Source organism: Haliotis rubra, unplaced genomic scaffold (assembly GCF_003918875.1).
Source record: "Haliotis rubra isolate DU_JTF1 unplaced genomic scaffold, ASM391887v1 Scf384, whole genome shotgun sequence".
NCBI lineage: Eukaryota > Metazoa > Mollusca > Gastropoda > Lepetellida > Haliotidae > Haliotis > Haliotis rubra.
Genome location: NW_025767062.1, coordinates 335,421 through 407,509, shown reverse-complemented (window position 1 = coordinate 407,509; position 72,089 = coordinate 335,421). Strand labels below are relative to the sequence as shown.

The following is a 72,089-nucleotide window of genomic DNA, read 5'->3' as shown; positions in this document are numbered from 1 at the left end:
GAAACGAGGTGTCTTCAGAATGCGTTTTGAACGTGTTAAGCATTGGCGTTGAATGATCTCTTGTGGAAGGTGTTACATAAATATGGAGGTCGGCGGGGTAGCCGAGTGGTTAAAGCGTTCGCTCGTCACGCCGAAGACCGGGATCGATTGCCCACATGGGTACAATGTGTAGGTACAAAGCCCATTTCTGGTGTCCCCGCCATGATATTGTTGGAATATTGCTAAAAGCGGCGTCAACCTAAACTCACTCACTCACTCACTACATAAATATGGATCTAACGTTTGGAATAGACACAAATTATAAGTCTTTGTGTGCATTGGCGTTGATTGATCTCAGCTTGAAGGTGTTACGGCGCTGTGGATCTGAATACACTGCAATATGCGTCATTTCCTCACTGCAGGGGGTCATATAGGTCTGTATTGTTTTGAAACTTATAATGTATCCAGGTGCTAGTCCGCTTAGAATTGCAAGCGATTCTATATACTAAATTCAGTCTAATCAAGGCGTTTGGTCTGCCCAGATGTCAGAACTTACGATTGGTGTACCCCACATATTGTGGGATCTTAAATCAGGGTGCCTGATCTATTAGAATGTTAGCTCTAACGAGTGTTGTACCAGACGCATTGCTTGAAGCCTGAATAGGCATTTGGTTTATTAAATGCGTATCATGAGTGTTGAACCCGAGTCATTATGTTGTAGCAAGAAATATGCTTGGGCTACTGACCAGGAGGATCGCACAACTGAACTCCACTAAATCATGTTGATCAATTAAGATAAAAATCTCGCAAATGGTGTACTGGACATATTTTCTAAAACCTATAAGTTGACTCGTCTTCAAAACTGTCAAATAGGTGTGTGATACATTCTGTGAAATCTAATCAGGTTCCCTGTGTACTCTACCTATTTTCATGGATGGTGCAACCGAAACGATGTGTGATATCTGAGCTGGGTGCCTGGTCTATTAAGCTGTCGGTATCACCAGAGGTTACGCTTCCTGGTCCATTAAACTGTTGGTGTCACAATCTGTGTACACGAACACATAGTGTTCAACAGAGTAACTCATATAATCAAATGTGGTCCCTTTAATCTTTAGATATGCCCTGTGTACTACCCATGATTGGTTTTCAAATGCTAATAGATTACACAGACACTTATGTCATACCACAGTGCCTTATTAGAACGTGTCTTTCTCCTCATAAGTGAATAGTATCATACAAATAACTGTTTGTTTGTTTGTTTGTTTGTTTGTTGTTTAACGCCGCACTCAGCAATATTCCATCTATATGATTGCAGGGTATAAATAATCGAATCTGGACCAGACAATCGAGTGATCAACAGCGTGAGCATCGATCTACGCAATTGGGATACGATGACATATCAACCAAGTCAGCGAGCCTGACAACCCGTTTATCGCTTCTTTCGACACGCATGGGTTACTGAAGACCAGTTCTAACCCGGTTCTTCGCGGGTGTACAAATAACTGAATGATATAAAACTTTAATACCATGTGCAACATTTGCAAACATACTCGCATACAATCAAGGACACGATAAAGCGTCTGGTGACCCAGCAGGACTATACTATCTTCTTCCTGTTATCGCTTCAGTAACATGACCTACATAGCTTTATGCCTGTATAAACACCAAACTATGTAGCTTTCCGCATACTATTCACGGCGTGATCACACAAAGCATGCGCTATAAATATTGATTTCATCTTTAACACTCATAATAGATAACATTCTGGTATGGACGAAACAGGACGAATATACCTTACGCCTGGAAACGTATTTGCATTACAACTTCATACACGCTTATTATACACGCATACTATTCACCGAGTACACACAAATATGCTGTATGTTTCTTTAGATGATATCACTCATTAAATATCAGGTGAATATGTCTTTCTCTTGCAGCAGTGAGCTGAACATTTGACGTTTGCCTGTGATGATTTTAAGGAGGCTTATGAGGATCTCTCTCGTAAACATAATTGTCTGGTTTATCGTCATGGCTTCCATTTTAATTTCATGTTAATGTTTTCATAGACCAGTTTATGGACGTATTATTGTTTCTACCAGAGAGTTGCACAAATATTATTTTTATATATTGGGCGTACAATTTACTGTTGGTTTTCCTCCTTTACCAAGCAATGCTTTGTTTAATGTAAATAATAGCGACAAAACAGTTTCAACGTTCATCAGAAATTTCTGCTAAAAGCAGAGCCGATTGTACAATTGTGACAATATCATGAGCATATATGTTTCAGCTGTACGATGTTGTTTGAACCAAATTGAGTCTGGACCAGTCAATCAGACCAGACAACTGCCACATACTAGCTTCCCAACCGTGACGACGTCATTAAGAGTTCCAACGTCTCCATACGTACTAACATCATGGACGTGAACGTATTGATACCACACGTGAACCATGTCCTTGTTCATGTACAATTCGATAGCTCCTACAATTAGGTTAGACACTGTTGTGACAGATGCTTCTCTTAACTGTTGATATTTTATATCTACATTTCATTAAATGGAGGTTATTCATTTCACATCTGTTTGGATGTACGTTTGAATATCTGTGTGTTTCGGTTTAGACAAATAATCATGTACGTCAAGGTTCTGGTACATTAGGGAGTGATACCATCCAAATTTAACCATGTGTAGCGCTAAACTATCAGCAAACAGTGTCATAATAGTTTCTTGCAGTTTTAGGTTATCATCAGATGGATTTAAGGAGCTGTTTAATTGAAGTGACCACAGCACCAGTTCACTTGTCCACTTGAAGTTTGACAGAATAATCACATGTCACTGGTTGTTCTCCTTCGTGTTCATATTCTGCTATGTTCCGGAGCGTGGTGATCTAAGTTTATATTGTGTTGATGAATAATGAAGAGGATTTTTGCAAGATTGCAAAATGGTTTTAAATGTTATCCGTGATAATCTATTTCGATGACACACTTTTATATAAATGTATTTATTCTTAATTTATGTGTGTGAGGGTATGTATGTGACTCTCTCTCTCTCTCTCTCTCTCTCTCTCTCTCTCTCTCTCTCTCTCTGTGTCTCTCTGTGTGTGTGTCTCTGTGTGTGTGTGTGTGTGTGTGTCCCTGTGTGTGTCCCTGTGTGTATATGTTTGTGAATATACTGTGCGTACTTAATAAACTACTACGTACTTAATACTTAACAAACTACCGGTTTCGATATTGTTTTGAGACATATGTAAACATAGATGACTGCAATTTTAACATAACGGATGCATACAAACTCGGTTTATAAAGTCAGGTACGATGCATATGAAACACCTTTGAAAATAACATGTCGTGCATTTTATTACCCTCGTGTTTTTACGTCAAGTTGAAACATCACACTGATAATAGTAAATATATATGAGTTAAATCTGTGAACGGTTCCATTAAGCACACTGCTGAGTGTATCTAAACCCACTGAACCTTGTAACATATGGCATGTATGTCGTTAAACTAGAAACGAACTTGTTTTTTGCAAAGCATGGTCCCGATCAACAAAGTGATCGTAGCGTTACGAGCTATCGTAACTGTATAGCTTATTATTGGCTTACGAATATCGTAGTTTTATGCACGCTTGTTATCAGCCCCGATGGCGCCGACGCGCAAGTTTGTTGACAGGAAAATGTTGTTTGAAGTACATTGCCATAGAAACGTGTTTCTTCAGCAACCCACGCGTGTCGTAAGAGGCGACTAAAGAGATCAGGTGGTCAGGCTCGCTGACTTGGTTGACACATGTCATCGTATCCCAGTTGTGTAGGTCGATGTAAATGGTGTCGTTGAACAGATTGTCTTGTCCAGACTCGATTATTTCCAGAAAATATCCTGAAACAGTGTTAAACAACAGGCAAGCAAACACTGTCATAGAGTGATTGTGGGTTTCAGGTGGAAGTTGTTCTTGCATGCTTGCACGGATATGTAAGTTGACCCTTCTGACTGATTGGTGCCATATGTCAACATAAATACATGGGCGCTTCGTATGTTTGTTGTGTTTGAAACATGTTTTTATTTAAGCAATCTATGACGATGAATGAATGAATGAATGAATGAAAGTCTTATTTACAGCTGGTTTAATATTACTCACATGACAGTCAAAGGAATGATGTAATTGAGGATGCAAAGATCATGATTAACATTGGGTTGAATCTGAGTGTGTGACTGAGAGAGTATGGGTTTACGCCCTATAAACATTATTCCACCAATCTCAAGACAGGGACACCAAAAGAAGGCTTCACACATTGTGCCCATGCAAGAGACCGTAAAGAGGGAGTGCTTTAACAACAATACGACTCCATCGCCCGAACAACATCTGTGACGAAGGAGGATACTTTCTTAGAACGCTCAATACCTTACTTCAAACTAAGTAAATAAAAGCGACAAACCCTTTCATAGTCATAAAAGCTGGTACGGTTCCGACTATAGTTTATGAATCAATGTAATACTAATAATACCAGCTGGTGCAGGTCAACACAGGGGATTGCATAGAACACAGATCAAATCCTGATAAAATATTTAGCTGAAGTCATGCATTAAATAGAAACGCAAGGAAATTAATATATCTTGTTTTAAGCTTAAATATACACCATATCGTGCAACAGTCGTACAAAATTCAATACCACGTCATAATATAATGATCTGCTATAGAACTGTACGGCTGTTCATTTCGCTAAGCTATGGTGTCTAAAGTGCGGTAGTCTAAATGTGTCCCCTGCGAGTACTTTACTACTGTCAACATTGTGGCTATGTTCAAGGTCAGGTAAACGGACGCTTAGGCTCTGAGTACATACAATTTTGATAGAAACAAATAATTCATGTAAACTGAAAAGGATGGGACATTCAGAACCTGAGGAAATCTAGACTTGGTTCATTTAGGGACCAAGCATTGCCGAAATGGAACATAATGCGGTTCGGGGACTGTGACACAGACTTAATGTCAGGTTGCCCCAGCCGTACTGTAATAAATACGTTATTACACCCTTTGCATTGATAGATTCTGTCTGTGTTTTGTGTTAACTAGAGCGCAACACGTTCAGGTTTCCATATCTCCGCATAACAAATACCAGATGTGGTAAAACATCTCACAAACGCCATGATAAGTAATTATTGTAACCACCTGCATGCATTGGCATTCATAAAATAATAATTATCTGTGTATAAATGATATATGGAGGCTTATGGGGCGGTTATAAATATATAGAGGCGAAATCAGAGATTTGTCGTTGGCAATGTTGCAAATAGTGCTGTTATCAGAGGTAAAGGCGTGGAGCCGTTGTCCGTGGACAAACATTTAGATTTATTTGAGTAAATTGAAAACAATCGTGCTTTGTGCGTTAGCGGGCTATTTCCGGCTTCTGTGTGAGAAGGTTGTCACAGTCAACTCGGGTTACATTGCCAACTACATACGCGTTGGCGGAGTGATCTTGCACGAATTCGGTGTAAAACGTGCAGCGCCAAATCCCACTGCATATAGATTGTATAACATCACATCCATTATTCCACGTCTAAGTGATATCAGGTATGGAAAAACAAACCCAAGGGAAGGCTGGAGGCCTGTTGTGGTATGATAGCCAATGGCACGAAGCTAATTCCAATATGGGTTCGTGGTAGCGCCGAGTTTTATTGAACTGTTACGAATGTTCAGGTGTTGCGAGGATCGTATATAGTTCAAGTAGGGTAAAACTGCTAGTTCTCTTCCACCGAAGTACCCACCTGAACTGAAAATAAAAGAGAATAGTGAAACCACCTCATCATTGGGATATACCTAAGAGCTTTGGGTGAAACTATGCTTAAGATTGTAAGACAGTGACACTGTCCATTAATCAGCTTCTCATCTATGTTCCTTCTATCAGCATTCTCACGTCAACATTTCACTTTTGTGGTACAACCAAGCACGCTCTTTCTACGACGACTTGAAAACAACGGCATACGTCGTTTGCTCAAACGTTGTTTGATCAGTGTTATAGTGAGAAAGGTATGATGTATGCTTTATGGAAAACAACTTCTTTATGATGCAACGTTTTGTTACTGCATTATTGCCCGCAACATTGTTGTTGTCAATCTCTTTGAAGCATACCCTCATGTTGTTGTCTTACTTAATCCCTGTCACATGTATATAAGTCGGTTCTATGCTATATTACTTTCCTCTCGCTTGACAACGGTATAAAAACCTGTACAGAAATGTCGCATCACAATACAATAGTTGACATGTTATCTATAAGGTATCCAACCTTTCTTATTATACATCAAATTGTAAAATGCCAATCAAACAGATCAGAGTTATAGTATTTGAGTCCTTAAAGAAACTACATAAAATAAATATTTTAATAATTGTATACAAATATTTTATTTTCAAAAATAAACCATGTAAAAGAATAATAAATTTTGAAATAATTCAGGAGGAAGTTTTATTACTTTACGAAATACGCAGCAAAAATAACGGACATCTTAAGCAATTGCTGGTCATCTTGTCACCTTTTGTTTATATAGACAAGTTTATACATGTGCAACTATGTATACATGCAAAAAAATAAAAATTATACCAAAAACGAAACAGAAAGCTGTGAGGAAGACATGTTGATTGCATTTCAAAATCCCACACGTTAGTGACCATATGGTCCATTATTTCAGGTGAACAATTGACTTTCACTTCCATGTGTCTGGGACTGGTGCCACCTGTGGGGCAGGATAAGTTCGCCTCTTTCACAACACCTGGTATCTATACTTTATAATGATTCATTAACATATGCTTACGCTGAGGCTTGAGTCGAACAACTGACTCTGGTTTTCGTGGATATAATCCTATGGATAAGCATACAGTTTGATCGCTTTAGGCGCGATTGTGGAAAGTGTTTATCCGTTTTATGTGTAGAGACTGAGTGAGTATGGTTTTATGCCGCTTTTAGCAATATTACAGCAATACCACTTCGGGGAACACCAGGAATGGGCGTCACACATTTTATCCATGTGGGGAATCGGGTCTTCGACGTGACGAGCGAACGCTTTAACCATTAGGCTACATCACCGCCCCTTTTATGCATATATATACGTAAAGGTTTCAGTCAACGCGAGAATAAAATTTTACCACGTAACACTGATTAAATAGAAGCGACAAAACTCCTTGCATATATATAGACATTTTTGCTCAACGTCAAATCTCAGGACTCAGACACGTGGAATGCAATGTCCAGTTGTTAACGTCAGATACCAGTCAGAACCAGATGCAGTATAACGTCATGGTGTATAACAGTATGAGACGTCACGGAGCATTAAGTATGTAAACCAGAATACCGCGGTACAGAAACTAACCTTCATCCAAGGATATAGGATACACAAAACAAAGATTTTCCCATTGACTTCTATAGTGACGTTATATTGTTATACGATATCAACAGCTATTACATAAACATGTGAGCATAGTCTGGCCTTAGAGAAGCAATAAAAATGTAAATATGAACACCTCACTGACAGGAAGTTCCTCTTCCGAGTACCGGAAGCTAAAAAGACCAACCCCAGACAACATGTCAACTGCTTGAAAATACCTGTGGTAATGTTCAGTATAAGTTATCATGCCAACAAAATGACAGCACTAAATATTAAAAGATATGGTAAGATTTAATTACTGGATGGATGTACATTTAAAACGCACAAAAATCTTACAAAAAATCATCCAATCACAGCTGTCAGATGATTCAGTCTGCACTGAAGGTTCGGGACGAAAAGTGATTGTTAAAATACGGATTCTGGTTTGGTGTAGTGTAACCTGTTTGTTTGTTTGTTTGTTTGTTTGTTTGTTTGTTTTTTGTTTTATATTTTATTCATGAGAAAAAAGGATTGGGTACAACTTATACAACTTAGAACACCCTCTCCGTAGTATTTACATAGTATTATTTACATTCATTCTACAAGATGGACAGAGAAGAACAGAAAGATGGGAAAGAGAGGAACAATTTTAAATATGTTTTGATTTATGTGAACAGTCAGATCTGCATTGCCATGTAATAGTAACTCATAGGTTATATTCACATTGGTAACACTGCGTAAATTAGTCATCATGGTAGTTCTCTGTACCGTATATAATTGACAGTCAAATAGGTAATGATAAGAATTTTCACAAACATTTCCACAAGAACAACTTGGGTTATCTCTTATACCAGCACGGAATAGATCATAATTCAATTGACTACACATGTAACGTAGTTTTGTAAGGATGATGTTAGTAATTCTCGGTCCAAAATCAAAGTATTGAGGAGCAGTTGTATGTTTTATAACAATATTAGATTTAAAAGAATTCAATGACACGCTTTTTCTCACTTCAACTGGAAGTTCTTTCCACATTCTAATTGTGGATGGAAAATACGAATCATACGAAAATTTTAATCGTGAGAAAGGAAGTGAGACATCATCAGAGTGTAACCTGTAGCATTAAGGGGTGAATATCTGCCATATGGTATATATTAGCGGAAAATGTAACTGTGCTTCATGTAAATTGTCATCAATGTTTCATTGCTATAGCAAAACCAATACCAAGAAACAGGAGACAAAGCGACACGACGCAAAGGATGGAGTAAAAGCTCAATGACAAATGTTACCATCGGGTAAGAACGTCATTTGCGTTGATGAAGAGAGACGCCAGATAAAAAACAGCCCGAGGGATGTTATTCCCAGTTTAGCAAATAGACATCAGTATTGCGCACATTTTCCTGTATATACCACTGTGTTGTATAAATCGATGTTAGCTGGCAACATATTTTTGCCATTGCATAATAAAGGATTGACAGAGAGGCTCAGTGATGCTGTTATCCAGCGGTTAAACAGAATGTTAGAAGTCGTTGCTTCATAATGTTATTACATTTGCTGACAGGAAACCAATAAATACTACTCCTGTCTGTATCGTGGATGAATCAATTTCATTCCATATTTTCATTTAAACTGAAGAATTTTTAAATTTATCCAATATACACACATGTTCATACATCTGTTTTCTAATATAAGTGTTAGCTTTGTCGGGGACGTCTCCTGTTCCTAATAAGAAGATTATGCAAATAGTCAAAGCCCATGTAACACAGGTTCTAAGTAGGAAGTATACGAATTTCAGAAGCATCTTCCTTGACCTATTCCGTACAGCGATCGTGTCTGAAGAAACACCTTAAAACACCTGATCTAGAGCAACTCCCGGAACTAGTTGTTGCTTTTGTTGTTGTTATTTTTGTCCCTTTGGGTACCCGGATGATATCCCAGAGTTATTGACTGGTTCGCTATTTCCGCTGCGCACCTGTAAGCGCAATTTATAGTACAAAAGGGTATCATCAGATTGATCTGGAAGGATGAAATACGGTTTCGTAATTTAATTAATGGGAAATGTAGTCATCTTTGTGGTCCTCTGACTGCAAACGGCATGTCGTGATAACAATTCCAAATATTTTGAAGTTAAATGTTATCTCCCAGAGGCTACAAGTGTTAGGATAGAAATAGAAATCGCCAATGTATTAATTTAGGCAATCTGGGTTTTAAAGAGAATTTGTGAAATAACTAAAATCTGCGCATTTTATATATTACCAAAGTATACACATACATGCCTACAACAGAAAGACTTAGTGCTGACTACCTGGCTTTGAAGAAAATCCCATCGATAACGTAAATTAATTGGAACCACTAATTATGCCCGTTATATATGTATTACATGTAAGTGAACATCAAGTGAATGATGACAAATAAACAGGTTATGGTTTATACCGCAACATATGGATGACAACAACGGGGTCGTTATCTTTGTATTGTGAAAAATGTAGTTGCCTGAAAACGTGGCTGTTTTGAGGATACAAACGGAACTTCATTGTTGCATAAGTAGTATGTGCAGGCATTGCTATGTACTAACGTTCTTAATGTTATAGACAAATTTTCTCGATCTGGAATTATAAATTATAGCACTGGTAAAATGAGGTGAACTTAGTTTCAAATAAATCAAATGTGTGTTTTCAATATTGTAGGTCACTTGATATGACATTATTACATGTTATGTTGAAGTATCAAGGTACAAAACACAGACATGGGATCCAAATCAATCTCAGTCATGATACAATGCACGCATTAGAAATCTGAAGATGTTTGCACTGATGGAATACTATATTAAAATCTGACTAGAACCATCGGGGATATGATGGGCATTCGCCGTTCTTTTTGTCTGCTTCTTTGTGTTTAAGAACGGATTGACATATGCGCCCTTTGGTATGTGTAAATGGGCGTAAATATTTCTCAAAGTCCATGTGTGATGTCCTTACATATAATATCCTTGTCTCCTGTCACGCTCAGCTGCGCCCGTCCACAAATCATCGCACGGCAGCTAAATTAAATGAGACCTTGTTGGCAGTGTTAGACTGCCGGGTTGAAGCTGTATATCAGTGCCCCTATAATACACGCAGAGCTGATTGAGCGTATGACATTCTTATAATTACAGTAAGCCTGTGGCAGACAAAGTATTTTAACATACAGTGCATCCTGGTTATAATGCCCTTGGTTATAATGCCACCCTGGATATAATGTCATGTTTTTTGCCAGAACAGATTTCCTGTCCTTGTAATACCCTGGTTATAATACCAAACTGGATATAATGACATTTGCCAATGGCTTTTGGAACAAAGGTCACTTTCCCTGGTTATAATACCAATTACACTGGCAGCATGTAGTATACATACCTTAACTGATTATTGACATGACTCAAATTAATTGACCAAACGGTGGCATTATAACCAGGATATACTGTATTACGAACACCATACTTTTAACATGCACCATGATAATAACTTAAATAGAAAATATATACCTTACTTCCGGTTTTAGCCGGACTTTTGAGTTGGTTCGGTAGCCATTTGGGGTTTTTGTTTCAAAATAAAAAACTTATTTCAGTGTAACCAAGGACAGCTATAGCATGTAATTATATTTGTTGTTATTGTTGTGATAACTATTTTGATGTATTTCCATTCATATTAGTTTACAGCTAAACGGAAACGGAATCTGTTTCTAAGGAAAGTCAAGACTGGATATTATTTTGAAATTACGTTCTATAATAAAATATACTACCCATCAAAATTTAAGACTCGCTTACATCAATCACTATAAGTTATGTATGTACATATGGTTACAACGAATTTCTCCACTAACTTGGGGTAACCAATTGCAAGCTTTATGCAGATGAATTGTACGAGGATCATGTATCAAATTGCTAAAAAGTATCGATGTGTAAATATCGCTCATGTCAACAGCTGCGTTTTAGTGTAAAGTTTTGTTAAGAATTCGCCAATTTTCACTGATATTCATCTTTTACTGAACTCATGACAATAATCCTTGCAACGTTACGAATTTGTTTTACAATACATCAGTTCATGTGTAAACAGTACCTTTAAACTGAATGGAATATTTTGCAAAATCAAGTTTAGAACAGTTGACTGAAGTAAGTTGCTACATTTACACTAGTGAGTCTAAACTTTTTATGGGGAGTATATAATAAAATATATCTGGTTAAAAGATTTTAAGTTTCAGTGCTAATGTACAGACGGATGGAGGACAAAGACTAATTCAATAGATCACGTTGTCGAATGGAACACATTAACACACGTATTGTTTCATGAAAGAGTTGGGTTTATCGTCACTTTTCACAGTATTCAAGTAATACCACGTCATGTCATCTTGTTGGAGGAAAGCTTTAGTCAAATCCTTAGAAAGTGAATTTATCAAAACTGATCTTCTTTACAAACTGGCGTCAAACTGACAAACAACAACGTGTAACAATATTTTTTATTGCATGTCTCCATCAACCAGAGAAACACTTCAACATCATACACGTTTGGACAATGGGTAGTATTTTATCTAAATCGCGCTGTCATCGAATACGATTGAGAAATACAACTAAGTTACAGTTCATCATAACTCTTACTTATATACCATATGTATTGCAATGGGATTTAGGACACACACTACTATTAACAATGTATCTACTTAAACTGTGTGTTACAAACCTTTATTGGTCACCTTCATAAATGCCGGTTGTTGCAAAACCCTTCTGTAATAATATAACGCTCACATTTGTACGTACTACATCTTACCTTCAGGAAGCGAACTGGTACTGTCAATTAAGTTTGGTTCTGTACATGTGTTGGAAAATAGATACCAGGTGATGACATAAATAACTTTTTCAAGGCTATTCAGACAGCCTCCGAGGTGTAGTGGTTAGAGCGTCCGCCCGGAGAGCGGAAGGTCGCGGGTTCGATCCCCGACCGCGTCATGCCAGAAGACGTTAAAATATGGTACTTGTTGGTCCCTGCTTTGCGCTCGGCTTTAATGGGTACAACAAGGACTGGTCGGCTCGGAGTCAGTATAATGTGTCTGAGTGGGGCATTCATGCTTCACTGCGGCATGGTATCTCAGTGGGCTAGCGCTATAAAACCAGCTTAAGTCCGGGCTAGTACAAGCAGCCGCACATACACATACACACGCATGCACGGCGTCATTTGAGCGAAATATTCTCAAGCACGACGTTAAACCCAATTTCACCTCACCTCACCTTCAAGGCTATTCCACGCGCCTTCATCGGATAATCACGTTAACCTGATTAAGGGGTAAGTAACGTACTTCCAGAAAACAAAGACGTTGTTATCCATAAACTTTGGAGCCCTGTATCGTCCTTACAAACAACAAAGACCTTGTTATCCGTAACGAAGTAACCCTTTAAAGTCCTTACTTACAACAAAGACGTTGTTATCCGTAACGAAGTAACCCTGTAACGACCTTACAAACAACAAAGACGTTGTTATCCTTACAAACAACAAAGACGTTGTTATCCGTAACGAAGTAACCCTGTAACGACCTTACAAACAACAAAGACGTTGTTATCCGTAACGAAGTAACCCTGTAACGACCTTACAAACAACAAAGACGTTGTAACGAAGTAACCCTGTAACGACCTTACAAACAACAAAGACGTTGTTATCCATAACGAAGTAACCCTGTAAAGTATTTACAAACAACAAAGACGTTGTTATCCGTAACGAAGTAACCCTGTAACGACCTTACAAACAACAAAGACGTTGTTATCCGTAACGAAGTAACCCTGTAACGACCTTACAAACAACAAAGACGTTGTTTTCAAGTCATAACGTCGTAACCCTGCCAAGTCCTTAGAAATAGCAAAGAAGTTGTTATCCATAACGAAGTAACTCTGTGACGCTTGTTGACAAACAGCCAAGACGTCATTATTTATTAAAGAACATTAAAGTTTGTATGTTCTTCCAACTTCTAAAGGGGCGGTGGGGTAGCCTAGTGGTTAAAGCGTTGGCTCGTCACGCCGAAGACCCGGGTTCGATTCCCCACATGGGCACAACGTGTTAAGCCCATTTCTGGTGTTCCCCGCCGTGATATTGCTGGAATATTGCTAAAAGCGGCGTAAAACCAAACTCAGTCAGTCAGTCAGTCCAACTTCTAAATGCCTACAACTTACCTTGATGTTTGGTGCAAAACTGATCACTGCGGCACCAACCCACTTTACTATATCTTATTAGCAAGATATCTAACCATCATTTTTCTGCCTGAACAGAGGTACAAAAGCTTAAAGAGACAAACGGTTTCTATACTTTTTCTGTTCTTTAAACTACTAGTTCATTAAACAGATTGTCTCAATATCCGCTGTGGTTGATATTGCCAAGGGACATATTTATTTGATAGTCATTTCTTTCTCAGTTTCGACAGTATTATTTATTTTATATACATGTAGGAAAAGCAGGCGCGTAGCAAGCCAATTGTATCGTGTAAGCCCGATAGGTTGCAAAGCTTTATATTTAGATAGTATTTAGGACTTGTCCAACCTTATTAGCAACAATCATGTGTGAGCCCGGGCTTTTTTTTTGTAATGTAATATGCCCAAATGCCCCTGAAATACTTGAAACAAATGATGCAGTACCGACACACAATATATACTTAAACAACTAGTTTTCTAGATCTCTAAATATGGCTATTGACTTAAATGATATAATGCGTCATAAACTTGCCCAAATGTCCCTGAAATGATTAACACAAATGATGCAAAACCGACACACAACATATACCGTAACAATAATTTTTTGCACTTAAGTTGTCGTTTGACTTTAATGATATAATGAGTAATAAACATAGGTATTCGTTTGAAATCCAAACAAAAGTTTAATAGATTAGGAGTGACGTATTCCACGGTAGCTATGTCAGATATTTGGAATATTTTTGCGAAGAAACTCTATTTGTACAATTCTTTGGTTTGCTTAATTATAATAAAAACAATATGTTTGCATTGTTCATGTTTTGAGGATTTTGTACAACGTCTGTTACATTGAACGTGTTTCGGGAAGTCACATTAGTGGTTGCATGGCAACAAGCCATTGCTCGGAAGGGCGGGTATTGACTTGAACAGGCGTTTTGCGGGGACGGTGATTAATGGCTGACATGCACGACACTGGGCTTAGCAAATATTGCCAGTGACGCATGTCCGCGAAGATATAATGGAGAATGAGCATGTAGATATAATGGAGAATGACCATGTTTCCTTTTTCGTATTTGCTTGTTGCATAGGTGGATTTATCGAGATATTCTTAGAGGATACCAGATCAGTTTGTTATGGCAGGGCTGAATGCAGATAAACGTCTCCTTAAAGGTTAATGCACCTACAGGTATATAGTGACGGGTGTTTTGTTTCCTTTGTTGGTTAACGCCGTTTCCCGACTACATGGGACCGCCTCCGTGGAGTAGTGGTTATCGCGTCCGCCCGGAGAGCGGAAGGTCGCGGGTTCGATCCCCGACCGCGTCATACCAAAAGACGTTAAAATATGGTACTTGTTGGTCCCTGCCTGGCGCTCGGCATTAATGGGTACAACAAGGACTGGTCGGCTCGGAGTCAGTATAATGTGTCTGAGTGGGGCATTCATGCTTCACTGCGGCATGGTATCTCAGTGGGCTAGCACTATAAAACCAGCTTACGTCTGGGCTAGTACAAGCAGCCGCACATACACACGCATGCACGTCGTCATATGAGCGAAATATTCTCAAGCACGACGTTAAACCCAATTTCACCTCACCTCACCCCGACTACATGGCGGTGGTCTGGAAATGAAAAGGTATAGATGAAATGTATCAACCAACTTTGACCTGAAAACAACAATCACTATGACTATGTTTTCTTGCTTGTCGCCGCACTCAGCATTATTTCCAGATATATAATCAAGTCTGGAGCAGTCAATCAATTGATTGACATCATGCACTTCGATCTACGCAGTTAGACTACGATGACACGTGTCAACCAAGCTGACCATCTGATCCCGTTTGTCGCCTCTTACGACAAAAATGGGTTGCTGAAGATCAATTCTGACCAGGATCTGCGGCTCTATAAAGCGACGTGCATGGCTGTGCGCGTGCGTGCGTGCGTGCGTGTGTATGTGCTTGTAGTAGTTGGGCCATCTTTTCGTGAAATGCCCAGTGAGCAAACGATGATACCCAACTCAGACACACTAGGCTGACCTTTAAATGACCACTCCTATTTCTTTACGCCGAGCACTTGTCAAGTAAATTATGTTTAACACAGTTTTTAACATAATGTAAGATATATCCCGGCGTGTCTGATTAACAAGGGAGGAAATCCCGGAGTGATGCAGGCCTCACACGTTTACCAATTTGATGAAACCTTGGGCCATGGGTAATTTGCTGGCAAACCTAGAGACATAATCGGGGTGAAAGGGATTCTAACTCACAATCATAGGTTTCTGGTGTGGGAACAGAACGCAACCCATATTCATATAAGTCCGGTGCATCACACGACTGGGCCTTTCGTGCCTCCTCTCACAAACATTACCGACATTTAATGTATAAAGAGGTAATTTTACGACGATGTCGTATTGGCCACAGTCGGTTTACTCATGACTATCTGCTGAAAACGGATGGGTATCGACCTCCCATGTGTGTCTCTTGCGATGAAGTGTTCACCATCAAGCATATACTGCTTGACTGTGTGGACTTTTCGACTGCAAGGGATTCACATTATGATGCGAGAAATCTAAAAGATCTATTTTCCCGCGTGACATATATGGCTGGAATACTGCAGATGTGACGTAAAGCCCAACTCAACTCAGCAACTAATGTGTAAAGGTATGACGCGATCATTAATCGAACCACTGTCCCCCCGTTTTCCGATTGAAGTTGGACGAGTACCTGAAACTGGTTCATACAATCGAGTGGTGGTGGTGGAATTGGGTTTAACGTCGTGCTTGAGAATATTTCGCTCATATGACGACGTGCATGCGTGTGTATGTGTATGTGCGGCTGCTTGTACTAGCCCAGACTGAAGCTGGTTTTATAGTGCTAGCCCACTGAGATACCATGCCGCAGTGAAGCATGAATACCCCACTCAGACACATTATACTGACTCCGAGCCGACCAGTCCTTGTTGTACCCATTAATGCCGAGCGCCAGGCAGGGACCAACAAGTACCATATTTTAACGTTTTTTGGTATGACGCGGTCGGGGATCGAACCCGCGACCTTCAGCCCTCCGGGCGGACGCTCTAACCACTACACCACGGAGGCGGTCTCATACAATCGAATGGGTATTGACGTTTCTGTATATATTTAAACTGTCTCGCAAGCACTCACTGGATATTCTAAAACCATTACACAGCAATTGACTAGAATCAGTAAATAGGGCAATGCTATTGACCTGTCGACATAATGTCGGGCATTGACGTTATATTTTCAAATATTTCTTACAATTTGAAAGTTTGGGTAAACAAGGGGTAGACTGGACGCTATACTATATTTATCCAAATGAAAGTAATTAAATATTGGATTTAACTTGTGCGTATGCCACTAGAGCTAGAAACTTTAGATGACAATGGTAAAAATAGCATATGATGTTAGGAATGGGTTATTCTTTTTGCGTGTTTTTTCCCTTCGGTTTGGATTGCCTGAGATGTTCATTAGTTCTCATTTGTTTCTGTCTTTAAAAAGGACTCGTTGAAAACGTATAGATCTAATCATATTTGAAGCAGACTGGTTTTATGAGTTGCTTATTTTAAGGACATACTAAACCTGATGTCAAATCCCTTTGTATTCGTGATCAAAGACAAGACGATGTGAGACTATCAGCTTCACACGAACGTACTCAAAACTACAAACATACTTTGAAGTTAATACTTCAATTATTACCAGTTTGAACATCTATTCAATAACAAGCCCGAATGTTATTGTCTTGATGAAAGCACGAGACAATTGTTGAAGTCAGTCATGCTTGAAAATGCCTTGACAAATACTATTTGTTTTAGTGTCGCAATGCCCTACATTTTCACATTCCTGTATGTGGTGTAGCATATGCGAATGTTTGTAAAAGTGTAAAAGGGGGCTGAATATTCTGCTGATAAAAATGTTTATTTTGATATTTGTCACTTTTAATCCGAAACTGGCAGGTCATCTGAATTTCTATGCAATGTCCAATGTACGTATCTGATAACTAGACTGATGTATTTGCTTGCGATTTTGTCGCTTTATTTTCTCCTGTTCCCCTAGTGTAAATGCGCCAATGTTAAATATGCAGTATTGTTTCTCTAAATGTAAACACCTTTTTCATATCCACACCGACACTGATTTTTAAGACATGTACAGCGCCAGGCAAAAACATATACTGGACAAAAATAGTTAGGGATATATGTAAATTTTGAAATTATGAATAATGATCTATTTATTCATTGACACACTGATAAAATATCAATCATAAAAATACTAATATCCCTAATTTATTTTGTCCAGTATATATATACTGTATGAGTGGTGCAGGGTATGTGTACACTTTCCGCCAACATCTGATGTCATTACTGATTTGCATTGATGAATTCACATATTTTATACCGTTACCTTGCCCTTGGCGCCGGATAATCAAAACTGGTTATTTACTGCGTGTGACGTTTTTAAGTCCCCATCAACGATGCTTTATTTATAATACAGAGGCTGAAAAATATATTATAACATAACCAAATAATCTTTGCTTTATGTTAGTTTTCACTAATATTTGTTTCTAAATTAGAATATGATGAATATTTCATAAACTTAAGTATTTAGAATAAACCTTTCGATTTGAAAACATAGAGCTGCATAAACAAAACAGATAATTTCACACATACACTTTCTGATTGATGGAATTCTTACTGGATGGAGACAGAAACAACGCCATATTGTAATATCGTTTATAATAGTGTTATCATACATCCTCCAAGTGTCAGGCATCATAACACTCCAGTTACTTTTCAATGTTTGTGTGCCTCATAAATATTGATGTGTCACTTTATGAGAAACTGAATACATGAACCATCTGTGACTTGAAAAGTGTGTTTCATTCACGGTGGGTGGATAGTGAACGTTTGTCACGAGTGTACATCTGACAGAAAACAAATTACTTAGTGATGTCGATTGTCTTAAACGAGGATAAAGTTATGTTTAAATAAATATGTTCAATCTGTGACTCATCTCTGTGATTTTAGAGGAACATGTTTAGGAAAGTTGCAATTTGTGATTGATGCTAATTTCCTACGTCATGACTATGCTCTTCTGTGTCTGCCATGTACACATAGAAACACTGTGGTATTGTCTCTGACGTCAAGGCGTCGTAGCTAAAATGTTGATACACACCAACTGAGAGGTTTCAATTGCGTAAACGGTCATAACGAACTGGGTTTCATTTGTCCAATTTGCTGGATATTTATTCGAAATTCGTATAACGAACTAAAATTATAACGAACTAAAATTAGTGGTCCATTTGAGTTCGTTCTAATCTTAGCTTACCGTACACGTAGTTGCTATTCCTGTCACAGAGGACACGTTTGAAATTTCCCAAAGGTACAGAAACTTACCTTTATAAACAGAAAAAAACACAATACCCAAGTATAGTCCATTCTCGTTATTGTGCAGTTTACGTTGTTTTCACACTACATATGTATGATAAATGAGACATTCAGCTTTATCATGCTTGGTTTATATCGTCAGCGTGATCGTACACCAGGAACTTACCAATAGCGCCAAAATTTGTGTGTATGACCACGTGCATTCGAGAAAAAATAGAAATCTCTCATCGGCTCACTAGATAGCATAAATATACACATGAAATCTTATTACATTTTACATTAGGGGAACCAAATACCACTTTCGTTTTGTTTGTGTTTGTAATCGTAACGATGTTAGATGATACAAGTCAGAAAATTGGACAGTTATATCAGCATATGCATTTAACACACTAACAACCAACTGAAGAATAAGGGAAAACACAATTCAACAGGGTACATCAGGGTGTTTGAACAGCAATTCATCTAAGAACTGATATTTGTTATATAAGGAATAAGCAGTACAGAGAATGACGGGGGAAATAAAGGCAAATGTAATATTTTTTTCTGTTCAACATTCTGATATTCTCTTTAGGAACTAATCCTTTGTTTGTTTGGGGTTGTTTTTTTTTTGTGTTTGTTGTTGTTGTTGTTGTTGTTGTTGTTGTTGTTGTTTGGGTTTTTTGGCATCTTACTACACAGAAGGTGGTCCCCAAATGGTTTTCTGGAGGTTTGTTCTATTTTTGGCGTATATATTTTACCGCTTGAACAATCCTAAATTTCAAATAACAGTCTGCCGTGCATAGTTTGTGTTGTTGAAATATCTTGGATTTCCATACTCTTGTATGAAAGTCAATGGAATTTTGTGCAATGGCTGTCTTCTTTTAACCCAACCAGAAACCACGCTAATCTAACCAGTTCTGCCTTGATACCTTTGCCACTTGATTGTATAGTTTGTATAGTTCAAGAATCAGTTAGAACTGAAGAAATGTATCAGCTACTAGTGCTATGTCAAGGTTCTTTAATCCGTTTACATAGAACACGTTAATCAATGCAATCCCGTCAATACGTCTGAAATACCATGGTATCAACAAAGTCCTGAGGTCTACTGCCATTATAGGACGCTAGTTACGCGTAGTATTATCTTACGTAGTCGACTTGTTACTGTTTAATGCTCATAATTCTGGTGTGAACGAACATATTCCCTGGTATATTTTGGTAATTAATATTTTTTTAATAACGAACCATGATCACCCCAACCCTTTTTGCTGCATAATAAGTTTTTTATCTTTAAAACATTACTAATGTTTTGGCCAAAAATCCAATATGCCCGATGCTGGATCAGACAAATTCACTGGATGTCATTATGTTTTGAGCAGAATTCAATTAGTATCGTGAAGGGTCCGGCCCTCGATTATTCTGGGAGGTGTTTGATGTGTTTTTCCCCCATGTACTCGATAAATAAAACTTTGAGCCGGTGTGTGTATTTCTTCGTGCATTACCTGCGACAATACATTATTTACGATAAACCATAATAGGGAAACAACGCCATCATTGTGCAAATACGGTCAGAATAGACTCCATGCCTGGATTTAATAAAAGTTTATCAGACTGACTGACTGGACAGGGTTTATTACATGTAATAAAAGTGAATCCTTGCCATTCTTTGGTTGGTACCCTCTAATTAACACCTGCCACAAGGGATCGGCCGTTTGGGTTTGTGCTCATACACGGTGTTATGCAATTGGTGTATTCACGAAATATCATGAACTTGTTAATAGATAATTGGTTAAGTTGTCCACACATGGGCGGACTGAGGCAAAAACAACCCAAATGAATTCCTTCTTAGATAAATCATAGTGTATCTAATTAATTTGGTCATTTACAATAAAAGGTGACTAAAGGTTTAATGCATTATTCATTTTAGATCACGTTAAATAATTTCTAGAGAAATCAGTACACAAGTTCGTATCACAGATGATTCCAGAGACAAATAGTTTATGAGATTCTAGTTTATGAAAAGCATTAAATTCCAAACTAAGCAAGCCAATCGGATCTCTAATGCTCAGCAATTATTACCACTTATATGACAATAGTTTGAGAAGGTGTCGGCTCAGGAAGTCGACCTTTGGACTTTGATAGACAGACAGACAGTAACGGATTGTCCTCTTCTAACAACAAGTAGGCCCATTATTGTCTCTATAATCCAATGTTTATTGCTAATTTATCGAAACGGACGGAACGTCTGGAACGTCGATCTTTATTCTTCACTCTCATCCGTGAGGACTGGGCCAAAGGTCGACGTCATGAGCCGTAACCGTTTGAGACGAGTTTTCAAGTAACAAAAAGCACACGATCTGCTTATATTTTTAGTGAATTAATAACATGACTGTAATATCTAAACATTGTATAGATTGCCAACGTGAATCATATTTCACACACGCCCTATGCGCGACCTAGTGTATGTTATCTGTCATACAGATTCTACTGAATGCTACAACAAATTAATCAAAACAAACTGCAAATATTAAATTTAAAACAGACTAAAGTTATAGCAACAATGGCTGGCTATTACCTTGTTCAGGAATGTATCCATCAATATCCACATAAAAAATAATATGCCATTCATCTGCAGCTGGTAAATAATCCTGCTCCATGTCATGTCTAATATGCGAAAAAGTGACACATCGTTTCAGGTTTTTCACATTGGTGTATAGTCTCATTGGTCACCCAATATAGCACACCTGGCAACTAATTGTATGGTGTCCGCCATTCTAAGTAATTTAGTTAGCCAATAATGAACAATCAGTCAGTCAACGTATTGGCGGTTAATCCTTCGAAGGAAGGATGTTGTTTTTACACAGGCACTTTACGAGAGGGTGTATTCAGTATAATTAGTAAATCTACACACATAGACACTCCTTTTGACAAATCCGCTGTGGAAGATAAAAGTAATTAATCAATCAGCGTGTTATCGGTTAATCCTTGATAGATGTTTGTTTTTGTAATCAATATTAAACAACTTTCATATGTATTACTAATACCAAACTTATATGACAGACAGTGGTTGGTTAGTATGATCGACACGATTCTCAGTGATCAGTTCTTTTCAATCATGGAACAGTTCAGTTACAAACAGGTCAAAAGGCTTTTATTATAAATATTACAAGAAATTACCTAAATTTGAAAATTACCTTTATCTACCGAAATCTATCTCTTATCCCTTTCTTAAATTTAGAACTACAAATCATAACCTACCAATTGGAAAAGGTCGCTGGACCAATACACCAAAAGAAAATAGAACCTGCTACCTTTGTAATTCATCAGCCATAGCAGACGAATTTCATTACATTTTTCGATGTATAAAAAAATTACTGGACACATAAAGAAACTGTGCACACAGAAAATATAAAGATAGACAGACAGTATCTTTATACATAAATAAAGGTGCGAACATAGCAAGTATTGGAGACAATCAAACGCTCATGCAGGTGCCAGGCGACGTGACGTCATTGATGGTGGCCTATGGACTTGCAATGTGTTACTGCACGTGCAGCCTGTGCAGCTGCACACAACATGTGAAACTCAGAAATTGCTGTCACTGTCGAAAGCTTGATCTTTGGTCATTCAAACGTTCACAAATGCACATGAGAATTCACATGCACATCATGCCAAAATTAACATCTGCTCAACGTCACGAAACCATTGGAATGGTTCGAGCAGGCATGAGCCAACAACAGGTGGCAGCACATTTCCAATGCCATCGTAACACGATATCTGTATTGGTCAGTTGTTATGGAAACAGTAATGACGTCGCCGACCACCCACGTTTTGGGCGTCCCCGAGTAACGACGCCAAGACAGGACAGATGGATTCGGGTGAATAATCTCAGACACAGGTTCCAGACGGCAGTGACCACGTCCCAAACCATTCCCCAGGCTTTCAATTCTCATTTGGTAGCCTATATGCGTCGTCGATGCGCTGCTGTGCTTCACGCGCATGATGGTCATACCCGTTATTGACTTTGTGACTTCGTCGTGTGACCCCCTACTCAATTTTGAACTTCTGACCTCATCGTTACGGATATTGTTCATGTTCTTTTGACATGTTGTTGTGGCCCGATACTTCAGTTTATAAAGTGTCTACATCATTTCGTCTTTTCTGTGTTGTATTCCAATTCTGAAGGAATGTTCTGTGTGCACAGTTTCTTTATGTGGCTAGTATACATCACTTGAAAGTCATAGAAAAAATATACCAGTTAAATATACCAAAAATGCCAGCCTCCATTCTTTCAAATTACTCTTTTCATCCACTAAAAGAAAGGAACTGAAATCCCTTGCAGCATTTATAAATATTATTGCAACACGAGTGTCATAACCTCTCACATAAACTAGATTGTTCTCGTCACGATATGGCTGAAATATTGCCGATGTGACGCTAAATAATAACTCACTCACTCACTCATAACCTCTCACTATCATGCTTGTTGTACCCATTATATATGTACTGCCATCTTGCACATCATACTGCATTATTATACCTTGTAATTCACTCTTAGACCACATTTGGTGGTCCTATGGAGAATAAAGAATCTGGAATCTGGAATCTGTAACTCAGCTGATAATTCCTCTTGCTGCACTTACATGCACATATCACATAACAGGTAATACATTTGCCACATAAGACCTTGATTTATAATGTTGAGTATTTACTCCAGACAGAAGAAATGCCAAATGGGTAATCTGAGTGGTGTTACCACTAATTATACCTGTTATAAATTCATTAACTGACCATCAAGTCAATGATGACAAATAACATGTGTAGGTTTATGCCACCAAACACGGAATACAGCAAGGGAGAAGTAAACGCTGTATTGCATGCAATTTTAATAGCCTGAAAACACTAATGAGCCGACGCTGTTTTAAGTATACGAACGGAACTTCATTGTTACATAAGAAATACATATAAGCATTTGCTGTGTACTTAGGTAAATAGGTATAATCAGTTTTAACCTAAGAAAATTTTCCGATTTTTCTAGCAATGGCAAAGTGGTTGTTATTAGTTTACGGATTAAAAAAAAATCAAATGTGGGTTTTCATTATCATAGGTAATAGACCAGGGGCGTAGCTACCATTATAAAAACAGCCCGGGCTTACACATGACTTTTGCTATGAAAGTTGGGCCAACCCTCAATACTATCTAAATATAAAGTTTTGCAATCTATCGGACTAATATGAAACATATGGCTTGCTACGTGCTGTAGACATCATATGTTTACATGACATGATTAAATATCGAGGTAAAAATCACAGAAATAGGATCAAATTGGATCAGTCACTATACCATTCAGGCATTAGAAAATCTGAAAAAGCGTACACTGCTGGGATACTTTATTACAATCAGACAAGAAATACCAGGTATATTTTCAAACAACGGCATGTGAAGGGCAGCCACCCTTCTTAATGTCCCCCTGGTTTTGTGACATTAATCGCTCCGGATCAGTGGCCCTTTAAAGTACGACTTTACAGATGCCGATTTCTTGTTGATGCATAGAAGGGCGTTTCCATGTTTATTCTCACACCGTTATCAAGATAAAAGTTACTACCTCCAGGTGAATAGAAGTGACAAGCAGCAAATTAACAACAGGTACTTTAGCAAGTAGCACATTGTTGGATGAGGCCAGCAGGAGAGTAAGATCAACAAATTGTAAACAGGCTGATTGGATGCTAATTAAACAGCTAATTGACAGATTCTATCTGTAAATCAACTTCAGTATGACAAGGTCGAAATCCACTCCATTGTCCAAGTGATGGAATCTATCAACATTCAATCAGCTTGTTTATCCTGAACGATGGACATTAAAATACCGCTATATGCAATAAACAGGGAGTTGTTATCACGTAAGTGGTATGTTTCGTTATGTATCCCCATACTGCTTACTGCAGAATAAGTGAGATCTGCCTCAATTATTTTCGTTCTTTAAACCAATATAGTCATTATGGTTACAAACTGCCTGATTTTAATACCTATCAATTTAGATGTTATATATGAGCGTATGCACACACACCTACACAAAACATACGTAATTTGTGAATTCTGTTCGGACGAATACAAGAAATATCTAATTTAATAAGAAACACTATATAAATTATCTTCCCTCACGCTAAAAGAAGCTTGGCATTATTCGTTCATGTTTTAATAATTTTATCTGCATAAAAGAAGGGATTATCAAAAAATGTGACACAAATTTTCGTATACTACCATTTCACCAACATTGCGATATTGATCATGAAACAATGTTAAGTTCAGTCTGATTTCATTCAGTCATTCAGTCATAATATGCGAGGTTCCTCATTCACACATACCATACTAACTGACATCTCAACATAAAACAATATACAATCAACCAATTCAATACAATACAACTTTCACCGCCTGTGCATACCACACTGTTCACGAATCTCTCAGGTGTATTAGAGCGATGATCACATCGCGACATGTTGAACAAACCTACAGCTCAGCTGATTTAAATAACTTACTTCCATAAGAAAAGCAAAATTTATGGATATCAAATTCTTTATTGCGAATAAGGTTATAGCCCGGGGAAGCCACATTTAAGAAAAACAGAGTTGAAAATGGTGTGGCTTAACCGGCAATGGTCATGGCTGAGTGATCGTGTGAATGTGGCTCTCCCGGCAATGCGCTATTAGCTAATCCATGTTACCGTAAATAATGTGAAATATTCATTATGTACAATCTCGAAATCCAGTTGAATTGTTCGTGGAGAAAAGTCCAGATCACGCAAACTAGCCGCCTCACGTAGGTTCACAAACACCTTTTACGAATTATTCATGATTATACAACCAATTACTTCTTTGAATGTAGAGGGAGGGGAGCTATTGTTGCCTCAGTTATTATTCTGGCATTCATACTAATAGCCAAAAATTTTTTTTAGAAGAATGACCATTTATTGCACAAATATACTTATAAACAACTACATATGTGACGTCTAACTCTTTCCATTTCATTGCTGTTTTTAAGCAAAATGTACGACTAGATTTCCCAAAATCAATATTTTTGCCGCCTTTGCAGTAATGACACATTGATTTAAAGTTGAAACGTCACAATAAATTTGATGAAAAATTCTTGTCCAAACTTCTCTGCTGATGCAGTATACCAATCATACAAACAAAGTAGTCTACACGAAGACATAAAATGACAGAAAATACAAATAAAATTTTCCTAAGAGCAAAAGCTTAAATTGACCTTTTCCATAGAATGACCCATTAGCATGTATCATTTTATCTCAAAACATATGTTATCATATGTTAACTAAAAACTTCAACGAGAATAAAGAAACCGCCCATCATATGTTAAAAGTTGACACCTATAAATCTTGCTTTTCTTATGTATTTCACTTCTAAATTCCCTTCAAAGACTTAACTTACTCCCAGAGGCTCCTTTGAGAGGCATACAAAATTGTAACTTAGTTTTCCTTCTAGAGGCTGTCTGGTTTGAATTAGGTATCTACCTAATTCACCGTAAATCATAAAATCTGATTGCTTCACATTCTTCAAACTGGCTACAAATCATTCATGCGCTCCTCTGGGGGTAACTTAATGAAACTTTAAAAGATAGATTAATTAACCTACTCAAGTAAATGTCTCTAAAAGATAAAAGCTTTGTGTAGGAAATGTGATCATTTGAAAGAGAAACAAATATACCTACTCAGATTTACGTGTTTAAATAATGTAACAATAACTGTTTTTAACTTAATAACTGAATTATAATTAATATAAATGTATTTATTAACCTTTGCTCTTTCCGATCAGCAGGTACCTATGTCGACCTACCTGCTTCATATCTTTGATAATCTATTTCATTATTTCTGTATCTATCGATGTTTTTTATTGAAAACAATAAATGCTCTTTAACCTTTAACGAACAATGTCTTCTGTGTTAATTAACTCATTAATGAACCATGTCTCATGTGGGTACTATTCAACAACAGGGTTGTTCCCACTTTCATTGTAGGGATGTGGAAACACTACCCAGGTGCACTCAACCATTAATTTATGTCTCACAACTGGGAGTTCTCACAAATAGGAGGACACCGTCGTAACTCACACTCATCAATTAACAAGGCAGTAGGCCTTGTTAATTGATGAATCTTAACTGACTGGACTCTCTCATCAGTTAACAAGGGATTAGGTCTTGGGACGTACAAAGAACAATTTACCATCACCCACCAGTTATCTCCCCTTCTGGACATTTCCAAAATTGGAAATCTTTGGAAATCTCATCTTTCCAAAATTGTAAATGTCATGGAAACATCATCTTTACAAGACATTTATAAGCTTGTAAACGTGGACTTCTTTTTCCAGTGATAATGACAACGTTCTTAGATATACCACGTCAATCATGCCCGCAGTAAAGGAGGTGTTATCAGTCTTGTTATTCAATGTCCAGCATATTATGCAAAACCTTTTTTCACGGTCCTCATAGGTCTTTACAGGATTCCCGTCTTGCCAGATCTGTATAATGCAGCGATGCTGTTCACACTGTGTGTCCGTCAAGGTATTGCACAACGTAACTGTAAATCATGCCATCCTTGTTTCAGTTGGTGCATTGGTCTGGCCCAGTTTCTATCTTGAACACTCCGGTTGGGGTTTGTTAAAAAACAATCCAAGAATAACGGGCAATGTCAAAGAATATTTTATTCAAAATAATTTTGCAAATTCAAAAGCTAACAATTGTTCATAACCAACTTGCATACTACGTCGTTTATCAAGAAATGTTACATTTCCTTTCTATCCTCATACCTTCCGACACCCTCATGTTTTGACATTAATGCTCGGTACTATTGTATCTACATTTGTTACAGATCAGTATGCCGACAGTGCCTGTTACACATAAATGACGGTGAATGCTTCTAATGCACATGGTGACTGCTCCCCATCCACTTTTACATGTTATGCTCGAGGGATCATGCAAAAGAAAATTGTCTCTAGTGTTCAGTTTATTTTAACATGTGTATTTGTGTTTGTGATTTTAGAATAGTTATAGTACACTCCAATATACAATGCATCCATGCTAATTGATATCACATGGTATTAAGCTTCCCTGTTTCATAACTTAAGTTGGACACACATATTTTACAGGTTGTCATAATCAGGTGTTATACCATGTGATAACAAAAAGCCATATTCCATGATCAATCAAATCAATTACTTATAACATGTTACTGGTATATACAACCTCACATTCAATATTAATTTTACATATTAATGTATATACACCAAACTAAAAATCACTTCACAAAAATTAAGTGGGGCAGTATGATTACAGTACTTGAGTGCTGTTAAACATTAGGGTAGCATGAACAATGATAATGTGGAGTTCACAGTGGCAGTGAGGTGCAACCCTAAACTCTAGATAAGGTATCTTCTGGCTTATGACCTTACTTCTGACACCCAGCACATCTTGGTTACACATATTTACAGCACAGAATCAACAAAAAGCTGTGTCTACGTATGGTGCAGCTGTACTTATCATGCTACAAATCTGTGTATGTTGCCGACTCAGCAATATACAATAATGGACCAAACTAATGACTACGAAAAAAACTATAAATTAATTGTCAAGGCGTTTTAAGACCCTTGAGAGTGCGCGGCTTAGCACCTTTATTCCTGTTACATGATGAAGTTTAGTCATGAAACAAAACATATCAAAACAATTGTCTCTGACATACAAGACATATTCCATGTCGTTTGACTTTTCGTCACTGCATATCAGAGAAATATGATGGGTTGGACTGTATGATATCAGTCAAATCGGCAAGCTATGAATATGTGGTGAAGTATGAGTATAGAGACCATAGAGACTGTATAAGCCTAAATATTTGCTGATATATTCAAAGATCTAATCAAAAAGAATGATATAATAGGTATGAATATTTTGATTTGCGTAACTGAATTATTTCTTTAAAGGAGAATAAAAAAATTAAAGAAGACATTTCACAGACAATTTTATGGTGTTCTTTTCTGTCTTTTGCATTTGAAGTTGAACTCTTCTTGGGTTATAGCTTTTATTGATGGTAAAATACATACTTGTTACAGCTGGGGAAACAAAAACTGCAAGTTGTTTAACCTAATGAAACATAACCATCCACTTGTACTGGAATTATAATGAAAATGATTCTTCATTTTCCAAATAACTTTTCCTTAGTTTATAAGTACAACTTGAACATGATCCATACAGCGATGTCCAACCAGCACCAATCATAAATCCCTTGGAAGGCAATAATACATTGCAAATGTACTGTAAATTATTACCTTACCTCAAAAGAAATAAATTATTTGGCATTAATAATGTGAAGTTTTACATGTTGGCATTTTACTAAAACTTATCAACAAAATAAAAAGATGAAGCCACAGGCTCTGTGGTTCACTAAAATGTTCCAGAAATGTACAACATCAAAAATTCAGATCATTTGAAATGATGATAATAGGTCTCATGCTTATGGAGACGTTGAGTGTAACACAACAAAAATGCTCTAGAACTTAGGATCAATCAAACCTTAAGTTTGATTTGAGCAAAATATTAAACATAAGGTACCTTAAACTATGCCAACATATGAAGAGATATAAAAAACACACAACCCTGACACACACATTCAGACCATGCATTCAAACAAATGGTTGAAAATATTTATTCTGTACACGTTTCATAAATACTGAACATTAAAATGATAATCCTTATGGGCTTTGCTTCTCAACCATCTGAGATTTAATTTAGCCTTGGAATTAAGACAAGAAAACATTCCATTTATGATATGAATTTAAGCATGCAGCATATGATAAAATATGCATTATACTGTAATGAATACAAACATGAATACTGATGCGGAGAAATTATATATAAGGCCTGATTTTAACAGGCAATAAATACATGAATGCATGTTAAATCTTGTCATTCAGGTTAAGTCATTCAAGTGGGAGGAAACTACCATTAAATGACAGGAATGTCATCAACATAATGCATACCACATCTCAATAATGTATATTGGCAGTGAATACATTCACTGCATAAAGTATGTTTAAACATGTCTGCAGTACATTAGCACTTGTTCATAGATGTATGCAAAGGTTATCCTTTCATGGCACTTTGACAAACATGACATCTTTTCCTGGGTGGCATCGCTCAATATGAGGGGTAACCTCAAAATCTTGTAACGGTCTAAATTGTGGACAGTAAGGGCAACAGAAACCTTGGTGTGATATCCTTGAATGACTAGTTTTTTTCACTGGCATAACTGATCGAGCTGGAGTGCTCTGTTTAGATCTTGGGTGGCTAGCAATGGGGACAGGGTGTCTGGCTCCATGTGACCTCTCTGCTAAAGCCTGAGCTACAGTCTTTGCACTTGATGGTCTTGGTGGTTGAGAACCAGGGACAGATAGAGATGATGTGTTCACAGGTGATTGGGAATGCATCTGAGGTAGCTGTTGAGGGGGAACATTAAGTCTTGTACCTTGATGCTGTGGTAACTGTGCAAGCACAAAAGAGTTACCAGTGTTTATTCCCGGAATGCACAAACCTTGTAACTGTAAAGGGTTCAATGGAACACCAGCCATCTGCATTTGTGCTAGCTGGGTATAGGGAAGGGCCTGTACCTGTTGCAAGAGAGTTCCTGGAGCAGCCAAGGTGCCAACAATGTTTGGGATGGTGTTTCCAAGGACTTGTTTAACTGGTGCCCTTACAGAAGTATTAGGAGTTGATTGTGGACTTGGTTTCAGTCGCTTTGAGTCTGGTTTTAAGTTAAATATTTTGAAAGCATCGGGAGGAAGATCATCAGATACAGTTTTTGACTGTGGGGGTGTTGATGATAAGTGTGTCTGAGCAGGAGACGGAGTTCTTGACAAGTCAAGAGGACAATTTCTGAATAATAGGGACTTTCGATGGGCTTGTGCTGCTTGAGATTGACTATGCTGGATATTAGCATTCATAGATGAAATCATAGGAGCAGCAGAACTAGGTCTTGGAGGTGGTTGAGGCCTTGGCATACTTGAATAGCTTGGTACCTTCAGAACAGGTCTGGATGCAGATAATGATGCTTGACTAGTATTCAACATAGGACTACTTCTGCTTGTTAAAGGACTACTTGTGGACCGAAGCAGAGCCTCCCGAGTGGACTGTGGACTACTTCTTGGATTAAGGGGACTACTTCGAGCATTCAGAGGACTATTTCTTTCCAGTAGTGCAGCTTTTTCCTTTTCTCTTTCTCTTTCTGCAGCTCTCATATGAAGCCTATGAAGTTTATCCGTCATAGAGAACAGTGAAGACTTGGGTCTGCATATCTGTAGTTCTTTAATCTTTTCTGCCACCAATGGTCTGTCTGCTAAAGACACAGATGCTGTTTGTTGTGTTGGTGTAGAGGAAACATGTGTCTTTGCAATGTGTCCCTCAGCTTGCTGTGATGCTGTAGTTTTGGGGAGAATAGGCACACCAAATCTTTTGAGTGGAGGTGGAGGTGGGGGTGCTGTGTTTGCAACTATTTGTTTATTTGCTGTGACTGGGGCAGTGGTGGTTTGGGTGACAGATGCAGTAGTAACTGTTGAGACACGTACTGTTGTGTCCACAGACACAACTGATGAGGCCACTGCAACAGCTGCCGAGTGGGATATGACATTTGAGGAGTCAATAAGACTAGCAGGGCTACTGATTGCAGATGTTGACACTGCTGGAACTACAATATCACCATCTTCTTCCACAACATTTACATTAGTGTTCACAGGGTCATCAACACTTTCACAGTCCATCACCAGCTCCTGAGCTTGATCAGGACTTGGCTTTGAAGAACCTTTTGCTTTAGAGGATGAGAACCGTGTGTTGGCCAACATAACACCTTTTGGCTGAGAGTGTTCCGGTTGAACCGGTGTTGGAAATCTTGGGAATCTTAGAGTTAGCTTTGGCGCAGGAATTCCTCCAACATCTTGAGATATCAGTGGGGGTCGACCTCTCTTTGGTGATTGCCCTGTTGACCTGATTGCAGATGGTCTGGTAGGGTTTCTACTTTCTCCCACAACTAAAACATCATCTTCAGATTCATCAGTCAATACACTTATGGAAGGTTTTGGAGCTATTTTCCTATTTGTATCAGGTTTAGCACCTTTGTTAGCATTTACTTTATCATTGTAAGCACCACTTTTTGAAATAGATGGTATTCTCAAAAACAAATTATCTTCAATAGCCACAGACAATGGATGGTCATTTGGATCTTGGTTGTGTTCTTTCATGATGTGGGCAAACACAACTTCATCTGATTTGTCTTTGAAAGTCTTACACAATGGACACACTTGAACAAAGGCATCAGGATGTTCCCTCTCTAGATGTCCAAATGTGTAGTCCAGTGATGGCATGTGTGCCTGACACTTCAAACACATGTATATGTCTTTCTCAATAACAAATGTATTGCCTACCTTGTTGCACTCCACACCAGATGGAATCGCAAGCACCTGAACAAATGTCTTGGCAGTGTCAGAAAGAGACACTTCATTCTTTGCACAGTTAGAAGGATGCACTTTTTTCACATGTTCATGGACATTTACCTCAGTAGTGAACTCTGGCTTTTGTGAATTAAAGCTTTTGCAATAAGGGCATGTGAACAGTGCAATTTCACTGTGATAATTTTTCAAATGCTCCACCATTGCAGACAGATAGGGAGAATGGATGTTACATTTCATACACTTGTATGTGCAAGTTATTCGCTCATTCCTCAAAACCAAAGCATCAACATCAACCTCAGGCAGGTTGTTGGCTCCACGAGATGTCTGACTGGTGTTTCGGGTTGGCATCTTTTTCTTTTGAGGCTCAACAGCTGGTTCAGGGTTCTGATCACGCAAACTGACAACATCAACAATTTTTAAGCTCGACACACCAGAGTCATCATGGTTAGTGTCATCACTTATATCTGTTACCATGGCATTTTCCTCTGCACCTGTATTTCCTTGATCCACAGCATCTTTCTGTTTCTCCAAAGATGGAACAGTATCAACCCTGAAACAAGAGCATTTAAGAGTCATTTACTATGTAAATCCAAAATATAACTAGCCTCTCCGTGCTAAAATAAGTTTGTTTCAATAATTGAAACACATTTCATTAAGGATTTTGACAACATGCAAATGTCACCTACACACACCTGATTTTGGGCCAATTACAAACAATATTTATAAAGCAAGTAAGCATGAAAGTTCGAAATGAATATGCTAAGTTTTAAATTTTAAATCTCACTCACAATTTGAAATGATTAAATTAACATTAATAATTATACAAAACAAAATATAAGTTGAGGGAATTCTTGAAAATCTGCAAATTTTCAGTTGTCTTCTTTGGTAAACATTACAAGATCCACAAGAGAAATATCATTAAGAATAAACTCAGAAATATCATTCAACAATTACTTACACTGAGGATGAATCTTTCAGGCTTTTCCCATTACGTTCAGTGGCAGCCTTTGTATCAATAGAGGAAGGTTTTGCTTCTGGAATATTTGCTTTCTCATTGCAAGCCTCTTTCTCTGAAAGTTCTTTCTCCTGAGTCTTGATGTCTGTTGTGTCAGTGGTAATGTTGCTGAGTTTTTCTGCCGACTGTTGATCAACAGTAGTTGCACCTTTGGCTTCACTTTCCACTGTAACTGGTTGACTGTCACCAAGGTTACACACAGAATCACTGTCCATTGTATTTGATAGAGTTTCATTTTCAACTGTCGTTGTACTGTCAGCTTCTGCAGATGTTTTGTTTTTCCACCCTTCTTGGACATACAGGAAGTCCCTGGCTCTTTGATAATGAGCTTTCCGTGGGTTTTCACTGTTAGAATCATCACCTACATTGGTTGTGGAGAACAAATTGTTCATTCTGTCAAAAATATTACCTCTGTCCTCCAGCTGTGATTTATCTGCCACCTTCATCTGTTCTACATCATAGAAATTTGGTAATTTTCTATATGACTGGGGCCTTGAAGGATGTGTTGTTTGGTTGTGACTCATAACCGTTTCTTCAGAGTTGAAGTAAGCATCTGCACACAAGATACATGCATACAGATTTTCAACTGAATGCAAATCCTTTGAATGTTGCTGCACATCCTCCAGGATATCTGTAGAATAGTCACAGTGGGTACACATAAAACGCTTTGCATTGGGAGACTTCAATGACTTGCTGTCCACAAGGAAAGATATGATGACTGGTCCAGATGTTGCTCCACTCACTGATCCTGGATCAACAGGCTTCAGCAGACTTGTTTCGACTGGCACTTTTGGTGCCTCTTCTATCACATGATATAAGTCACTTTCAATCAAGTCTTTACTTTTGATTATCTTTGACTCTTTTCCATGATGTTCATTCTTTGAATGTGCTGAGGCTCCAACCATAGAGGCAAAAATCTTATTACAATACCCACACTTAAATGACAAACCAGGTATATGACTGTAGACATGAAATTCCATTGTCTTCTGAACAGCAGAGGAAAATTCACACTTGTTACAAACATACTTCACACCTGGCTTTCTATCACCAGATAAATGCTTCAGTCTAACACTTTCTGGTACAGTTGGGGCAGTCACTACTGGAGCAACTGGGGCAGCAGCTTGGGTCAGTTTTGTTATGCTCTCTTCTGCTTTGTTATTAGTCTTTCTGGATGACTTGGCAGCATCTGTGCCTTTGGCAGACTTTGGCTTTTCTTTCTTCTTTGACTTCAAAAATTCAACAAAACTTCCAACAAAGCCAACTTCATCAAGTTCCTCCACCTTTTTCTCTGCTTGAGCTAGCTCTGGATTTGTTCCGTCGTCCTGTTTCAATTTTAAAAGCTGTGCAACTGTCAAACCATCCTTATTTTTATTTTTAGGTGGTCTACCCCTAGGTCTTCCAGATTTGAATTGACTCTTTCTGCCTTTCATCATTCTTTTCTTCTTCACTGTAGCTGGTGCAGGTGGAGAGGATATATCTCCACACATCTCCATGCCTCCACTAACACCAAGATCTGATTGCTGTGAACCGCTCTGACTCTCATCTTCAGACTGATTTGGCAAATTCAGCTGTTTAACAAAGTCTACAAGTTTCACTGAGCACGGTGTGCATAGTTCCATAAGTTCTTCAAAGTTTCCAGCTTTCTGTACATTTGAGATACCCACTTCTGCAATGTTGCTTTCCTTAAAAGCTGATTTAGCTAGATTTTTTCTTTTGCCAATCTGCTTTTCAATCTTCCTGGCCAATCGTGTTGCTTCATTTTTGTCATATTCCTCCTCAATGCGTTTTTGTCTCATTGCAATTATCTCAATAGGTGACCTGGAAATCTTTGGTCGCAATTCAAATTTCCTCACTGGTTTTCGACCAGGTTTACCTGACTTTAGTCTGATGGTGAGAGGTGGTACACGCTTTTCTGAGTCAACGGGAGATACGTCAGAGTTTGAGCTAAAGCTTGCATCTTCCACTTCATTTGTTTCAGTGAAAACATCATTTTCTTTTTCAAGCTTCTTGTCCGATACCTTATCTGAGTTGACCTTGGATCCATCAAGATCACATTCAACTACATCCAGGATATGCTCCATGAGAAGTGCAATAACATCAACTTTTGAGTTATCTTCACAGTTTTCATTACTGTTTGAATCAACATTAGAAACACCATCCTCCAAACCAATGTCTGCTATTAAGCTATCGTCTTCTTCACTCAGACGTGTGACTTTAAATTTACCTTTATGTCGTTTGAGCTTCATTTTGATGCCACCTAGTTCACATTTGTGCTCTTTATCCTTCGAATCAGCATCACTCACTGCATCCATTTGGTCATTAGAACCAATGTCAGTGTCTGATTTAATTACCTCTGATTCATCACATTTTTCAGAATCTTCATGATCAGTGTTAACAATATCATTAACAACAGCCTGCAGACAAGCCTTAACTGTTTCATCTAAATCCTCCTCCTCACGTGTTGATTTTGATTGCTGTTGCAAGGATTCCATCTTTACAGGGTCAGAGGTGTCTATTTCCATCTTGTCCACATTATCTACATCCGGCTGGCAGGGCTGAGTGACCGGTTCAGAGACCTTCTGAGGTTCAGAGACCTTCTGAGGTTCAGCTTCCTTAGAAGTTACAGTCATCCCATTTTCAAAACTATCAGTTTTATCTGTATTTGACAACAAATGCATATCACTTTGAACTGCTTCAACAGCTTCTCCTGTTTCACTTGATTCTTCATGAGATGGTCTCAAGGTCTCCTGTGTGATGCCATGGTTCACATCAAAGCTTTCAATTACTGGTGTTGGTACTGCATCATGCACCTCATCAGTGGCAACAAATGGAACTATTTCTTCCCGACAAACCATAACATCACCATCCATGGATTCTAAACTATCTAAAGCACCATCCCCAGGACAACTTTCCTCTATTACAGGGTCAATATCATCATTCAAAACAGAATTGCGTACTTTATCCTGTTCTTTTGCTATTAGTCCAGCCTCAAAAGTAGCTGGTTCTAAAACAGGTGGTTCAAGGTCTTCATTGCTGGGAGCAGGGCTGATCAAATCCTTAATTATTGGCAAGTCTGGATGCTGCATTTCAGGTGACAAAGGAGAACCTGTTCTAGAATCTTGTTCAGACACCACAATTCTAAGAGGTGTGATAACTGGTGGGTTACTCTCTTCCTCACATGTAACAGGATCAGTTTCCAGCCCTGCAGATTCTTCGTCAATCACCCTCTTGGTTTCAAGCAAAAGTGATGGTTTGTCTTGAGACTGTTGAATGGTCCTTTTGCGAGTTGTCTTATACATCTGAGAGGCTTTTAATATTCTTCCTCCTCTTACTCTACTGAATGGCCTGTGTTTCTGATCAGATATAAGTAGCTTGTGGGTATTTTTAACTTTGAGAGATTTCACAATAGGCTGTCTGGGTACACCAATTTTGGGCCTGCCTGGTTTTCGCTTCACATCACCTGACATGCCAGTTGGTTTGAAACTTACTTCAGAGTCATCTTCCTCCTCAAAGTCAACACCAGAAAAAGTATAGGGATCAGTTTGGCATTCCTCATTCCGCAAGATCCGTTGCTTCTTTACACTAACTGTTTCTTTGGAGATTTTAATGTCAGTAATTGCATGAGCAGCACCTTTAGACATTTGAGGATGTCCCCGCTGCTCCATATTCTCATCAATTTCTCCAGATTCACTTACCTGTGAATCTTGAGACACTAAACGCTTTCTCTTCGGAGGTCTTCCTCGTTTCTTTGGTTTTTCATCATCTCCAGATGCAACAGAAACAGATGTTGAGCTGTCAGGAAGTGCAATGTCTGCTTGTTTTCTGAATGTCGTCTGTTTAGTTCCATGTCGTTTGATGACAATACTTGTATCAGATTCATCAACTGAGGATTCACGTGAATTTCCAGAAGCTTTGGATTTCTTTACCAATTTCTTTCCAGAGGTTATCAGAGGAGATGGAGTATCAGTCCAACTCGAATCCATGGACACTGTCGTTTGAGATTTCATACTGGTGGATGTAACGCCATACTTTTTCCTTCTCTTTCCTGTCACTGCCACTTCGTTGTCTGAATCTATCAAATTGGAAGCATCAGAATCATTTTGATCAGTTTCTGCTCCACTTGCAGTATCATTATTTTCTTTCAGCTGCCTCTTGAGAGACTTTTCATCAAGGAGTTCAAAATCAGCACTTAAAGTTCTCTTCCTTTTTGGTTTCGGAGCCTTTGATACCTTCTTTCCATGCCTCATTAGCATTTCACCAATTTGGCTCCGCAGCTTCCTTTGTGGTTTGGCAACTAACTGAGATCTTTTCTTTCCAAATTGTCTTTTAGAACCAGAGCTGGATGGCTGTGTGTTCACTGATTTGGAGAGTTCACAATCTGCTTCCTTTTTCCCTGATTGTGAGCTATCTTTCACTGTACCACCATGCCCTGTCTCACCATCTTTGTCAGTTGTGTCAGCTTCATCTTTTAACTTCCCTTTGAGCTTTGGTGGCCTTCCTTTACGCTTTAGTCCAACTGACTGGTCCTTTGAGTCATCCTTGACCTTTATCTTTGTCTCCTTCTTATTTGTCTTGGAAGACGACGACGATGCAGAAACAGCCCCCACAATTTTTCGTCCAGAGACACTGGAATGTCGCAACTTTGAGAGAACCAAGACCTTCTTAATTTTGAAGCTTGGGGTATCCCTCATATTATTCAGCTCTCTCTGCAATTAAGAAAACAAAATTAACACACCTTCCGAGGGACAAATTATACAATGTATACAGATTCCTGTAAGAGTGATTAGGTTATTAATATATACTGTCCCAAAAAAGAAACGCATATAGGAATTTCAACTGTATTTTTATGTTTATTTGAAACATCTTGTAGGCTTTATGAGTCAATGAAATATAGCGAAATAGCACAATCGGAATGCAGACTTATCCATCTTTGGCACTAACTCAAGGAAAGTCAGTTTGAGTGTCATGGAGACGTGTGGTGGCGCTGAAGTCAATACCTCGTGTGACCACCGTGGGCATCCAGAACTGCACGGCATCGCCTCGGCATCGAACGAATAAGTCTCAGAATCTTGTGTTGCCCAATTGCAGTCCACTCTGCCTGTAGTGCCTGTGCGAGTTGCTGAAGTGTCTGGGGCTAAGGGTTACGGCGTCGCACCCGTCTGTCCAGGGCATCCCACAGATGTTCGATCGGGTTTAAGTCCGGTGATCTTGAGGGCCAGGGGAGCACATTGATGTTGTGGTTCTGGAGGAAGTCTCTAGTGTGACGTGCTGTGTGGGGCCTGGCATTGTCCTGTTGAAACAACTCCCTCTGACGATCAATGATTGGAAGGAGGTGTGGGCGTAGGATTTCGTCACAGTACCGTTGAGCTGTCAGGTTGCCCTGGATCATCACCAAATCACTTCTCCTCGGCGGGTGATCGCCCCATCATCATAACACTGCCCCAGCCGAATCTGTCCACCTGGGGAACGCAAGCGTCAGTGAAACGTTCACGTCGACGTCTGTACACCCGCATTCTTCCATTGCGTCGTTCCAATAGAAATCGTGATTCATCACTGAACCAGATTCTACGCCAATTCGGTAGGTTCCAGGCCTGAACGTTGGTGCACTATTGAACTTCGATGTCGGCGATGTTGTTGTCGAAGCACAGGGCCAAAATAAGGTCTTTTGGCACGTAAACCAGCCTCTCTCAACCTGTTCCTGACGGTCTGTGCAGAAAGCCTCCTCAATCCGGGTATTTGTCGAGCGGTACTGGTTGCCGTAGCTGTTCGATGACGCAGGTGATGTACCCGGATGAAGCGATCCTGCGCCGCAGTGGTCGCTCGAGGTCGCCCACTACGAGGGGCATCTGCTACTGAATTCTGCCGGCGATATCTCTTTCAGAGCCGTGAAATAGTGCTTTGGTGAACATTCATGCATCAGGCAACTGCACGTTGAGACTGGCCAGCTTCAAGCAAACCAATGGCGATATGACGGTTGGCTTCACTTAGACATGGCATTTTGCGTTCATCAACAATATTTCAAATACAGTGAATAATCGACAGACAGCGATCAAACTTTTATACCCATCATTGAGACTATCTCATCCCCAACTTTCACGTGCATTGCATGTGAATTGTGTATTCTGTCACACTACACGCCGAAATTGAAATCATGCTGTTCAATACGGGTATTTTACGGATGGTGCGTTTTGTTGTGATGTTTCAAAACATAAACACCATAGGACTCATAAACAGAGCAAAACCTTTTGTAAAATGAATCACCTTTTAATTCATTGCTACATGAAATTGCTATTTTCATGATGCGTTTCTTTTTTGGGAGAGTATATAATGTTGCATCGGCACTATTTCCAACTTAGACATAACCAACTTTCTGTTGGTGACATAGGTTATAAAACACCAGCAATAAGAAAGGCCACTTTGTGGGTCATGGATCCACATGAGACAAGAAATGTGTTCATACTTTGTACCATCGTACCAGTTTTATATTGTGATGTCCTGCTATATATGTAAATGAAAACATCTCATAATATAAGTGACAGAGCACTCGAACTGTAAAATATACCATTCATACGATATTCATATTATCTAATGCAGTCCACATAATCAAGGTTTGTTTTAGGGTAACATGTCCTTGTAGTGTGTTGCTAAATGGGGACTAGTTCTTTGCATTAATTTGTATCTCTGAAGGTATCAGTAATAGAAATACACAAATATCTTTCTGAAAAATATCAATCAATGAAAAAAATATTTTAGATTAAACAAAACACTTTCCATGATCATAAAAGTGAGTAAGTTTGGTTTACGCCACTTTTAGCAATATTCCAGCAATATCACGACACGGGACACCAGAAATGGGCTTCACACACTGTACCCATGTGGGGAATCGAACCCGGGTCTTCGGCGTGACGAGCAAACGCTTTAACCACTAGGCTACCCCACCGCCTCCATGACCCTAAGACAGCTCAGGTAAGTCCACTGTATCCATAGTGATGACACCAGGTGTTCATTAAAAAGTGAGCAAGTGGCATCTGTCAGACACACATACCACAAGTCAAATATTGAACTAAAAAAAACACAAAAACATATGGTGCAAGTTAAAACAGCAAATCGGATCAGATATCAGTTTTGTCAGAGATGTGTGTCAACTTTGGACATGTCCACACAGATGAACCATTAACATTTTCAAAACTTAACGAAAGTCTCAAACGTTGTGACTCCGATTAAGAACTCTTACGCAAGATTTGTTAAGTCAATGGCATCAAATGACATTGAAGTATAATGGATTTACATATATACATTAGGAACACGGATTATGAATCCCAACCAGTAGCATCCCAACCAGTTACCTTGACATTACTTTCAGGATGATTTTAATAAGTCTTCAAAGCATGAATGCACAGTATTTTTGTCTGAATATTATTGTCTTTGCGCGCATCCTTAACACACTTAAAATGTACTTAATATTAACAATGATCCTATGCAATAATAGGACATAATATCTCGCTAGCAGAAGTCATGGGTATGCACTGTGTAATTTTCAAAACTAGTGTAAACATGAGATTCAAGTACTGACTTTTCAACCTGTCTCCCTGGTTTGGGACTGGCCTATATATATTACCTGAAGTACATCACTGATGTCTGAATTTGTTAAAACACCAGCAGTCTATACAATGAGCCTGTTTCAAACACATAACAGACAAAATAATCTGCCGAGGTTATATATATGATATCAAACTATGTAATACTACAATACAAAGATTAATTGTGAATATTCATCAACATATGCACAAGAGACCACCAAGCAAGTTCAGAATCAAAACATGTTAACAATGAGTATAGAAGGTGCCAAGTGATCGTTCAGGAAAATCTATCCAATTATTACAACTGTTACATTTTTCAGAAACACTGAGACAAAATCACATTTGAATGGTGCTATGAATACTAGTTCTTATCTTATGTCTGCAGATGCAGCAGATCTTCAATGTGAAATCAGCAAGCCAGATCAACTAGAGCATTTCATGACAAAATTTTGTCAAAGGTTACCTCAATCATCACTTAAATATATTTCAAACTATTTAAAACGATATGCCTAAAATACTAAATGGTAGATGTGCAGTCTGCGAGACGAACAATTGAGTCTCAAAGTCCAAATAAGGCTCTTAAAATAATTTTTGGAAGATTTTAGCAACATCCTATGGACTACTAGTACTATCACCATAAATTACAGGACAACAGTTTTCCTCAATTTTTTGTCTTTTTACTCAATAAACCTGTTTTACCTAATCTATTAATGTTTTTTACTTCAACATAAACAGATGTTAGTTGAAATCAGGTTTTTAACATTTCATGACAGGACAAAAACATGGCTAATGCCCAACACATGCCCAATGACATTTACGAAACATTTTCTCATGATAAGTTATTTTGTTAAAACCTTTGATAACATAACCTATTGATGTCAAGCAACTTAACATTAGTTTCCTGGCTACACAGTACCACAAATGACTTATCAATTTGTATACTTGCCGAACTCAAACTGCACCCGAGTCTGTTAACCTTTTCTGTTTACAACACATCACAAAGTCTGGCACATATATAGAAGTATCTAGCTTCACCTTCCACTACACAAGTATGATTTATAGTGATGGCCAGTCTATTTTATCAGTGCCTATTATGTGCAGTTTAGAAGTGTACAGCTATACAGTGACAGTAGGTTAACAGCTGTGGACAGCCTAGGTAACACCAATGGGGTGTGACATGGTAACTATACGCTCACATGAAATATGATCTCTTACAAGCTTCTGACATTTCAATGTTTTGATACTTACAAGTCTATAAAAAAAATTATGGAGTTCAAATCATCAATGAACAACCAAGTTGTCAAAATATTACCAAAATAAATATTCTTTTAATTCAGTGTTTCAACATTTGGCAATTTAGGGACCATTGTTAAAACCCAAATGCCAGAATAAAATTGGGGCTTTCCTTCACTGAATAAAAACGGAGGAGAGATTCCTGAATTATGCTCAGTGTTTAACATTTTATCATATAATTGTGAGTGAGTGAGTATGTTTTTAAGCTGCTTTGAGCAATATTCCAGCAATATTACGGCAAGGGACACCAGAAATTGCTTTCACACATTATACCCATGTGGGCAATCAAACCCGGTCCTATATATAATTGTGAATGATATATGGACAAGAACTAAATTGATGTCAATGTAATTCTTTGCTAGACTTTTACTTGCCTTTGCAAGTGTTTGTGACAGCTGCCACTGATAGGGCAGGATATGCTCACCTTTCCCTCAACAGCTTGTATCATTATTCAATATTATATGTAAGAACATCCCTATGATACAGTATGAAAAGAATTGCTTTTAGCATAGAGTTCTTTTGATTTTGTTATTTATTGCCTTTGTTAATGTGAACTTGCCATAGTAACTGCAGTAACCTTAGCCTTAATCTTCCTCAGTGACATTTTTATAAATGTAGATGCATTGCAATTTAGCTTAAAGTTAGTTTCTAATGCTTGAAAGAACACCATACAAGTATAAGAAAAGAGAGAAAAAACATACCTGCATTGCACAAATACCTTTTGACAACATTCAGGAAGCGAAGCCAGTGATTACTTTACTTACATACAGTTTGCATGAATTTGGGAAAAAGCAAGAAAATGCATACCCTATAAATGCTCTTAAGGCACAGTATAACTGATAAAACAAAGAATTTATCATTTGAAAAGGGTATCATCAATCCAAATGAATATCTAATCGAATTTGCTAAAGTATCAAGCTCACCATCTTCATGGTGAAAAGACATTCACTTGGTTCAACGCTGGAAAAAACTGCTACTTAAATACCATCACTGACTTGTTCAACATGACATCATGGAAGCTGTAAAAGCTAAACCGTTTCATATAACACAGTCAAGAGTCTACACATTGATATATGGTTTCCCCTAGTATTTACAATGTGGACAGCGTTTGAAGTGAAAAATATTGCCCAACTTTTATGTCAAAACATGCATATTTAGCTCTGGTAAAGCAGTGAAAAGTAATGATCAAAGATCAAAACATTTACAATGGAGTCTAAATTGTTGATGGCTATTTATGTAATTTTCAATCTATTTATGCTTAGGCAAAGTGCCCCACCTAAAGCTGGTCTTTATGACAATCCAACAAATATCACCAATCTAGGCAGTCCCAATTCTCCCTTGTGAAGACATACACTAGAAAACTATTTCAGCTGTATCAGACCACCAAGGCTGTTTTCCAGCAAAAAAGACCAAAATGTATCTTTAACAAGTGAGTGAGTGAGTAAGGTTTTACGCCGCTTTTAGCAATATTCCAGCACTATCAGTCAGAAATGGGCTTCACACATTGTACCCATGTGGGGAATTGAACCCAGGTGTTTGGTGTGACGAGTGGACGCTTAAACCACTAGGCTAAACCACTAGGCTAACCCACCGTCCTATCTTTATCAAGTGTGCCCGAGGACATTGCTGTGTCAAGGTATGCCTCACAAATTTAAGCATGCTGAAAATACATTTCTAGAGCACTGTTTTGGGGATGTTCCTACAATTGTCATTTTCCTTGTGTCTGTCCAGTTTACTTGAGCAAAGTTTATTTCTTGCTGGCTTCATACAATAAAAACTGTCAGAAGATACCTTTCCTAAATAAATTTTGATTTTTAAACCTGCCCCTAAAACTATGAATTTATACTGTCACTTAAACACAACATGAAAGGACTTTTTAAACCTTCAACATGTGTTTGTTATTGTCTCAGACTTCTGAGGTAAGCAAGTACAGAGACAGATGGTTGAACATGTAGAGATACACAAAAGACAAGAATTGTTTGTTCTTTTATGGTTTATTATTTACCTTCAACACCATCAATTACCAACCATTCAACAAACAACAAATCTTGTCAGATGTCATAAAAACACTACATGACTAAAATGCGCCTTGAAATGAAGTGTAGTTGACAGAAAATGGATGAGGAGGCGGTAATCAGTTTGTGATTGCTGAGAATAATGTTAACATTGGTGCTATCACGGTTGGAGCGAAAAGCGTACCCTCATGAACATGGTAAGCGGAAGTTGTATGCGCATGGAATGAGGTGAAATACACATGACAGTTTGTTGTGATTGCAAGCTCCAATAAATATGACATTGAGCCAAACAAAATATATGTATGTATCCATTTTCTGTCAACTACACTTCATTTCGAGGCATGAGTAGACGCAATATGATTGTGATTTCTGTGTATAATTCGGATAGAAGTTATACTTATCGGTAACTGCCAGTTGTCTTGTGGTCTGAGTTGGGTATTCATTACTGTTTTCATAAGAATTATTACTGACAATCGATTATGAAATTTTGCAATCGATTGTCGCATCGAGAAAGGGTAACCAATCAATTTTCGATTATAATCGATCATCGGAACACCACTACCTTCAACTATATATTATAACCTATAAGAAAGAATCATGTAGATTTCCATACAACATACAGCTCAATAACTAGAAGTAACAATGACAAAGCTTACATAGTAACTCTTTATCAAGGCATCATCATCACCCAACCACTTATCAAAAGTCTTAGAACTTGTTCTTATACAGTCTCCCCTTTTCACCTTGGTTAACCAATAGCATATCAATACGCAGTCTTCAACCATGAGAGTTTGCTCACCTGAGGGAACAGAAATTTAATTATGAGAGTCGTAGATGAAAATTGAAAGTACACAGAACAGTACCACAGGGGATAGAAGTGCTTCATGCTGCTACCAAGCCTCTCAGCATTTTCCAATGCAATGAATAATTCACTCATCATGGTTATGTTTGGAAATATACTTGAAGGAGATCAGGTTATCAATGATAGCCATCTTGTTCTTCAAGCTATGCAGTCTGTGTCAAAAGCATTAGACTCTTTCAGCCTGAACTAGACTGAACTACATCATTATCAGCCGATTTACACTTACAGTCTTAGGATATTATAAGCTGAGTATATGAGAAAGAACACAATATTTCTAGACTCGGGCTACAGATTTTTGGATTAGTCAAAGAGCCATAGTGGTGCATTGTAGGGAAAATCAGGTGTCAGTTGATCTTTTACTCTATTCAAACTCCTCACTGCATCAGGTTGAAGCAGAATGTCTCGTTAATTTCTCTCTTTATACACACTTAATGTGGACAATAAGCTTAATGACAATGACTGAAAGTATTTCGGCGCCAGTAGCTTCCAATTCTAATCTGGACAGATGTTATTCAATCACAGCTGTCCATTACCGATCTAACAGATGGACCATGAACTGTGGGGCTCAGTGGTCCTTTTGTCTAGAACTATCCCTCCCAGTCTGGATGTGTATAGATTATGACATTTTCACAGTATAAGCTTAAAACAGACTGTTCGCACTACTTCAGGTATTTCACCTCATGAAGAACTGATTTTCTAGATTTTAGTCTCAGACTAGTGACCATAACTAACATTGTTAAATACAAGCTATTTAGCGTTGTTAAAACTATCAGGGCACATAATCTTTGGCTCTATTTTACTCCAAGACATTTTATTGCGAACGATTCTCTTCAGCAATATATATGTGGGGAAAATGTCATAAGAAATATTTCTTTCAAGATCAATATTTTGTAGGTTTGTCAATATTTGGTTCATTTCAATCAATAGTAATTCTTTACTAGGACGTAATTTAAAGATAATCATTATATCCTTGGAGGTTATTTTTCATTAATAATAAATTCAATTATTTTTACTTATTGGAGCAGTATGGCTCTCACATTTCAAATGGAAGAGTTTACAAGATGGATGTCACAGATTTCTTATCTGCATAAAAGGAAAATAAAGTGTCTAGTTTAACTTGCAAAACTTAAAGTGGACAGAGTGAGTGAGTATGGTTTTAAGCCGCTTTTAGCAATATTCCAGCAATATCATGGTGGGGACAACAGAAATGGGCTTCTCACTTGTACCAATGTGGAGAATCTAACAAGGGTCTTCAGCGTGACGAGCGAACCCTTTTACCACTAGGCTACCCCACCGACAAAGCACACACAGCTGTAGGATGATATTCAATGAGCATCAAACTAAAATAAGTTTTATAGAGATTAGTAATCTCAATCAAGATGATGTATTCTTTAATTTAAAAACTTGACAGTAACTGGCTTACTGTTTTCAAAACCAATCATATAACTCTAATGTCACATGTCCCCATGCAGTTCATGACATTCTTTCTGCTGTGACATTACTTGTGACGATCTGGAAGTACTTCATCAATTGTGTGTACATTGACATGAGATAATAATAATGATAATACAGGTTCTCATAAAAACTAAACGAAGGCAATGTCACCACGCACTCCATCATCAAAAACACATTTACCAATACTTGAATCACAATATTGCTCTGACTGACAAAAGTTGGGCAAAAGTTGTCATGTTGCTATTACAGTCACCTCACTTAGGAATTGGACCCGTGAAGGGTTAGTATTGATCTTCAGTAACCCATGCTTGTCGTAAGAGGTGACTAACAATATCAAGATATTTACATACAAGTCTTTGAACATTCTATCTTGAGGAGACACTAAAAAAACCATATGTTCATTCTCAATTTCCTGGAATCAGTTTCATTCAAATCTTTATGCAGCATCCATACATTTCATTGGTCTAAACTGACCATGTCTTGACTCTTCAGGATGCCCTACTAGTGTTTGGAACTGGCTGAAATTTCACAATTGATAATTGGTTCATTACCAACAAGCAATCATTGAAAAAAATTGGTTAGCATCATTTTCAGATTTTCCTGTTCAGGTTGTTATTGCAGATTAGTTTATCATGGTTCTCTGACGTCTGTTGTTGTTGTTGTTTTTTATATATTTTTTGAAAATATCTCATCCAATGTAAAATGATGCTACTTTAAAGTGATGACAAATATATCATGAACATACACTTCCTGCAGTCGTCAAGATATATTCAGCCATGACTAAGAATTAAACACGTTTTCAGGTTCTGACAACTTCTAAGATATGTTCCACGCTAAAACAGTAGTTCCAAAATTGTTTCTGTTTGATTATGAGAAAATGTGATCGATTCCTTGGTCGTGTGGTCACTGCAATTATTTCAATTAATCGGAACACCACTATCACACACCAAGATATTCTTCATATTAAATGGGCTATATCAGCTTAGAGCCCACTTTAAAAAGAGTGTGGGCTAAAACTCAAAATCAACTTATACCTAACTTCATACTGGTACAGGTCAATATTCTGAAATGACATTAGGCCATATTTTTGCATTTCAGAAAAGTCCAAACACTTTTAGCAGCTGCATCACAGGACAAGACATAAAGTTCAGCATTCCACATGATGCCAGGCTAGAATGCTAAAAAATACTGAGAGTCCCTCCACAAACAAAAAGATAAACCAATGTAAAAAGTCTGTTTTTGCATTCACTAATGAAAAAAACCCAGACACAACTGATTTACTTTTGAAGACAACTTTGGGCCACTTGAAGATTCCCTATATTTTTCAATGTCAACATGGAAAACATTGTCTGTATTAATCAGACTGTAAAAGAATTGATTGAAATAGAAATGCATACAGTAGGCACAAGACTGTTATAAACAAAGACGTGGCTCCTGAATGCTACAGTTAACTTGGTAAATTCTATTCTCAATAAAACTAAACAGCAAAATTTGGAGGAATGGTTCTGATAATCAACTCCATAAGAGGTGATTCCCTCTGTTGTTACAATGTGTTACTGCTTATACACACCATATAGGTGTTGATAAATTGACACGTTACACAGAAGCTCTTTCATATTTCCTACACAACAAACTTAGTAACAAAAGAGAAAAACTGCCAAAATATGAAGAAAATTTATCATGAAATTTCCAGAGATCTCCTGGGCTTACCTGTATGTGAGTTTAGGGAACTCTCAGGACTAAGTTTCTGGGAGTCGTACATAAGCAGAGTGAGTGAGTTTAGTTTTACGCCACACTCAGCAATATTCCAGCTATATGGCAGCGGCCTGTAAATAATCGACTCTGGACCAGACAATCCGGAGATCAACAGCATGAGAATCGATCTTGGTAACCGATGACATGTGTCAACCATGCCAGCGAGCCTGACCACCCAATCCCGTTAGTCAGCCTATTACAACAAACATGGGTTACTGAAGGCTCATTGACAAGAAAACTTATCAAGGACTTTCCACAGATGTCCTTGGTGTCGTTGTACAAAGCGATCTTAGTGCAAAAGTGACCGTAACTCCCACGCCTTAACATAGACTTAAGGTAGTCTTAGCGCGAAGGTTGTTTTGTGCAACTTCACCCAGGTCATATCTGTCTATGAGTTAATAATGTTTTTGGAAGTCGTACAAGCAGTCTGGAGGCAGCTTCCAACACATTACTGTTGACTTAACAGCATTTTATGAAACACCAGTGCACATGATATCAAACCTTTCACAAAATAAAATCTTGGTCTGAAACAAAAAGCCACAGAGTGAAGAAATCAGAAATGTACAGATAATGTACATATCAAGAGCAGAACTATCATATTACTTTAATTGGCATGCTACTGAAAACTGAATTAATTATAAGGATTCATTTGACAATACTTTTTCGCATCACATCGACTTTCAGTTTGTTTGATTATGGGATACATAGGAAAGTATCTGGAGAAACAAGGCAAAACTCTTCCAATTAAATATTTTCACCTAAACAATAAAATCATTTGCAGAATCAATTGTATTTATTGCTTCTCAAAGAAAATGCTTTTAGTGTTAATTTTGCCTTTTCCAACTGATACAAATGATCAATGGTGCAACTTGCAGAGATCACATTGTATCCATGTGGGGAATCGAACCTGCGTAACAGGCATGACGAGCAAACGCTTTAACCACTAGGCTACCCCACCACCCCTCACTGCAGTAGAGTTTATGCATACATGATTCCTGTTTTGGTCAGTAAATAACACGAGCGAAGATATTCAAGTGTACAAGCTCAAAAGCTGTATTGGGTAATTATTCAGTATTGTGAAACTATCTGACAAGAGGTAGACGAAACTGTAACCATGAATGACCTATAATTCAATGTTTAGAAAAACATTGACTTTCCCACATGGGACATTTTCCTTATGTGTTGATAGGACCTGTGAAGATCAGGGTTAGAATTGATCTTCAGTAACCCATGCTTGTTGTAAGAGGCGACTAACGGGATCGGGTGGTCAGGCTCGCTGACTTGGTTGACATATGTCATCATATCCCAATTGCACAGATCGATGCTCATGTTATTGATCACTGGATTGTCTGGTCCAGGCTTGATGATTTACAGACCGCCGCTATATACCTAGAATATTGCTGAGTGAGGTGTAAACTAAACTCACTCACTCATGAGCTGATGAATAACAAGTACACATCGAAACAAATATGTGCACGGAACTTGCAGTTCTCTGAGAGTTAGTATGTTTTTCTTGTCATTTTTCTGGGATACCAAAAACAGGCTCATTTATACTAAAGCCATAAAAACAAATGTGGGGAATCCAACACATGTCTTTGGCATGACAAGCTAATGCTATCACCATTATGACTACCCCACCACCACTGACAGTTTTCTAAATGCATCAGGCCGATATTCTTCAAGAATTGAACAATATCATTAAACCATATCACAGCTACCTGTAAATAACTGAATATGGGCCAGACAAATGGTTGCTATTACGAGCAGCTTGCCACACTTTCGCTGCATCGATTCACCCAGACCTCGATTCAATTCGATTTTTTATATTGGACCCTCAATTCGATCGATTAGATTCTTCATACAAGTAAAAACAACACATGTTATGGTTTCAAAGGTAACTGTTGGTCAAGTTGTAGAAACTGGCTTTGTTACGTTAGATTTCTTTGGTAATAGGGCTGGGTATTGGCAAATAAACTGTATTGCTATATATTGCGATTCTGGTACCCATATTCTGATAAGTATTGTGATATATTAGGAGCTTCAGAGTTTGAAAGTGAGTGACATTGATTGTACATGCAGTCTATTTTCTACATACTAAAGCCATAAAAACAAATGTTGTATATGTGATAACAGAAATATCGAATTTAGATTTGATTCTGAGGGATTGTATTTCCTTTTTTATATGTAAAGTATGCTGATTTGTCAATTAATTACAATCGAAAACCACAGTGTGAATAAAAGTCTGCGTAGATTTTCACAAAAAAACAGAGAGATAATCATAAAACATCAAATACTTGAATTACCCAAAATACCGGTTGCAATACGTATTGTTTAGAAGGCATATTGCAATATATCGGGATACCGGTATAACCGTGCAGTCCTATTTGGTAGGGTTGATATTTGATTGGCTAAACTGTGTACAGAGCACGGAAATGCACCATATTGCCGCGTTTAATTCAAGTATGATGCATGAAACAGCACTTGAGTTTAACAGTAGGGCAAATCTCTTACTGCATGCAGAACATGAATGATTCTTATAAATATTCATCAACATACTCCACTTTAAGCTATATCTACACTAGAAGTGTTAAGTGTGCATATATAACATGTCATTAAGAAAGTTATCTTTAAATGTGTGACACATGTTTGACTCTTATTAACAGTGAAGGAACAGTGATATCACAGTGGGGCAAATCTCTTACTGCATGCAGAACATGAATGATTCTTATAAATATTCATCAACATACTCCACTTTAAGCTATATCTACACTAGAAGTGTTAAGTGTGCATATATAACATGTCATTAAGAAAGTTATCTTTAAATGTGTGACACATGTTTGACTCTTATTAACAGTGAAGGAACAGTGATATCACAGTGGGGTGTTTTGAAGATTTCAGTAATTCATGGCACAAGCCTTTGTTATCAAATGTGATTTTAGCAATATTCCAGCAATATCACGGTGGGGACACCGGAAATGGGCTTCACACATTGTACCCATGTGGGAATCAAACCCAGGTCATCGGCGTGACGAGCGAACACTTTAACCCTTAGGCTACCCCACCGCCCCAAGTACAAAGAGACCAATTCAAGCACAATATAATGGTTGAGGGGTAATTCAGGATTCTCAATGTTATTACGCCTAACAGCAAGTCAATAGTTGATGATGTTCTTTACTAACAAAGAAATATGTAGCATTTATGCTTGCAAAATACCGTCTTACAAAATACACCAAAATAACAACATGTATGTACTTTACAACACATTACAGTTTATTTGGTCCAAAAACATTTCTTTTAAGTCATCTGATAGTCCTTATACTAACATGAAAATGTACTGAAATTACACCCGTTGAAAGTCATGGAATTTGAAGAATTTGCTCATATCACTTTGTCAAGAATTAAAGTAAAACTGAGTGAGTTTAGTTTTGTGCTGCACTCAGCAATATTCCAGCTATACGGTGGAAAAGTAAAACTAAGATACACCAAATGTTGGAGAGTTTTATACTGAAATAGTTGATATTTGTCTTGACTCCACTCTCTTGCAAATTTCAACAGTTTTTAACAAATCATTGAATAACCACAAAATTTGCAAAATATATGAATTATGTTCGACTCTTAGAATCTGAAGTTAGACTGGCTTGTAAACTGTTATCAGAAGGGCTGTGTAATGGCAAATATATTGTATTGCAACATACTGCGAATCAGGTAACCGGTATTGTCAAATGTATTGTGGTACAATATCAATCAAGGTGTTTGACAGTGAGTGGGATTAATTGTACATGCAGATCCTATTTTCTACAAACTAAGGCCCTAAAAATATATGTTAAGGTTCTGATAACAGCAATTTCAAAATCAAGTTGCATACTTGGATAGATTCTATTTTCTTTTTATACAATTATAACATGTAAATTATGCCACTGTGTCAATTAATAATAAAAGGAATCGTGTAGATTTTTACTTAAATCATTGAGAAAATCACAATGGCCCCATGCAAGTTCCAAGTCTCCAGCCAACTGTAACTGGAGACGAACTGGTTTTGGTGGTCCAGACAATGGAAACCTGCGACCAATGTAGGAAGTTCCTGTTCTGATTCCTGATCACATATTTCAAACCAATAACAAATCTTCAAACTTTTAACACATTACCTACACGTAAACCCTGCCAATCTGGAATCCTGGCTTATTGGACAATGATGACAACAAATTGCAATTGTAATCACCATGATCACATCACTAGATGAAGCATGGGTATGTGCACAATTTCCTTGTTAACGGCTAGCAAGTATTTAGAGGGTTCACATAGCCTGCCAATTCTACAGAACTTACAATTATTTATATCAGAAAAATGTCCAATTAATTTTCAGCTGACAGTCACATGTTCTGGTGTAATATGCCTATTAAGTAATTGCCCAAATGTCCAGTTAACCTGGTAATAAATGATTATATCTATCTGTCCTGACAATCTCAGCCAGCTGCATAATCTTTGTAGTCTGCCTGTCTAAAGTTATCATATCAGTAGGAAAAGCTCCTGCTGTAAACTCAGATGATATTCAACTACACTCTGGAGACATGCTTTCTGAGCAGTTTGTTCAAGAGGTGAGGTGAGGTGAAATTGGGTTGCACGTCGTGCCTGAGAATATTTCGCTCATATGACGACGTGCATGCGTGTGTATGTGTATGTACGGCTGCTTGTACTAGCCCAGACTTAAGCTAGTTTTAAAGTGCTAGCCCACTGAAATACCATGCCGCAGTGAAGCATGAATACCCCATTCAGACACAGTATACTGACTCCAGTCCTTGTTGTACCCATTAATGCCAAGCCCCAGGCAGGGACCAACAAGTACCATATTTTAACGTCTTTTGGTATGACGCGGTCGGGGATCGAACCCGCAACCTTCCGCTCTCCGGGTGGACGCTCTAACCACTACAGAACCGTCAAGTTTGTCAAGAACTGCTTCTTTTGAAAGGTTCTTACAGTATTAACTGTGCAGATTTACAACAGCAAATGTCAGAAACAAGGACATTGTTGTGTAAGAGCATATATATTTTGCATTTCTTTCAAATAAAATCTGTAATTATATCTTTGAGTGGCATATCATTTGTTTGATAAAGACATGGAAACAATAAGGAAGATGAACTCCACAAGTCAACTATTTCTAAATCAGCCTATATCATATATATCCCGGTGTCAGGGTTTTCGACGATGTAAGACAAAAACGTAATTTTTATCTGTAATATCATTTAAAGTTTTTATTTTACTAACCTCGACTGATAAAGGATATATTCATCTATTTCACACAAAAATATCAAGTGTTTCCTACAAAAATAGCATTGATGACATTATATCGGCGAAACTGTTGCCGCTCATAACAACCGGGTATTTTGTATGGGTTTTCGACGATGAGCCATACTTTTTGCTCTGCACTGCGAGGGAGTGTTGTGATCACGTGGCTTCCAGTTTATATACTGCCTGTCACCAGCAGACGACTGATCTTACTGAATTTTCGCTTGCTATTTTTTGTTATAAAGGCAACTGATTTTGCATCTGAAGTGGTATTAACGATCTCGGGTACATAATATTGATGTTCGTTTGCTTTTTATATAACTTTACTTCCCAATTTCCATTGTCAATAAAACGTCTCACGACAGCGACTGGGCACCCGCCCTACCAGTGAAACTGTTTGTGCACACCGATCGCACATGTACTCGCCCGATATAGCGCGAGCAATGCAATCGTCGAAATCACCAGAATGTCGAATTCAGCTGGAGTTGGGATATATTAATATACATATATGCACACATAATTTTGTACTTATTAGGCAAGACAAGCTCAAGTGTATTGTAACCCTCCACATAGTGTTTCAACAACTTAGTTTTACCCTCATGTTATTCATATTTGGTACTGCGGTTTTCTTAGGGTATTCATTACTAGGGCTGTCACGAATTGAACTGTATCCGTTCATTAATCCAATTCTTTAATTGCCATCACTAGAATAGAATATTCATGATTTTATCTAAACAGGAGTGTTCTTACGTAAATATGGGTGTTACTTATCAAAGTGAAGTACACAAAATGGAATATATCCAATGAAGACAGGATATTAGTCCAACCTCTTATATACTTAATCTGAAGGTATCGTGGTCACTGTCACACTTAACATTGTCAAATTGGTCAAAACATGTCAAAGGTTTTATGTTGTTACTGTTTCAATGAATTTATTGAATAAAACATCAACAGCGGACTTGTTATTGAAGATTTTACCAAATATTTGCATTGAGTACCCAATATTCCCCGTGATATCGGTATATCATATTCACCAGGGCTAGATTTTCCGAAGTTCTCTTAGCGATACGATAGTCTTAAGCGCCATACATTAACATTAACTTACGACAATCGTAGCACTAAGAGCTCTTCGAAAATCTAGGGCCTGGATTTTTGCTTCCCTTTTCACAACTATTTGATACACTTTTACTTGCTTGAATCCATTTTGACTATTTCTTAATCATTGAATAGACATAGTTGACCTTTTTAAGAACACATTCTGCTCAAAATGATGGTTTCAATGGCTCATAGTTTGCTTTCTGGTCATGTGGTGCCCCAAGTGTAACAGGTCATATATTCTCACAGCAGCGCGCGCTGCAGATCTAAGTTTCAATGACAATAAACAAGATGTAGCATGAAGTGAATTATTAAGAAAACCTGTTGGTTGCTGTATCTACGTAAGTAGTGTAATCATCTAGTAGTGCATACCAGACAACAACTAATCTTTCAAAAGATCAACAGAACATTTGGATCTCCTTAGGATATGTTTTGAGCATATTATAACAATGTTCTTAGTTCTGAAATCATTCTTTCCACACAAATAATATGATTCTACTGGTGAAGACCAATCTGCAGCACAACAATGTTTGTCCTGAGAGGCGACCAACAGGATTTGGTGGTCAAACATGTAGACTTGGTTGATGATGCATTTCATCATAACCTAATTGTGCAGATTAATGTGCATGATGTCAATCACTGAATTTGTCTCATCCCAACTCAATCATTTACAGAAAGCTGGAATATAAAAGGACTGACTGACTGAGTTTGGTTTTACGCTGCTTTTAGCAATATGGAATATAAAAAGGAATATTGCTGAATGCAGCATTAAACAACAAACAAACCAACAAAAATATATCATCACTTCAAGCTAAACATTCCACTCATATAAGCATATCTCAAAGCCTTAGCTAATGTGTTTAGTATCTAAACGAAGAGGGCCACGCCTCTCACTTGGGGACTGATCAGTCATTAATCACTTGATCAATTTGCTGAGATGTCATGTGGGACTAGTCATTATTTCCTTTGTCATGGATGAGAAATCATGGAGGACCAGTCATTATTGACGTTCAATCAATGGAAATTGCTAATAAATGATTAGTGTAATCAATCCAATTTTCTTACAAATAAACCAATATCTAATTATCACAAACTAATTGACATGATCATGTCAGGATGGCAAAAAAACAAATGTACCATCAAGATTTTTCATTCCAGGTCATTGCTTTGAAGGAAACTGTGCTCAAATACTTATCTCCCACCATTTTCTTAAAAGCATGGCATTTTCACCCAGTCAGTAAACTTTAATAACTTTATTACGTATCACTCAGTACTTTGCAAAAGAATGAAGCAAATATAGTAAGCAAAAATGTCAACATGTACACTCCTTGATACACTTCATAGCTTACCAGAAACTCAAAAACAGGCCACAATATATACTTTAGGGGATATTCCAAAGGTCAGGCCATAACAAGTGATATTCACTATAAATATATTGGCTTATCCCATGCAGGGAGCATTCCTGAAGTGTATGCAATAAGGAAGTCATATACAGTAGGGATGCCACGATGCCACGATACATCGATACTTTTTCTAAGACGATACAATTATCGATACATTCAAAACTGTATCAACATTTAGTTTTGAATGTATCCTCGTAAGATGTTATGAGAGTTATAATTGATTATATTTCATGCACAGAGATGGGAAATTAGAATTTTTTTAATCTGAGAATAGAAATGTTGATCTTTTCATGGACAATTATAGAATATGCAATATTAATGTTCCAAATGTAAATAAATTTACGCAATAATGCCGCGAAAATAGGTATCGTGATACGTATCGAATCGTGGCATGGGTATCGTGATACGTATCGATTCATGAAACTTATGTATCGTGACATCCCTAATATACAGTATCAAATCTATTAAATGTATCTAGTGGATAAAGAAATAGTCAATTTAACACAAACATACTAAAATGGACCAGATAGTAAACGAGAGGTGAGGGGACTTCTTTAGAATCTTTAGTATGATGAAGAGGATTTAGAACTGGTATGATGAAGAGGATTTAGAAGCTGGTATGATGAAGAAGATTTAGATGCTGGTATGATGAAGAGAAACACATTTTATGGATTGATGTGTCAGTGAAGATGCTAACATCGTGATCACTTGCTTGATAATGGTGTTATATCTACACCGAAATGTCGCATCTGTTGCAGGAAAGAAGTTGTTTGTCAATAGAATTTGATCCCCTCGAGGTGAGATGGTGAGGTAAAACAGAGTTCAATGGCATGTCACGATTACTGCATTTACATTGCAAAATAAATGCACTTGTGTGTGTTCAAGCCCAACTCATGCTGGTTTCATAGTGCTAACATACTGTAATACCATGACACAGTTTAACATGGATAACTCCCTCAGACCGAGTATAGCACCTCCAAGACGACCATTGTATCACAGCATCAGGTATTTCCTGAGTATGTGGAAACTTTTCTCTGAATTCTGTGTTTTGAATGCAGTAAATTAAGCCATGATATTCTGTTACTGTGAATATGTAATAAAATAGGTTTTATGACATCATGGCATCTATACCTAATTGGCCCCACTCAAACATTAAATATATATTTCTGTTCTGTAACAGGTTTCTTGTACTGTGATCGAAGTTTCTGAATCGAGGTGATAAAGAACTGAAGTAGATTTAATTTAGAAAGCTATGATATGACATGATGTAATATGGGGTGTTTTGATATGATCTGATACGACAAAGTATGTGTAATGCGATGTTATATGATGTGATACATTTTGATGTGATATGACATAGTGTGATTTGACTATTTTTATTCTTTTCTATGATATTGTGTACTATGTTCTTGTATACTATGGGCCCGTGGCCTTCAGTATGAATAAAGATTGATTGATAGAAAGCTGAAAAGAATTGATTGGCTGATTTGATTGGCTTAAGAACCCACATACTACAGTTCACCCAATGGCTAACTTGACACAACCTTCCATGATAGATTTGCAGAGAGGTATCTAATCAAGATAAGAGATCTGATTTTAATGAGACACAATCTTAACTGCACTAACCAGGAAGTTCTGTTTGTTTAACACCACACTCAATCAGATCCTAGCTGCATGACGGCAGTCTGAAACTTATTCACAATAAAAATATCACTGATTGGGCGACAATGGTTGAGGGATGACTGATCAAAACAGGTTTGCTAGTTTGTTTGTTTATTTGTTGTGTAACTCCATTCTCAGCAATATTCCTGCAATATGACGGCAGTCTGTCAGTAATCAAGTCTGGACCAGACAATCCAGTGAGTGAGAGAGTGAGTTTTGGTTTTACGCCGCTTTGAGCAATATTCCAGCAATATCACGGCATGGGACACCGGAAATGGGCTTCATACATTGTACCCATGTGGGGAATCGAACAAGGGTCTTCGGCGTGACGAGCGAACGCTTTAACCACTAGGCTACCCCACCGCCCCAGACAATCCAGTGACTGACATCATAAGCATTGACCTTCACAAATTGGACATCTATCAACAACATCAGTGAGCATGACCACCTATTCAAAATTGGTGAGTTGCTGATGACCTATTCTAACCAGGAGGAAAGTTCTGCAGTTTACCAATCCACCAACCTGGTGACGGAACAAAAATATCCGACATGCTTAATTATCTATAAAAGAGATTGAGTATTTAATGCAACTAGGGATGTCACGATACATAAGTTCATGAATCGATGCGTATCATGATACCCATGTCAGGAGTCGATACGTATCATTTTTTTATTTTCAGAGATTACAAAGCTCTAATTTCCCATTTTAGGAATATGTTTAATTGGATTTCTAGTATAAACAACCTTGACCAGCTATCAAGTGCTTGGCTTCATTCAAGAGAGACAACTCCGTTAATCCTTTTTCATTAGTTTGTGAAGAGTTACCCCCTTTGTTTACTTGCTAGCAGACGACATTTTCAGTGATCCTCAGTATGGATGATTTAGAGAAGAGGAAGTTGATTTTAGAGTATTATAACAAGGACATCATATCAGCGAAAGTGATTTCAAGTAGAACAGGCATCCCTTTGTCCACTGTTTATCGTGTTTTGAAAAATATTGCAAATGGATATGGCATTGAGCACCAGGAAGGCGCAGGTAGGCCCAGAAATTGACTGTCGGTGACAGGAGGCGGCTTGGAATTCTTGTTTCTAAAAACAAACGAAGGAGTTAAGAAAACTTAAGGCTGGATATGATTGATAGAGGAACTGTGGCTGTCTGTAAGGAGACAATTAGAACTGAGCTGCATGCAATCGGTTGGCAGAAAAGTCGAGGAATTCCATCACCGATCATGAAACCTGAACAAAAGGAGCGAAGGTTGAACTGGTGCTTACAGCATAGAAAATTTAACTGGGACAATGTGATTTTCTCAGATGAAAGTTCTGTGTGGCTGTTTCCTAATACACTGAAATTCTGGACCAAACAAACTGAAAAACTTTTGTATCAGCGCCCAAAGTACAGTCCGAAAATTAACGTGTGGGGTGGCATATCTGTGTTAGGGGCAACACCCCTCTGTGTATTTGAAGGGAATATGAACAGTGAGCGGTACACAGATATTCTCGAGGGACATTTACTTCCATCTGCTCACGTGTTATATGGAAACTTTTGGATTTTCCAGCAGGACAACGACCTAAAACATCGGACCCAAAATATGACATTATTAGATTGGCCAAGCTATAGCCCTGACCTAAATCCAATAGAAAATGTTTGGGGACTTATGAAGGAAAGTGTCAATAAGAAAAATCTGACAAATATTGCTGAAATGAAAGAGGAGGTGGTCCAATATTGGGACACCATGGACCACGACTTTCTAACTTCTTTGATCAGTAGTATGCCCGCCGCATTGAAGCCTGCATTGCTGCCCATGGTGACTTGACAAAATACTAACTGTTCACCTGTCTTTGAATCTGGAGTTATGTTCTGCTAATATTCACATTAATACATGAGTAATGAGTGAAAAAAATATAAAAAATTACAATCTTTAAATTCTCAATAATTTCTGGTTGTACTGTACATGCTCCAGGCGCTGGAGTCTTGCAATGATCAACAGATGTCTTTTTTCTGGCATTCTTTTAACCAGCTCAACTCCCTAAGGAGTATTCAACTCATGCAGCCTGTTAGGTGCAGCAAGTTATCACACAGCCTCATCCTCACAAGGTACCCATTTCAGCTGGGTGGACTTACGTTCAGCAATATAAAATGTCTTAGCGTAAGTGTTTCTTAAACTCCATCATATCAACTACATTTGACATTTCATAGCTCATGCCAAACTTTCTCTATGTATCAAGTCTCCCATACTTCACAATACATCTTGAATTATTCAGAGCACTTGTCATACGTCAATAGCAGTGATGCACCGACAGTAACCATGACATTTGAATCCAGTGAAAGCTGTAACAAAAGAGGACGACAGATGGGAATGCCTGTACATCCTGTCAACCATGTCACAGCCGAATGAAATAATCAAGTCCGGAGACAAGAAGAACAATGACCAACACACAAGTATATTTAGACGCACAATCCTATTGTTAGCTCTAATGCTGCTTTGAGGGGTAGTGGAGTAGCCTTGTGGTCAATGCGTTCGCTCGTCACAGTGAAGACCCGAGTTCGAATCCCAACATGGGTACAATGTGTGAAGCCCATTTCTTGTGTCCACTGTGATATCACCGGAATATTGCTAAAAGCGGTGTAAAACTAAACTCACTTGCTCACTAAGGCCAAATAAAAAAAATGTTGTTCGATTACACCTCTTTAAAATTTAGGGTAGGTAGATACGATTTTGTTTTTTACATTTTTTTAGAAGAAAACTACAAGCTAATAACACATTTATCAATGTGCAGTTGTTTTTTCAATCAATCTTGCAGCAATCATGTTGACTTTCTCTATCAGACAGGGTTTTACACAGACTTTTAAAAATGGGAGTCATGGTGACTCACAATATTTATTTTTGGGAGTCATTGTCAATATTTGGGAGTCATGAAAATTTTAATATTTCTTTATGTTAATCAGTATGTAACTGTGTATGTCACACCCCCAAATGAAACTACAGCATTGTTCAATTCAAACAGCCAGGATTACTGTCTCCTCTGAGTACTTTGGAACAATCTGACTGCTCTGTAAAAGTCAAACTATCATCGAACAATATCTTTTTGGCTTATCAAATCGATTTTATTGACCTGAATTGTGAGGGCCACCCATAAAACTTGCGTCAAGCTTGACTCGTATGATAATATTTTGAGTCGTTTGCAAATTGTTGCGTCAAATATGCAGAAATCACGCGTCATGTAAAACCCTGATCAGAATGACCGATGTCAGTTGGTGCCTTGAAAAAACGATGGTACCTGAAAGCATATTTTATTCATACCACTTAAAAACATAGGGTCGGCACCAAAATTCAAGGGTCGGTTGGGTAATCGGAACCACAACATGTTTTTTTTAGGCCTAAAGCTCCTTTGAACAGGATTCCAGTGTTTTCAAGTCACTTCAGCCTAATGTGCAAGAACAGATCGAAGTGAAGCAGGTCATTTAGAACATTTTGTTACCACTTTGGTGAAACCCATGAGCACGGGTCTCATGCTGACAAAACTAAAACACAAGGTTAAACCGAGTTTGGACCCCTCATAGTTTCTGTCAGGTCCTGGGGACACAAAGCACATTGTTGGCCATCCGTGCCACTTATTTCAATTGAATGCATATGCATCAAAAACTAAAATACATAAACATAATACATGGTACAAAAGCGGCAAATCCACTGTGCTCCCTTTTAGATAATTTTCACACAAAAAACATATTGACTTCTTAACAATGTAACATATATGGTTTCCATGCCCCAAAACTTTCTCTGTACCAAAATCTGACTTTTTTCCATTGTAACTATGATAAATAATTTCAGTTTTGTCACTTGCCCAGTATTTTTTTTTTAAATGGTCTATTTGCACTAAAACTTTGGGCTGATAATTCATCAGTCAGTGATGGCAGTAACAGTGATTTAAACAGAAACTTAGAAATGTTCGTGATTTTGTCAATTTGTATAGGTTGTTGTGGCAGTGTCCTTTATAATTTGATGAAGATGACCGACAATCAATTTTTCTGATCGGTTTAATTTGAAGAGCATCAGATGATTGATGCAACTTAACAAAGGACAACCAGCACGGCAGAAATATTTTTCTCATGTTCTGGAACAGTGAGTGAATGAGTGAATATAGTTTTACACAGCTTATGGCAATATTTCAGGAATATCAAGATGGGGGACACCAGAAATAGGCTTCCTACATTGTATCAACAAAGTGAGTGAGTTAAGTTTTATGCCGCACTCAGCAATATTCCAGCTATATGGCGGCGGTCTGGAAATAATCGAGTCTGGACCAGACAATCCAGTGATCAACAGCATGAGCATCGATCTGCCCATTGGGAACCGATGACATGTGTCAACCAAGTCAGCGAGCCTGACCACCCAATCCTGTTAGTCGCCTCTTACGACAAGCATGAGTTACTGAAGCTTCATTCAACCCGGGACCTTCACGGGTTGTATCAACATAGGGAATCAAAGCCAGGTCTTCAGTGTGACGAGCACACACTTTAGTCAACAGGGTACCCTACTGCCCTTGAGTGGGAACAGTAGTTATACACTTAGAGTAGAATAACACTTTGCATTTGTGGGTCAACATCAGTTCAAATTTTATAGATCTGTCAACCAAAAATGCTAAACAGATCCACTGTAACCACAGTCCTGCCACGTACTGGTTTTTTTCACACCTGTGAAGATCCGGGTTAGAATTGATCTTCAGCAACCTATGCAAGAGGTGACTAACGGGATCGGGTTGTCAGGCTCGCTGACATGGTTGGCACACGTCATCATATCCAAATTGCGTAGATCGATGCTCATGCCGTTGATACACTGAATTCAGGGCTCCAGATAAGGGCCGAATCGGCGTTTGTACGGGTAAAATATATGCACAATATGGTAGGAAATAATTTAGAAAACGTAGCACATACACACCACAGCAATGCTGTACGGTCTTGGAATCATTTACAGACATATTTATCTGATAGAGTGTTGTTTTATTGTTTATTGACCTGTTTACACAAGACTAGCAATGTTGTGGTGCATATATGAAACGAAACACAAGATTACTGATACGCCATTAAATTCCATTCAGTACTCAAAGTGTACTCTTAAGTTTATCCAGTACTCCTATATTGAAAAAATAAGGAGTACGTACTCCTGAAGTTGAAAAATTATCTGGAGCCCTGCTGAATTGTATGGTCCTGATTCGATTATTTACAGACCGCCACCATACAGCTGGAATATTGCCGAATGTGGCGTTAAACAACAAACCTACCAACCACACTGGGGATCAGGATAACCTTGTGGTTAAAGTCATTGTTCAATTCCCAAGGTAGGCAGAATTGTTTTCACCTGCCATGATAAGAAATGGAATATTTCTTAAATGCATAAAAAAATATACTCAGTTTTTTGGACATGTTTGTGAAAGCTGACAGATAATTCAGATAATGCAAACCAGTTAACTGTACAAGCACCAATCAAAGCTGCATTGTCATGAGTGAGTGAGAAATGGGCTTCACACATTGCACCCAGGTGGGGAATTGAACCCCAGTCTTCGTCGTGATGAGCCAACGCTTTAACCACTAGGCTACCCCACCGCCCCTTGCATTGTCATGATGACAATCTCAAACCACTTGATCCTCATTTATAATCAAAACGAGAATGTTTTCAAATCTTATGACAAGTACGCTAGAAACAATTCAATCTTTGAACCACCATGAACTCATTCAAATTCACTATTCATACCTCTTGCGGTAAGACAGAACTGACTATTAATATAATTCTTAAATGGGTTCAACAAATCAGTTTGACAGTAAATGGGAGTGACCCACTTTTGCAGGATTCCAGCAACAAATCTCAGCAGCATACACCAGAAATAGACAGAACATATTGCAACCATGTGGGGAATCAAACCCTGGCCTTCACTGAGACAAGCGAACACTTTCAACCACAAGGCTATCCTTCTGCCCCTGTCGATGAATCAGTGTAATGTCATACTCATAGAAGTCAGCAACATTCCAGTCACATCATCCAGATTTTTAAATAGACTTTGAAAGTCATGGTGACTCGGAGTAAATGGTTTGGGAAGTCATTTTGTGCATCACCAAAATATTTTGTCAAAGAAATAATTCTAAACTAAGCAAGAACTGTGAATTAATATTTTGTGATATTTTCCTCTGTTGTTAGTAATCTTACATACTTAGTGGAGTTATTGGGATTCAGATTACACTAACTTGAATAAATATTGCATCAGCTATGTAAATAGATATATTTTACCAATTTTTTTAGTCAAATACACAGAAATTACGAGTCATGTAAAACCCTGATAAAGACACCTGAAACCGACCAGGGGCCTGATCCACAAAGCCTTTGTAGCACTACGTCATTCGTAAGCCTACGGGAAACCATATAGTTACGAGAGCTCGTAACATTACGAACACTTTGTGGATCAGGACCCAGACAGGACCAGACACACCAGGAACTGTTTGTTGTTCAATGACAGTCAGCAATAATAATCCAGCAATATCACAGCGGTCTGAAAATAATCAAGGCTGGACCAGACAGAATTTCAGAACACACCTTTCATAATCATGATTACAACAATAGTTCATTTGCTATCCCACATTAAAACAGCAGACATAATGTCCATTTAATTATCTTATTTCAAACAAAAATATTCTTATTATTGATAACAAAATATATGATTTGCTTAATATAAGCTCATAGTATGTTATTATAATTATAAATTATAATGTAAAAATAACACATTAAATTAAGGCATCTCATGTCAACATCGCAAAAACTTATTTCAGAAATATAAGCATTGTCCCACAGCATCAACATGCCCACAGTACTATGCACAACTACAACACAAGATAAAAAGTCAGACAATTTAAGAAAAATATCTTTTCAGTCATTTTAAAAATATTTTACAAGTGTTGCTTTGTTATGATAAAATGGCAGTGTTCTGATTTATGGACTATGGTGCATAAGAAATATCCATTTATTATTATTATTAATATCATGAATTCTGTCACACTTCCTTAAAGCATCACAATCAAAAATAAAACAAAACTGTAAAAATATACTAATAAATCTGCAACTCAGCAAGTTATAAAAAATATTTCAGCTGGAATTAATATTTCATTCATATCTGGGTATGTCATGTCACTTCACACAGAAAATTCAATATTTGTCGATTTCATTATTAATTACACAGGTAAATACAGGAAGTAGGTTCATAACCTGGATGAACAATTAATAATATATCGTGATTAGTTACACTGAATCATATAACTAAATATGGTGAATAAGCGGGTTTATTACCTCTCAGAACGAGTACCGATCCACGTGACCCCGCGACGATACACAACTCTACCTACACGCTTTGTGAACCAGAAACATGCAAATAGCATTCATATGGTGAACACACAGCGGAGGGAGTCTAGAAAACCGAGCGCCTCTTATCCCACGACACATTACAACAGCTCGCCAAACCCCAAGTAGTTTCAATAGAATCGTACACCGGTCGTCAAGCGTTGTATTAAGTCTGCCGCAAAACGACCGCCCCGAGTTTACATTCAGTGGGACTCGGTCCGAGCATTGTTTCTCGATAGCCTGTGATCGCAGCTAACTGGCTCGCTAAAGTCTCGAAATACATTCATGGAGTCACACAAATGAACTTACCGATCCCCTCATTATGTAGGTTTACCAGTTTACTTCGTCCATCAATACAAAAGTGCATGAAAATATGTCAAAGTTCTCGTCTGCTTCGACTCCGCTCACTGCCATGGCGGTAATATTGACAGTTCCGCTGTAGGAAGTGACGTCACATATCGAAGAAAAGATACGTTCTGGCACCCGCACATCTGTGGGCGTGGCCTAAATTGCAAATTACATGTCAATATTATATCTTATCTGTAAGCTTTTTGTGTTACCCTAAGTGACTGGAGAAAGCATTGTGGCCTCGATGTAACAACGCGCTGTTCACCGACTGTTTGCTAAATCGATGAATTTGGGTTTAGGCTAGTGGAATATTTATTTTTAGCAGGGGTACGTGCGGCCACTCAGCTAATGATCAGGAGATGGCGGTGCTTTAAGGGAAAAGCCCGGATGTAGGTCAGGCCTTCTTACTAGCGTGTTAAAAGGTTACTTCTACACCGCTGTTAACATTTCAATGTCCTCTGTGTGTGTACAGGCGCTACGCCTCACTTGGTACATTTAATTTCAGTAGATTGGTGACGTCGCGTCCAGCGGTTGGCGTTCTGCCATATGGTTCTGTTGAATTTGTGTACAAAACATGCAATTCAATTGTTATCCTAGTGCAATTTCAGAATACTGCGTGGTACAGTTTGTGAATGTTTGGACAAGTCTGTATGCAAATGACGTATTAAAAAATTCAAAATGGCGATACTGAGAAATCGGGACATGCGATATACGTTTCAAATGTATTTATAAACAATTTTTCAAGAGACTTAATACAGTTGTAAAATATTTCTGTGTGCGGGAAGTGACTAAGATCTAACCTTAGCAATCGTTGGTACAGAATTTATATTCAATCATAATGAAAGAGATCCCGGATTTCGAATCTGTTTTAAAGTGGCATTTCAGAGCAGTTGGGATATTCGATTAATTCAAGGAAGTACACTGCAAGAACATGTTCAGTTACTGAGAAGGAACTAATTTCACACGCAACATCATGTCTTTCCTAATAACTCACTCGCGATCATAACATATTTTCCGGCTTCAGATTCAACCGCTTTAAGTGTCACTGCATGTAAATACCGCCAAAATAGATTCAGATTGAAACGAAACAGTCAAAAAAACATACAATCTGGAGAATTAACAACCCCAATATAATCTGACTGATATCATGGTCCTCTGTGTCTAAAGGTGGCCTGGAGCCAGGTCATCATAAACAATATAATAATAGTCACCGTAGCCCTAATGTTCATGGCATTTTAGTCCATGGCAAAATGTCCATGTGGTTATGTCATATGTCTTTATCTCAGAAGCAAGAATCTGGCGCATTTTCAACTGCTGGTCAGTCCAGATAGACCCGTGAAGATACGGGTTAAAATTGGCCTCCAGCAACCCATGCTTGTCGTAAGAATCGACTAACAGGATCGGGTGGCCAGGCTCGATGACTTGGTTGACTCATGTCATCGTATCCCAGTTGTGTAGATCGATGCTCATACTGTTGATCACTGGACTGTCTGGTCCAGGCTCGATTATTTATAGACGGGCGCCATATAGATGGAATATTGCGGCGTTATTTGATAACTCATGCTGAGCTCACCACGCGATAGGTCTTCACAGCACTTCCAGAAGCAAACTGGTCGGCGCGGGCCTTTCAGGAACCAACATGCACTATTCCAGGGGAAATTGAACTAAGTGTTTTTTTAGAACATCAATGTCAGGTCCTGAGCCCCTTCTGACTACGATGCCTTGCCAAAGTATTGTGGCTGAACACGGGGCTGGTTCTTTTAAAGTACGAAATGTCATGTAAACAAAACAAGGCAAGAAATAATGGAACTTCACTGTGTTGGTAAAACGTAGGTCAGGGTTCATTAAGCAAAGTTAGCGCTAAGTCTATAATAAGTCAGTATTAAAATGTGGCTGTTAATGTCAATGTATACTTGATGAAGGGAACCTAAATCAGTTCCGTTTCAGAGAACCCATGAGAACTGCAAAATACAACATGCATTTCTGATTGGTTTGGTTTGGTTGTTGTTTAACGCCGCACTCAGCAATATTCCAGCTATACGGCGGCGGTCTGTAAATAACCGAGTCTCGACCAGACAATCAAGTGATGAAAAGCGTGAGCATTCTGACAAAAAATACAATGGGCGTTAGGTACTCACTGCGTCCACTCTCCGGTACCCGGCATTGACCGTCAAGTTATTCATACTTGACGACTGATAGACTACTAAGTCCTTCAGTTGCAATAGTTGTGGACCCGCCGTACTAAAGAACTCACACGAACGGTTCAGCAGAATACAAACAGAAAAGTTTAAACGTTACCGAAATTTTCGGTTCGTCGTTTTCCCAGGATCCTCTCTGTTCAAACCGCAATTAAAACCACAACTGACATCGTATGGTTAGAGGCCCAAGTAGTATCTCTGTAAGGTTAAGACGAGAATGCCCATGGTGATATTCAGTGATTCGATTCGAAACAGGGAGAACACCTGGTCGTGAAAACACGTTCCCACTCTTCCTTCATACCACTTAGAGTACTGGCTTTCAACCTTTTCCTTTTGACACTTGTTGAAATGCTAACATATCTGTGATGTGGTACACTTTCGATTTCTTCTATTAAGCAAATATTTCCTTAATGAATACTTTGAACTCAATATGTGCAGAAAGGGACGTCTTTTACAAAAGTAAATGCGCATTACAAGCATTTGCTTGACAGTGATCAAGGAAAATACTTGAACGCGGATTAGAAAAGTGTCCTTTAACCCCTCACAGGACTGTTTCCGCATGAAAATAATCTAACCACGTTAGGATTAATGGAACACTACATGGAGAGTATTTACCAAAGACGACAAGATCCCGTTTGCATTGAAACACAAATTTGTTACGACTACTGTTTTCACAACTGTGCAAATTAGGACTAATTTGGTTTAATTGAACAATACTTCATCTTATAAGATAGGTATTTGCTTTTACTCCGAATGCCAATTTCAGTTGTAATAGGAGGTTTCCCCTTAATATTGGTGCACTATCTGCTGTAGCCATACTGGCATGTCAAGTTAGTGTTAGCTTTAGGTACTGTAGCTCACCTTTTCTTATGGGTACAAAACTGTTTATTTGAAGGTTGTACAATTCATTTAGTACTTTTGCGGAAACGTTTGGCCTTTTCACTATTGTCATAGAAATTTCACATTTCAATACGTTTCTTTCGAACTTAATACATTCAAACGACCTAATTGTTCCAATATACATATATGTCCACAGTGCACTGAAAATCTATCTCCTTTGTCTGTTTAATGCATTCAGCAATTCTGCTGTCTTTTACACTATTAAAAGATGCTTCCAGTATGTTTTCTCATCCAAATTGTAGCTGATTCCAATCCGAGATGGTGTCGTGTCAAGTATAAAATACCCAAATCATTTGATTGTGAATATATGTATGGTTTTTCAAATACTTAATTTTACAGACAACTTGAGCTTTTAAGAATCTTAAAAGAGAAGTGGCTTAAAACAATGATTTAGGTGATACCATTTTTAAATTAAAACTATGAATGATAAAATTCAGGTCTTGAATTAACGTCTCTATGTGTCTGATTACAAAGAATAACACGGTTTTAGGACTTTTTTACGTCACGTCTTTTCCAGCAGATATTTGAGACTGGTAATACTTCCATGTTGTTCGTTTGTGAATTAGGGGCGGTGGGGTAGCCTAGTGGTTAAAGCGTTGGCTCGTCACGCCGAAGACCCGGGTTCGATTCCCCACATGGGCACAATGTGTTAAGCCCATTTCTGGTGTCCCCCCGCCGTGATATTGCTGGAATATTGCTAAAAGCGGCGTAAAACTAAACTCAGTCAGTCAGTCAGTTTGTGAATTAATGTGAATAATATTTATGTTGTATGCATCTTGCCAGTACGATGCTTTATAAACACACAACACCTGCGTCATTCGCGCAATAAACTAAATCATTTATTTTATTTTGTATTTAATGACGATGTTATTAGAAGGAAATAACACATTTATGACATTCGTTTCACAATTTACAAATACATTGCCAATAAACTATTATAGTTTAGTGAAAATCAATCTTGTTATTTGACAGTCAGCCTTAATTTTTATTTTTGAAGAAACATTTATTTTGATGTTTAATTTGAACTAAAGAAAATCTTTTTGCAATAGCAATAACATGTTTATTCAAATACGATTTGTTGAACAGGAAAGTTTTAGTTAATTGGTATTTTTCATGGGTTTGCTTTATGGATAGTATTTGTAATTCGAAGGAGTTGAAACATGGAATTTCATTTCTGTTCGCTTTTTACATCATCCAAGATGTTCTCAATGAGTGGTATCATAATTATAACGTTACTTCTCTGTTTCTTGATCGTATGAGAACGTAAACCCGTCCTGGGAACCGTGAACATGGTAAGATTCTGACTTCAAATGTGCATCTTCTCTTTTCATCACGCCACATGGCTGTCTTGTCAAAACATCTATGAAGTTGTGAAAACACGGGGTTTTTTACGCTTGGGAATTGAACGTGCATTTGGTCTCTATCTCAATCCACTCATTGATTTACTTCGAAAAAATACTTTTTGCCTTGTCAGGCCATGGTCGCTAAGATGATTGTGAATTTGTTCGGGGTTGATAGTTTTACATTTGAAGTATCCCAGTGCTTATGCCACAAGAGCGTTAGGAGAAACTTTAGTGTAATAAATAAAAGATTATGCAGATTTAGAGTGAAACTCTCCACTAGGCTATCCAACAGTCAACTCCATAGGCGGATCCAGGAATTCTCAAAATTGGGGTAGGGGACAGTTGGTGGAGCAACCCCCTGAACCTCCCCTCGGCTCCGCCAATGCAAAACATTAACTTCAATGTGGTCTTTAGTCAGTCCCCTCCCTGACACCCCTAAATCATCGTAACCTGTACATTCTGTTTCAGATGTGTCTTCAGATATATAACATGGTCTTGTGTAACGGAGGTCCAGTACTATTCTGCCACAACAACGCACAACTATAAACGAGTATGTCTCTATGACACTGTGAACTAAAGATGACACCAGGTGTTCACGAAAAGATGGGCTTTTACTACCCTTCCGAGTAGGTAAACATGCATATCGTTATTATAATGCTACTTCAGTAGTAATGATATTTGAAATGTCTCGCTTGCATCCCAAGTACACTGTTGACCGAATCCCCTTTGTTTTCGGTTCCCTTGGTTTGGTACCTCCTGATCTCTTGGCGTAGATTAGGTGAGAGCCTGGGTTCTCCACCGGGAGCACAGCCCTTCCGACACTCTGGGTAATGCAGAAGATTGCAGTGTTGGGAATCTTCATAATCGCTGTAAAGTTGTCTGTGGGTTCGACTACACGGCGCTTCCTGGGAGAAGTCCCATTTTCTGTTTTGGGTTTGTGTAGAGGGGGCGACCTCTCTCTACTGCATGCGATTTAATCTGTATTCAAGCTGCTGGACAAGGACAACTGTAAACCAGGTGCAGCACTGCATAATTGGGTATTTAATTCATTCAGCGAAGGAAGTATTTTTCAATGGGTTCCAAGCAACAGGAACACATTTGAAATATCGCATGTTTAGTACAACTACTTCTTTCCACAGAGCAGTTTAATTCCCAGTTCATAAATAAATGAACTAAAGGATAGTAGATTTTCTGTCGTGATGAGTTTCCTTTTAATGTCAATGTTTCAGCCCTAATTATAGCGACGAGAACATTCTGTCTTCAACGCCATGTCACCAAAGTTATATTTCACAATATTGTAAAGCAGTACACAGCCCTGTGCACTTTAAAGAACCCACGAATACGTTGGTAAATGACCAGATGGTGGCAACATGATGACGTGCAAACACCTAATTGTGGATACATCAACATGCAGTAAACTTGGACAAAGAACTGTGACTATGTGTCCCTGTCCTGCCATGTGTGAATGGGTACCACGTAAGCATGGGAAAGCCAAATTATCTCGGTGGGCCTAAAAATGATCCCCAGGGAGTTGAGATTGAAAATATATGATGTGCCGTTGAGACTGAAATCCTATGATCGAAGGAAAACCAAAGCGCCTTTGAGCAGCTGAGTTGAGCTGGATGTTGGCGCTATACAAATATCACATACTCATAAAAATAATAATAAAGCACTGTCTGACAACAAACATGCAACGACGGAAGCTGAGACAACTTCCTCGGAATCATGGAGACTTCTACAACCACAGCTTCCTGCACGACATCCAAGCAGGATTTGCGACACCACTCAAGCTGGTCGTGGCTGTGGACTGTACCAGCCAAGATCATTATTATCAATGTTTGGTTATAGTTTCAATCATCATGAAAAAGGCATATGTTACATAACATCATACACAGTGGATGTTGAGACCAACACAACCGCACATCTATCTATCTATCTGTCTATCCATCTGTCTGTCTGTCTGTCTGTCTATCTATCTATCTATCTACCCATCCATCCATCCATCTATTCATCCATCCATCCATCTGGGGATAGATAGTAATGGTGTAATTTCATGCATTAAATCTCGACAACTAAACGCGCATTGTTTACGTGCGT

At 38.1% G+C, this 72,089-nt stretch overlaps 1 protein-coding gene across 1 annotated transcript; it reads right to left on the bottom strand.

Annotated features, from left to right (window-relative positions):
• Positions 1 to 27,598: 27,598 nt before the first annotated feature.
• On the bottom strand, positions 27,599 to 65,661 carry LOC124286488. The gene is made up of 3 exons (XM_046722862.1): positions 65,513 to 65,661; positions 33,363 to 38,125; positions 27,599 to 32,954 (listed from the first exon to the last, which is right to left on the bottom strand). The coding sequence occupies exons 1-3, from the start codon at positions 65,522 to 65,524 to the stop codon at positions 30,056 to 30,058; spliced, it is 7,674 nt and encodes a 2,557-aa protein (XP_046578818.1). The 5' UTR covers positions 65,525 to 65,661; the 3' UTR covers positions 27,599 to 30,055.
• Positions 65,662 to 72,089: the final 6,428 nt, after the last annotated feature.

Bases quoted from the DNA above. Each gene is read 5' to 3' on its own strand.
- LOC124286488 (XM_046722862.1), bottom strand. The intron at 32,955-33,362 runs GTAAGTAATTGT...CTCTTGTTTCAG, and splicing joins CTGAAAGATTCATCCTCAGT to GGTTGATACTGTTCCATCTT.